Raw genomic sequence first — 72,089 nt, 5'->3', positions numbered from 1 at the left:
TTACCGGTGAGAGTTTCCCCAACCACATAACACTGTCATGACAGATATTAAATCATGTAGAACAGCCATATCCACACAAACCCTGTTAAACCAGCATTACTTCAAATGTAGAAGAGCAATACTTACATTCCGCCCTCATGTTTATAACATCCCCCTCCTGTTTGTTGGCCTGTCTCCACAGTGTATGTTGTAAGAGGCATATCCAACTACCCTTTGTGATGCTGTTTGTCAAACACCCACATGAAGTCCTGCTCACAATGAATGAAAAGAGCCAACACCCACATGAAGTGCTTAGTTATAGGAGTGTGTTTCCATGCAGTTGGCTTTAGGAATGATACCACAGCTGTTCCACATGCAATCAGCTAGTGGTGGACTGCAGTTTGTGCACAGGCCATCAGCTGGTCATGAGCATCACTTACAAAACACAAGCTGCTGCCTAAGCAAAGCAGGTGTACTTTTCCCACATCCACCAAAGAGGGAGTGAGAGAGACAGAGACAACGTAAGAAAGGAAGGGGGTAGGAGAGTAAGAGCTAAGCATGTTTGTGTATGATCCATGGGTAGAGAGTGGTATCTGGGCATTATGACGGTTGCCTATATTGTGTACTAATCCATACTGTCACATGGTAATTGCACATGGCTGTACACATTTATGGCTGAGGATTGTCGACTAGAATCTCTACAATGTTTGGAAAATGTTGGCCTTGTAATGTGACAATGGGGCAAGTAGCTCCTCAATATAATGATGTGGCAAAACCCACACTGCAGTGGACCCTGTCATTACACAATCAACCCAACACCCACACAGGACACTAACACAACCAAACACACACTTGCCAGTAATGAGTTTCAAACCCCTACCTGACTATGTATTGCCATTGCATTGTTATACAGTTATTGCATGCCCCATGGAGCTTACATGTTGGAGAGCTGTCCAAAGGTATCTTTGAAGGTGAGTGACATCAGCAGCAGTGATAAAGGAGGGATAAGGTAAGTGTAGTACATGTGGCTGTCCACAAACGTAGGTGTCAAGGAAGACTCTCTCAGGGACTCACACACATTATCACAGTTGGCAGGGTCAGGATTAGAACTCCTAACTAACTAGTTTACTACACTACAGTATTAAGCAGTTATCACATGCACCACAGAGCTTATCAGGCTGAAATATGGCCAGAGGGTTATTTCAAGGTGACCGACATCAGAAGGCATACTACAGTAGGGCAATGGGAGGTGTCGTGAGTGTGAATGCCTTCAAAAGCATTAATCTCCACACACACACACACACACACACACACACACACACACACACACACACACACACACACACACACACACACACACACACACTTGCCAGTACTGACATGCATGGGTTCATTGCTTCACAGGTGTGTAGTAGCTGATTGTGCCAGAAAGCTGTACAAGGCTACGCATAGGGAATATCTTGGCATAAGGTCACATGACAAAGGTCTTCTGTGTGGCTCAGGGGTGTAGTCCCTGAATTGGCCCACACAGGTGGGTATTGTATTCCCCATCCACTCATCTGGGTTACTATTGTGGATGGCCAGTGCTATGCAGTGCTTGCCATGTATATGATCTATATTCCACAACATGGACAGTGTGTGGGTTGTGCACATGTCCCACATGCATGTTCTGTGACATGTGGAAGTGTACCTGGGGTCTCTGGGGCATGTTGTGTGGACAGATTGTTATCATCTGATATGGCATTCCTGACCTCATGTGGTGAGACCTGGCTATGGAACTGAGGTTGTGCCTGCACCTACATTGACAGCATGATACAGGTATTCAGTGGAGCTAGTGGCATATATCCATACAGGGCATGTGTATAAAGCATGGTATTCCCTTTGTGGGTTACATTTGCAGACTCAACAGTTCTTGCAGGCATCCAGTGGGGAACATAGCAAAGGACCACTGTAAGCAGTTATTTGCCTGTTGTAAGGATGGAACAGGGTGCCATGTCCTCATACTTGCTGGATAGCACACACTCAGTCAGGAGATGTTACACATCACAGTACATTCAGATGTCAGTGGCAGTGTTGTGGTCAACAGGCATGTAGTCCACTGCAATCACACCATGGTTACTATCTGTGGGCAATATGCAGAAAACTACCATTATAGTGGTTGTTGTCTAGCCAAGGGTGTTTGTGTATGAGACATGGGTGGAGAGTGTTCTCTGGGTAATACAAGGGTTGCCTATATTGTTCACCGATCCATAATGTCACATGTAGGGCTATGGATTGTTTACACCAACCTCTCTGCTGTTTGATATCTGTTGTCCTTGTAAGGTGGACATTGTCACATATAGTAGGTCCTCAATATAATTATTTAGCAAAACCCACCCCACAATGAATCCTGTCATTACACAATCACAGCAACCTCCACACAGGATACTGATGACAAACACACACACTTGTCAGTACTTAGATTCAAACCATTACCTAGCTATGTATTGCTACTACAGTGTACTGCATTTATCACATGTGCCATGGAGCGTATTGGATGGATGTTGTCCCAAGGTACTTGTAAAGTGAGGAACATCACCAGCTCTAGTAAATACTGGCATTGGGTGATGTAGTGGGTGAGAGATCCCAGAAATAATTTTACCCTAATTACACATTTACATTTGACAGGGGTGAGGTCAAACCTCTATCTAACAACCTTTATGGACCATTATGTTACACATTTACCACATGCAGTACTAACCTGACATGGTATAGGCTTTGCAACAGATACTTGTAAGGTGGATGATATCTACAGAACTGCTAAAATCAGGCTCTGAGATGTGTATTGGCTGTAAATAGGGACAAAAGCTTTGAGGTACACACACAAACACTTGCCACAGATGAGATTCGAACCCATAGCTGTGTAGTTACTGCTACTACATTGTGCACAGTTATGGCACACACCACAGAGCTTATAGAGCTAGCTCTTCTCCAAAGGTATATTTCAAGGTAGGTGACATCAGCAGGCTTGCTACAGTAGGGCAATGGAAGGTGTAGTGACTGTGAATGGCCTCAAAAGCATTACTCTCTACACACACTCACAGAGTTCCACAGTTGCCATGTCAGAGATTAGAACTCCTACCTAACTAGTACATCACATTATAGCATTATGCAGGTATCGCACGTGTCACAGAGCTTATAGGGCTAGCTCTTGTCCAAAGGTGTATTTCAAAGTGAATGACATCAGCAGCCTTGCTAAAGTAGGGTAATGGGAGGTGTAGTGACTGTGAATGGCCTCAAAAGCATTAATCCATACACACACAAACACACAGAGTTTCACAGTTGCCATCTCTGGGATTAGAACTCCTACCTAACTAGTATAGCACACTATAGTGTTATGCAGTTATTGCATGAGCCACAGAGCTTATAGGAATGATCCTTCTCCAAAGGGATATTTCAAGGTGGCTGACATCAGCAGGCTAGCTAAACTAGGGCAATGGGGAGTGCAGTGTGTGTGAATGGGCCATAAACCATTCCTCTGGAAACACACACACAACACTCAGTCACACACAACTTTACATTTGACAGGACTGTGTATACAACTGGTAGATGAATAATGACCTGTATTGTCATGTTACACAATTATCACAAGCACCACAGACACTATAGTGCTAAGGGCTACCAGAAGCAAATGTCTACAGTGATAGACATTGGCACATCATGTGATATTGACCAATTGGATGTGTGGTGGATGGGACAGGCCTCATGATGGGAAGCTCTTTGTCACTATCTGTCTCTCTTCCCCATATCTATGTTTGTGTATGTCTGACCTTTTATAGTGTGTTGTCCTTGAATATATGTATGTATTCCTATCTGATGTGTGTGCAAAGCGTGACTGGTGTGCATTGTGGAGTGTGTGCACAGACATCTGTGACTGACAGATATGTATAGTCCACTGTTGTTGCCAGACATGAGCTTTATTTCTCTAAGTGTGAGAACATGTCCAATATGACCCTTCTGTATTTTGTTGTCAGACATGGGCTTCATTTCATTTCTCTATGTGTGGGAGCATGCCCAGTATGACCTTCTATACTGAATGTGTGAATCCATTCCAGGCAGGTTGCACTCCAGTGCAGGCATTTGTGCTCTGCACCTACAGCTAGCAACCTGCTTCTGCAGGATATCTGTAGATAGGTTGACAATATGGGGTCACAATGGGCCAAGGATAGTGGTATACTGTAACTAATTATGTGTGCACTACTTCTGCTACATGGTTTTGGTGTTAGCAGAGATATTCAGACATATGTACTGTTTTACACTGTGATGTATTATGTCATCAACTACTGATAGATACATGTATTTGCTTGCAGTAATTTCCTGGGAATACAAGATGAATGAAGCAGTGTCCAGTATTATGGTCTGCAGCCTACAGATTCTTGCACAACCATGCCATTCTGGAGGAGGAGCTGCAGACACTTGCTCATGGGTCTGTGTAAATGGTCCAGCACCTTGGTACTGTGGTGGCTGAGGATCCCCTGCTTGTACATCTATTGACATAACAGAATGGCCATATGCTGCTATGGCCATATCTCTCAGCTATACAAATTAACACAGGTTACCCAGAGGCAGGGCTCATATATCTGGTCATTATCCCTTCACATTGTGGTTTATGAGCAGGTTTGTAGCCACCCATTCCTTTGTTTGCAGGCAAGGATATTATGGGCACACATCAGAGTTTCAGACTTCACACACTCCATGGCATCCATGCTTCTACCCCCCCCCCTCTGTTATTTTAATATCTTCATAACATTATGAAAGCAATATCTAATAAGTATCATTATAGTTATCACTTCATTCCAGCAGTATTTAGGAGTTGGTCCATAGTTCATGTAGTAGGACATGGTGGACATGCTACTGGGATTTGTCAACATGGCCTTGCATTTGTGTTTTGTGGACTGTGTCATGTCATTATTTGGGACTCCATGAGATAACATCCATTGGCAGTATGGGCGAGAGACAGGCCTTTGACAGAGGACTGTAGGGCATTTGGGAGTGATGCATGCCATCTGTAGCAGGCCAGTACATTCTGTCACTCCTACAATCCCAGGCTGCAAGCCACTGTGGTGAGAGGGTAGGTGTGCAAGGTGTTAATGGCAATAGTTTCTGTCCTTATTAATCCACTGGTGTGGATGCTGGCAGGGTGCTGCTTACAGCTAGGGACACACCTCTTCAGCATGCTGCATTCTATGGGTATTCCCATACAGAAGTGGGGGTCATATTGTACTCATTCCCAATAGCAGGGATATGACCTGTGAGGACCCTGTGGCTGATGGTGGGGTGAGCTGAGTGCATGTGTGCTATGGAAGCTACTTGCAGCTGACTCACAGATATACTTGGGGCATTCCCCTTATGCTGGCTTTTGCAGGGACATCTGCAGTTTCTCAGTACTTCATAATTGTGCCTTTTTTGGTCTGCCAATGTTTGGCCAGACTAGATCAGTATTCCATACTACACAGACAACTAATGTGCTGCTAACTTGTATGTACAATTCCAATGGTGTATCCATTTGACAGTAACATTTTATACACTCTCTGTCCAGGGTACTTCCACCTGTGTACTATGTGTATGTCTGAGCCTACATTCATGCCATATCCATCTTTCAGATGGTGGCAGATATTACATCCGAACAATTAGTATGGATTACTGCTGGATTGTGTCTTGCTGGATGGGATGCATTGTGTTTGGCACTGCAGTTGTTAGAACTTGGCCCTGTCATCAACAGGCCATCAGGACACAACTCTACATGCTGACCACTTTAACACAATATACAACACTCAACAACCTAACACACAGAGCCCAGCATATTGTACACGTGCAACAATCTATCCTTCTAATTTGGCCAGCTCAGGTAATCTGTGCTCCACTGTTATTATACCCACACGTATATGTTACTACATTTCTACGTAGGATTGTGGGGGGGCACACCTGACAACTGTAAACATTTGCTATGACTGTACTGATACTTCAGGTACTCTGTTGGCTTCCATTTCATTCTGTACTCTGACCTATCATGCAGACTTCAGGCATATGAGTGTAGTACAGATCTTAGGCTTTATTGACCTACATTTCAGTTTCAGACTTCTTACCCTTCAGAACTAACATCCCACTGCCTGACCTGTTGTAGTCTGTCTGTGTAGGTCTGGAGGGTGGCTGTTCTCCATTGCCATCAATCAAAGGCCTTAGCACAGCCTTTCTTTGTGGTCATCTACACCTATCCTGCTGGCTGAGACTGTTGTTAGGTATGTGAGCCTCACTGACATGCATGTGTGTGTCCTATGGACACACATTTGGCCCACCACATGTCCTGCAGTGGGATTTGTCACCTTGTCTATTGCTGCCTACTATGTTGACACCGGTATTTGTTATGGATTTCATGCTGCCCATATAGCTGTCTGCTATCTGCTGCCATCCCATTCAGCCACCCAGTTCCCTTCATGCTCACATCCGTGCCATAGATACAAGTAGCAGAACATACTACTCCAGTCAGTAATTGATAGTGAGAGTGACTTACCTTGTGGCTGTGCCAGTATTGAGGATGGTGCTGGAGGGCTGACTGTGTTGGATGCACGTAGTACACTCCCTGTACATGGTTAAGCACAGGTAGTGTCATGTTTGGCATCACTTTTACTGTATGTCCGAGTCAGAGAGCGAGGTGACATTCCTTGGGTTCCTACCGTGTCAGTGTATGTGCTATGCATTGCCTCTTTGTCAAAGCCTGGGCATGCTGGGCATGCCTCCTTCTGCCTACAGGGGCAGGCTCAGGTTGTTCTTCCTCTGAGTCACCCTGTCCTTTTGCTGGCCTTGGCACTGGTTGGGGGCTGTGTGGCCCTGCCCCATGCTGTTCCTGCTGCAGCTGTTTCTGCAGGATCATATTGTGTAGCATGGCACATACAATGACAATTTGGGTACATGTAGCTGGAGAGTACTGCAAGACTCCACTGGATATGTCCAGGCGCCGGAACTGTGACTTGAGCATCCCAAGCACACGCTCTGTTATGATTCTGGTTTGTGCATGTGCCTCGTTATGGAGTTCTTGTTCAGGTGTGTGTGCATTTCTGATGGGTGTCATCAGCCACGGCTCCAGTGCGTAACCAGCATCCCACCACTAGGTGGTCATATGGGATGTCCCCATTGGCAAATCTCTGGTACAGCTGCATCATATGCCAGATGTGGGAGTCGTAATAGCTTTCAGGGCTGCCAGCACACACATTCATGATAATGTCCTGGGCATTGCACACAACGTGGCAGTTGATGGAGGGGAAGCCCTTGCGGTTTATGTAGACCCTACCCCACTCACCAGGTGGTTCTTTGATGTGTATGTCCATGCAGTCTATAGCACCCACTACCTGTATTCTGCTATTTAGTGGAAGAGAATTGGCGGAGTACTGTGGATGCTGATGCCTGTGAGATCCCCATGTTATCCCCAGTTGGCCTTTGGAAGGTACCTGTGGCTAGTATTCTTGAGCCTACACATACCTTGGTATCCACTGGGATGGGTTCCCCTCTGTTTGTTATGTGTTGTGAGTTGTGGCCAGCACAGCTCAACAGTTTGCTGTAGGATGTCGCTGTCCACCCTATAGCACTCCATTATCTCCAGCTCATGTAGCCCCTGGTAGGTTACCCTGGGTCTGTACACTCTTCTCCTTTCCCTCATTCTGGGTTGGTCATCAGCATTGTCATCCTCACCATCCTCAGCCTCTTCCACATATTGATTTATGAGGGCAAAAGAAGCCCCTATCATTTTGTTGCTTTTGTTAGGTAAACTTTCCCTGTTTATGTACACCAGTGGTGTAGAGTTTGTGGGAAAAACCAGAGGGAAAGGTGTTTGGCATAGTTTACAGTAATGTGCTGGGTTGGGTTGGGTTGGGCTGCTGCCTGTGTAATTGGCTGATTCTGATACATTTCACCTGCCAGCTATGCTTCTCCTTGATTACCTTCCTACTGCTGTTTTCCCTTCCCATCACCTTCCTGTTTAAACCCTGAGGCACGCTGCACAAACCCAGTGCTCAGATGTGAACGGAGCTGCTATTTCCTGGTTTATTTATTTATTTTTTTTGTTTAAAACCCAGTGGGTGGCATGCTCACCCGTTTAGGCAACGTAAATACTGCTAGGCAGCTTCAGACACACCCCCTTCCTTAGCTGTGCTTAGCTTAGGGCAAACACGTGCCATAGAGCTCCATTAAGCTTACAGCATATATGACACACCCCCTTATGAAGTCATCTAGCTCTTAGGCTTACACCATGGTATTACTGCACCTACACGGTTGGGTGCAAGCTAGCACTGAGGGGAAATCTGTGATTCAGTATCACTGCCCTCATTTGCATAGGACTGACTGCTAATGCATGGTTATAAAACCGACACTCGGCCTTCTCCCTTAGCAACCACTATTCCATGGTCTTGTTGTCTTATACATGACATTGACTATTATGGCAAAATTATGATTTTGGTTTAAAAGCTTATTTCCAGCTTTTTTATTATTTCCAGGCTGATTCCATTTGCGCACCACTGCCCTGTGCTTAAACGGCCGAAATCGGCCAACAAAAAACAAGTCCATTTTTATAATTTGTAAATTAATTTTCATGTCTATGGTGATATATTTGGCCTTTGGCGTTTCTTGCCCTTCTAATACATGTGTTTGTACAAGCTGTCATGCCTCCGTTTTGTAGTTTGCAGAAATGTATTCGGCTACTGGCTGAATACATTTCTGCAGTCTACACTATTCCTACACAGACGTTTGCCTACTTCCTGGATCGTTAGTTCACCTCATTTGCATGGTTTTCACCAGCAAATGAGGTAATTAGCATACAGGGGCTGTGTCCATGCAGGAATAGTGCAGGAGCACTTGTGCACATCCCGGGAGCTTATTCCTGGATCGCATGACAGCCATATTGTCTGCAGCAGCTCTTGCGCTATTCCTGCATGCCATGCAGAGCTTGCTGAATCCTGGGGTTTTCTGTTCACTTCATTGTAGAAAGCAGCTTCATATGTTGCACAGATAAGTCATGCACACACAATATCCCCCAAAAATGCCCACCTAAATCAAGCCATACAAGCAGATTTCAGTATTTTAACAAAACATTTAAAAATAATCAAACACAAAATAAAATACTAAGTGCAATTAGTTAGAAAACAGCATTACTTGCAAAACATATCTGACTGTGTCCTATATTAAAATTAAAGTAAGAATCACAACTATTTCAAAAATTAACAAATCCTGATATAACCCACATTAAAGTACAAAATGAATTAACAATGTAGGCACTAGTGAAAAAAGGGCAAAACATTTAAGAAGTATTTTAGAATTACAACGATAAAAAAAATTCATCAGGCAGCTCATTCACAATGAATATCTAAAGCCCTGTTCCATAAACAACTTATAATTACTGCAAACCATTTAAATTACAGGAAACAGTAATTCAGAATGAATATTGTGAAAAAATGGATCAATGAAATACTTAGGGAATATGGTTTGTATAATTGTAGGAATTTCTTGTAGTAAGAAGACTCGTGGGAAACATATGCCCTAAATGTTAAGTACACGATATTTCATTAATTACACAACACATTTTACCAAGGTATTTAATATATATTTATCTGTATAATGTTGTTGGGTTATTTTAAAACTTGTAGACTCCTAAAATGTTTTTTCATTACATTGTATCATTACTGAAAAGTACATGTATCCCAATGACAGCATAAATACTGAAGCCTCCCATGCATTGTTTATGTGCTTGTTATGTTATTATGCTTATAGCTGACTCTAGTCTCTTGTGTTGTTTTGCTTGTTTTTTCGGTACTTTTCCATTATCGGGGCAGCAGTTATAATGAGCGTTTGGAATCCTAGCGCTCATTATAACATTGATTGTTCAGCTGTTGCTGAAGTGGGTACCACACACACTTATTTTCATGTCAAATTTATTAAGTGTGGTCGATCACATTTAATAAACAACGGCAATCATTTGACTTACAGACTTGTCTTACTCGGACTCATGCATGTCAACAGGGTTTAATAGGAAGTGAATTAACATGCATTATTTGGAGAAAAAGCAAGTGTATAACTAAAATGATTGCCGTTATTTATGAATTGTGATAGAGCACACTTTTCTCCTAAAACCGCCAGTTGTAGGAAATGAGGAGGGGTTTGAGCCAAAATCAAGAGAGATTTTAGACGTATATGTACATGGGACACAAGTCAATCAGATTGTGTGAAATGGCAGGTAAATGCCATGGTCACGTTTTGAAATCGGCTGAAATGCAGAATAAAAAAATGCTCACACATATCTTTTTTTTTTTTACATAAACCGCAGTCTCAATAGTCAAATGCCACACCCCCCAAAAAAAAAAAATAGGCTGTAGTGGTCTTTAATTAGCATATTCCTGTAATGCACTGGCTTTTCAACATGCCTAGAACTGAGTGTGCATGCGAGTGTGTGTACGAACAAGTTGTAATAATTTCCCTTTATGAACTTTTAACATTTTCTTACACTTGAATTGCTGCACTTTGTTACCAACTGTAATATGTTTAGGCACTCCACCGCTGCTTCACTTCTTTCCCATTTGACCAATGAACATCACTTTTCATTTCCGTTAAGTTAGTCCGGGACTGCCCTCTGAAAACAAGACCAAATCAGGAAGTACTTGTTGCCCAGATAATGGAAAAGTACAGTCTTTTTTATGGTTGGTGTCAGCGTGGCATTGTGGTCCGTTTTTGTGCAGTATTATGATTATTTTCCACTGGGAATTATTTCATATAAATGCAACTTTCAGTTCTGTGTCACTGTTTTGTTTCAGTTCATCTTTATAGTAGTAGTTTTACTGATTGGCTACATTAGCACCCACAAATTCATTTTGTTGAGAAAAGCAGTGCCCATGATTTAGTAGGTGCCTGTGAAAAGATAGTGCATCTAACACTGATAAGGAACGATTACAGAACCACAGTGGGCTGCCAGCTAATTAAAAACTCTACACAAGGACATGTTTATTGTTATTTTACATTTATTAACTAGGTAGGTGAGCTGGTCCAAGGACCAGTTTCAGCTACAACCTGAGTCAACAACACTCTGCGACAGCCTACTAAATGCATAAGTAACTAACATTCATAATGGCAAGTTATAAAACCCTGAATTTTCCAACATGTGCATTGTCAAAGTATATGAATACTGAGCTACAAAAATAACTTAGTTGTCTTTGTTTAACAAATAGTTCAAAGAGTACAAGCAATTCAAACTGTGCGTACTTATCAGGATTAGCAATTTAATAGCCACAGTAATATACCCTGTTAATCCTCTCATGTTAAAAACTCCTTCTATAAATTGTACATTTTAGTTGTTGTTGTTGGTCTTTCAGCTTTTCCCGGTTAGGGGTCGCTACAGCGGAACTCCGGTCCACTAATGATTGGCAGTATATTTTCACGAGCGCTGAGGTGCCAGCTTGACATTCAACCTTCAACAAAAGCATGCCCATTTATGCATGTCTTTCAAACGCCCATCCAACCGTGGGGAGGACATGCAGACTCCACACAGAAGACACTCCAGCCGAGAATGGAACGGGAGAATATTTGATTCAGTAACATAAATCCTCAGTAATACTAACTTGCTGATTTGTTCACTGTAAAGCATTTATCAGAAATTAGATAACTTTACATTAGCAGGTTTCGGTGGTCCTGCTTCTTGATGCAGAAGGATAAAATCTTGACTATAGTGTAGGTAGCTCGGGTTGAAGCACCAAGCTAGAAAGAATGGGGATAAGTCACCAAGGTCACCAATGGAAGGATGTAGTAAAGCTTCTCTGTTTACATGCGACACATATTAAGAGGGCAAAAACCATAGCAATCTATCATCAGGAGAGCACACAAGTTCCTACAAGCAAAGTGTAGTCCTGTATTTGTATGATTTATGTTGAAGCTGGATCTTGGTAAAACAATGGCAGGCCCTTGGCTCAGCAGTGCATTTACTGCCTATCTATACAATAGGAATGCAGTTAGTCCTATAAGCCCTCCATTCAGTCCATCATGAGGATTTTTTTTTATTGACCAGTCCTTTTTTCATTGACCGGTCCTTGCTCTCACAATACTAAAATATCAATGGGGGGGGGGGTGGAGTGAAAGGGTTGACCTATGTCCTAGTGACTGATGCAAAGTGGAAGGGGTAGTAAGAGAAATGAAATTGTTCCCTATTGATATTGCTGTCTTCAAAGGCAAAAGTATTACCCAATTCAAAGCCATATAGAACTAAAGCCCTAACTACAATACAGAGGACCAAAATCTGATCAGACTTGGACACCAGAGCTGGGCTGTAGGTGACAGTGAGCAACTTGGGAGTGTGTCAGTTTGGTCATGTGTAATCCCCACTTCTACTAAGGATAGGACTGCCACTTGTAGTAGATAAATCAAGGATGTGTGCTTAGTTTCTGACAAGCTGTAAATGCAAACATCTTCTTAAAGGACTTTGCTTTTTTTTCTGGGGAAGGCAGTGTCAACCATGTATGTCATGTGATTAGAAGGGGAATTTGCAGGGCCCTTATGTTAATGAGTGCAGTAATAATTCAGAAAAGGATGGAGAATATGTTTACATCAAGAAAACCCTGCTTGCTACTCAGGTGACAGTTCCTTGTGGTTGCCCCCCCCCAAAAAGTGAAGAAATTAATAGGCCATATTTTATACAAGAGGGGTGATGGTTGGCAGGCTGCAGGAGATAAACAGAAGACAAAAAAGGTAAGAATACTACCTGCTGCACTGTTATAACTGGTATACATTGTATATCATCAAGTACTGCATATTGCACATTTAAGTTCATGCCACGACCTTGTATAGCTGGTATAATACCAGTGAAGATACCACATCACATGTAACAAAACTTGTCCTTCAAAATTTTTGGCTCATAGTTGCAGAGTTGCTTTACTTCTTAAGATCTTTTAGCTTGAACTAAATTGCTTACTTTTTTCTTCTTCTGCATGACAACAGTCACTATTTAAATATCTTTTTAAATAATTTAGTAAGACATTGTTGTGACATGTTTCCAGCAGTGTTGTACATCACATCACTGGACATGGCTTCAGGAATGTTATTGTTTGGCTTATTTGTTTTTTGTTTTTTCTTCTTTTTTACTTATCTGACCACTTCAGACAGATGGAAAATACATCCGCAGAAACTGCAATAAGAAAATAACAGTTTTAATGAATATTCTGAAAATATTTCTAACTTTTAGAGCAACTGTACCACCCCACCTGGGTCAACAAAACTAACAAAAGTACTGAACAAGATTTCAGCTGAATAAAATACCGGCCTGTATTAAATCAGTGAACGCTTATAAAAAGCAAACGTTGATTGATCGACTCCATGTAAGCAAAAGCTTGAAAGCTTACAATCCCAAACACTCAGAACAGTGATTTTTTTTTCCCAGGGGAAAAAAAATCGCTGTTCCACAAAAAAATAAAAATAAAAACATCAAAACATTACATAAAGTAGTGGGCTTCGCCCCCACACCCCCGGATGTGGGGGGCTGTGCCCCCCACACACACACCCTACTTAAATATACCAACTCTGAGATCGCACTCAGTGCAGTGATGAAAACAGCAAAGTAATGGAGGCGGCCAGGCAATTTCTTTCCCAGGGAAAGAAATCACTTATATGCCTTTTCACAATTTTGCTGTTTCGTGCTTTCAAGTTCGATCAAGACGCATTTGAAGGATTGCATCTTCGATCATATAATAGGAACCCTAAAATACATAACAATAATAATCAATAAAATATTTATCAGGGAGGAGAATCTAAATGGTGCATATCTTTTTTCATAGCTATATAATGAAAGGAATGCTGTAAACTTAATGTTCATAGGTTCATAGGAGGTTATTAAGCTATTGGTCCTAGTGCCTTTATAAGCCTAGCCAAGTTATACCCTTTTTCCCTTATTGGCCAAGTTGTATGGTCTATATTTGCAGCATGAGTCTATGATCAGTACTGACTGCCCTTATCCAAGAGGGACATAGGTGACACCCCTGGAGTAAATTTATGGTCTCCCATCCAGTTGTCTAAGTTACATTTAAATAGGTTCATTGAGGAGCTCTATTTTACGTGAATTTGGAGTTTGTTCCAGAGAAGTAGCAATATCTAGGAAACATATCGGTCTCTCAGCATGTCCTGTTAATGTTGCAGGCTAGGTTAAGATCCTTAGAGTGAGTGAATCTTGTCCCATTTGACCTGAGGATGTGAGACATTTTCATTAGGGCAGGGTCCTAGACTAGTTTGTCAGCCAGGCACAAGTTGCCTCTCAGCAACCTATAAGATAGAGAGTACAGTAACAGGGCCTTCAGTCTGTCCATTTAGGTCATGTGTTGAAGGCCCTGAATTTTCTTGGTGAGAAACCTCTGAGGTCTCCAACTCCTGCATGTCTGGTGAGGTACATACAAAAGGGAGCATTCTACTTTATTAATGGCCTGATGAGGGATGAGTACAGGGGAGTTATAACATCCTTAGTTCTGGATGTGATGCCCTTACTTATGAGATGTGCAAAATAGAAAGCCTTCCTTACCACTGTAGACACATGGTGATCAAAGTTAAAGTTGCTGTTAATTTTTGTTCCCAAATCTCTCACCACAAGGTTTGAGCTAGGGGGGTACTTTTAATATTGTAATTTGCAGGGACTTCCCTTTTGCTGAAAGGGGTGATAATGTATTTTTTGTATTTAGTTTTAGTCCGTGGCTTTGGCACCAATCATTTGTGTGTGTAAGCCCTTTTATAGTATGTCAACATTGTTGGGTGACTCAATGATTGCACCCAGTTTGCAGTCATCTGCGAACTTGGTAAGCCACAGGCCATTTATTTTCACCTGGACTTCTGAGAAATAGATTCCAAACAGTAGGGAGCCCAGCACAGTTCTTTTTGATACACCACTGGTAACTGGTCTGCTGGTAGAGGTGGAATTCCCAGCTTTGACTGCATGCATTCTGTCGATGAGCCAGTTGGCTACCCATCTAGTGACATATAGGTTAATTCCCAGTGGGATGAGTTTCTCAATGATACCTGAGTGGGAGATTGTGTCAGAAACCTTGGCTAAGTCAAACTAAGCTGTATGTACTTTTCTGCCCTTATCCAGGGCTTTGGTGACATTCTCAAAGAAGTCCACCAGGTTTAATAAGCATGATCTACACTTGAAGCAAGATTGGGTTCGTTCAAGAGTCTGAAGGCCACCTATGTCTTTATTGATAATGTCCATGATGATTCTCTCCATGGCATTTCAGATACGGCTGGTTAGACTTATGGATCTATAGTTCCCAGGGTTGTTTGATGGACTCGATTTGTGCAAGGGAATTACTGTTGCTGTTTTCCATTCTGCTGGGACAAAGCCAGTACTTAGACTGTCGTTGAAGAGAATGCCAATACTACACTATCGTAAAGGTTTCATAGGTGAATACTAGGCTAATTGACCTAAAGGGCCATTTTAAGCCTGGTCAATTATCCATAGGTCAGAAGCAAACTTTGTGTCTTGTACCTGAGGTGAAGACCTTAACCATTATGCCAAACCCACCCCCTTCATAAATATTTACTAGTCATGCAGTCCATGAGTCTATTAAAAAGCCTAGTTCAAATACTGAAATCGCCCCAAAGCACTGTCGGGGTAAATGACCTGCTCAGGGTCACACAACAGAGACATGAAGGTGGAAAATTTCAAACCCTGTTCCCTTGGAACAGGAAACAGCCCAATAACAAGTCAGAACTTTGGTCCTCTGTACTAACTGCCAGAAAAGGAACAGCTGCGCTGCACTAAAATGCAATAAGTTGCCACATAAAATTGACCTGTTTGGTACAATCTACTTAACTAATAAGTAAATAATAAGAATGTTATCCTCTATAATTTGAACAATACTCCTGCACTTAAAAATATTATCACCCCCCTATAACAATCCTAGACCGCTTCGATCCTCTAACAAACTACTAATTCAGACTAGCAAAATTAATAACACAGCTGGTGACTCTCTCTTTGCAAACTCTGTGAGTAGATCCTAGAACTCTCTTCCAGCTGATATTACCTTACTTTCCACCTTAGGTCAATTTAAAACTAGACTCAAACAACATTTGTTACTTAACTGGCTATGTCACTGTATCAAGCCTGGCTAACTCTTTCTAGAATGTGTAAAAATCTGTTAACCAGTTTACTGTGTAATTTAATTTAATCCTGCTTAATGCTCAGGATGAACTCTAACCTGTGGAACTTGTTTAACTTGCTTACCTATGTAATCTCTGTAAATAGTCTGTTTGTATTATGTAATGCTGGTATTATGTAATGCTGTATCTGCTTACCCTTGGAGCTTTTCTCCCCGGGCCTCCGCTGAAAATAGACATGCATCCAGTCGGACTATCCCGGTCAACAAATGTAAAATAAAATAAATAAATAAATAAAATGTTGAAACATGGAAGAAGTACACAGATATTCCATACTACCTAGAGAGTCCAACAATATGGTGGACCAACATCTTAGATATAACAGATGAATGTTTTATTTATTTACTCATTTGTAACAACCGAGAGGAGAAAAGCAAATCAGTAAGACAGTAATTGTCTGTTTGAAGATGCAATTGAATCTGAGAATGAATGAGACAATTAAAATATATATCTGTGGAGGGGATGAATATGGCAAGCTTTTGGTTATCAGGCATAAAAGGTAGCATTCTGAGACATTTAAGTGGGTAAAACACTCTTTTAAGTCTCAGGGAAAATTGTTTCAATCTTCTTTTAAAATTCCATTGATGTTGTCTTTGGTTCAAAGGGACATTTGTCTTAATAGTTCTAATAGTCTTTACTCTAGCAGGACTTTAAAACAAGGAATAATACTCAAAACACTGCAAATTGTTGAACTGGAATGCTGGCCTGAAAATCATTCTGACATACTATGGATCAGCTACTATGTTATTTCTGTTTCTTTTTGTAGTGATAACTCCCATGAAATGTCTCATACTGAACCTAATGACAATTAGATACACACAACAGTTGGTAAATAGTAATACTGATTACTCACAATATTTTTTTTTTCAGATGGCTTTTGTCCTCCAGAGTGGGATGGCATTACTTGCTGGCCAGAGGGTAATCCCGGTAAATGAGTGTCCGTACAGTGTCCAGATTACATCTATGATTTCAACCACAAAGGTACTACAAAATGTGCTAAAACACTTATATAGAAAAACAAATAACAGGAAACTGTACAGATATTAACAGTCTAACACTCTAACGGAGTACAAATATTACTAGGCACTGCAGCAGTCATTTTTTTTGGCAGACTGCAGATACTGAGCCTTTCTTTTTATTTTTTTCCTGAAGGAATGAAAGGTAAAACAGGCATTTATGTATTTATGTATGTGTTGTTTGTATCATTGTTTGTAAGTGTGTGTATATGTATGCATGCAGGCAAATATTTATTTATTAATAATCAAATGCCTACTGCAAACAGCAACAAAAAATTAAACAGAAGCAGATCCCAGTTAAAACTTAAGGAAATCTTAAAAATTAATTCAATTGAAATTAAAAATAAGAAATATAAATACAGTTGAAGCCCCCCCCCCCCCCGCACTAGAATTCAAACTTTCTGAATGAGAACTTTGAATCTTGTCTGCCTGACCTGATGTAGGAAATGTTGTTGGTTTCACAGGACTGGACCAAGATTAGCCAAAAGTATTCTGTGTTGTATGTCCACTCTGATTTATGGAAATGCCAGGAGTGTCTCAGCTATTTATCTGACATGTTTAGCCAAGGCAGAGAATCACAGTCATACCTCTCAACCTCTTAGCACAAGAAATCTGGACAAAGACTAAAATTCAGGTGGGGGGACAAAGGCCCAAAAATAGGGATATATTTTAAGCACTGCTCTTATAAACTTAGAAAGTTGCTAGAACAATAGGATTTATGTTAGCATGCATTTTCTGAAGTATGTGTTCTGAAGTATTCTGGAGCATTTCTCCCCGGGCCTCTGCTGAAAACAGGATCTGTGGAACCTAGTCGGACTTTCCCGGTCAACAAATGTTAAATAAATAAAAATAAAAAAAATAAACGTGTAGTCTAAAATTCAAATGTATGTCATTATTTAGTGACTTCCATCCTTTGCAATGTGCCAGAAAAAAACACAGTTTTTATGAAGAACAGACCAAAAATATAAGGCACAAATTTGAATATGCTGCAAAAATGTGGGTATTTGAGAGGTATTGTCACATTAAATGTTTCCAATAAACAGAACCCAGAGTGTGAAGAATACGAGGGAGTGCAGTAGTTTGTAAGAATGCAATGCACTGAAAATCTTACATAAATGGTACATTTCATTGGATGTGTATCACTGTAAAAGAAAGGGAATGGCAGATTCATTTCACTTTCATTAAGTACTGAATGTCAGTCACTGTGTCTTCTGGCTATTAAGTAAAAGTTTGGTACAGTAATTTGTCTTTTCCCCCACTGTTGTATGATTTTGGGTCAGTATATGTACAGTTTTTGTGGTATGTGTGTGTGTGTGTGTGTGGGGGGCTGGAGGGTTGCCTTGCAAAAAATGCTTGTTTTGTGTGTTGCAATTTTTAATCAAACATTTGATGGTGTGGTTTTGATATTTTGAAATTTGATGGCAATTTAAATTCATAATTCAATATGGATCAGAACACAATAGGTCAGGGTCAAGATTTTTAAGACATATTTGTCCACAATCAGGAACTAGTCCAGATTTCAGAAGAAGGAGTAATGAAACTTGGTTAAGAGGTTTTAGTCGGAAGTCTAGCAGCTGTCTTTTCCACCCATCGGAAGCTAGCACTGATCATTGCACTATCCAGCCAACTCCTAAAATATATCACATAGCAGTTTAAAGAGTGGGAGTGATGGATGATGAGGACACTGGATTGAACTCTGTTGTTCTACATCAGTTCACTTCAGGTTAAGCTGAAAAGATTTAATCACCTATTGCAGTTAATTAAATAGACTCTAGTTTATTTTATTAGTGACACCAACAAGTATGGTGGCTTAATGCAGGTTTTGATCTCTGAATATGCTGTTTCCTCCAATCAGCTGTATGCATTACATCCATCTAGAAGGAGAGTGGCACATAGTTTTATAATGTAAAGTCAATTTATTGTTTAAGGAAATACATCAGAACACCTGCCTTCCTTGGGGCAGCTAAAAAAACTCTTTGTAGCTGTGCACAATATTATGCGCGATAGATCATGAGTGATCTGTTGAGATTCTCAGCATTTCTTCATCATATTTCTAAATATAGTAATTTGACTAAAATATGGTGCTAACCATAAATAGCTTGCCCTAAAATACAATCTGGTTATTGTTAGCAACCATTTTAAAATTTATGCCAGTAGATAACTGCAGCTGACCCTTGCGACTTACCAGAAATAGGGGCAGATTTTTAAATATTCTTCTTATAAACATGGAAAGTTACAAGAATAACAGGACTTGTATTAGTATGAATTTTCCAAAGGACAGTCTGAAACTCAAATGCATGTCATTATTTAGTGACTTAAATGCTCAGTGATTTGCTAGAAAACCACAAATTTTATGAGGAGCAGACAAGAAATGAGGCAAAAGTCTAGACATTCTCTGAAAACCTGGACAATTGAGAGGTATGACAGTAACAGTGGGTATTGATGGCTATGTCAAACCAACAATTACAGAAAAAAGAAAGAAAATGTGTACATGTCTAACGGCACTTGTCATGTTTTATAATTGTTTGAAAGAGGAAAGACCAGGCATTCAGTTACACTTCATACATTAATGACAATTCTGATATGGTTACATCTGCACTAACACAGAACGGCAGCTTGATTATTTTCTTCTTGGTAGACGTGTGTAAGCAATGTTTTACTGACTGTATCTGGAACAGTTTCAAGAATTTTTGTAATCTCCAGTGAGTCCTAAAAATCTTAAGTCCAGGTATTTTAAAACTGAATACCAAAACATTCAAATTAAAAAGCTGAAAAAAAGAATCTGTTGCTCCCTTATAACTCCAGTCACCATAACCCTTTTGCTAAATATTACAGCACAGTGTATGCAGCAGGTTTGGACAGGTTCTGTTTTATTTTGCAGTTGTCTGGTAAATGCTGTTTTAGTCTTTTGACCTTCAGAAACTTGGTATTCAGTTCTTTTAAATCTGAAATTCTGTAAAGCTTCAGAATTTAATGCACATCCTAAGGGTATAATGTCCACCACACCTATATATCACAGTGCCTGAGTACCTCTTCCATCCCTCATATCGCCAAGACTTGTCAATGACACAGTTAAAAGTCCCTCCAAAGCATCAGTTATTTTTAATCCCACTGATAGATTTCCTGAGGATGATATCTGTATAATTATGCTGCTAATTATATGATTACTAAATATATCTGAATATGGAGTACTAACTACGTCTCATGGCATCTGTCAGCAAGGCTTGATATTACAACCTCTGCTGTTTGCAATATTCATGATGATAAGGTTAATAAGGGAAGTCAGTATAGCAGTGATAAATGTGTTCAGTATTTAAGTGATTCCATCACTGCTCTGTTAGGCAGCTGTATCTCGACTATTAAAATCAAATTACAAGCTTGCTTTCATATCTGTAAAATGAAGCCTTATCAGTTTAGAAAGCTAAGTCAACATGGACGCTTCTAAGGAAATGCAGTGTTTGTTTAACTCATTCCATTACAGTCAATATTCTCTCTGTTTTCTTCCAAAAGGTCCATCCTTATCCAGAGACGTCCTAAACATTAATGTCCTGGATAATGTACCAGCAAGTAATGTCAGCACAGCCAAACTTGTTTGTTGCATTATTGAGAAGCAACTAAAGTTTTGATCTACACTTTTCAGGTATAGTCACTTTCACTAAACTAAATCTGATTTGTTTTTATAGAGCTACAGAGTTTCACTCTTTCTAGATGATTCTGCAAAATTAACAAATGCAAACTTGTCTCCCTCCAACTTCTTTGTACCCATCCCTTCTAACTTAACATCAACCCAGCTAAAAAATGCAGCAACCTACAAAGCAATAGTTTGCTTGTCATAACTTACTATTGAGTGATGGAGCCTTGACAGCAACCGAGATTGCCTGGATTTGGTTATCCACTCACTCACTGAAGGTGTGGCTTTATTTTCAGCTGCTCCACTGCTGGAGGGAGGGGTGGGTTTATTGTTTGTCACTTCCCATGATGGGGGCGGTGTCATAATCACAAGATAGAATTGCTGTTGATTTTGGCACAGGGGAGACTAGAGCTACACAATAGCATATACAATTCTGCTATGTACACAACATTGTATGTGGTTGTGATGTGTGATGTGTATGCAACTTTTATGTAATGCTGGTGGATGTTTTTCTTCAGATTTTTACTTTCCCTTCCCAAGCCATGTATAACATTAAAAAGTTCAAAGCAATTGGAACAATTACATGTAGCAGACAGTCAGTTGAAAGGCACCCAGGAGGATGTAAAAGTACTTTAAATAAAAAATGGAAAACATGCTTTTCTATTGACTTCCATCACTGGGCTTATCATTGTTTGTGCACAAACTAAATAGAAGTTTCTTTAAATTGTATTTTACCAGCAAACATTTATAATTAAGCAATTGTCCTACACTTCTAAACATCATTAACTGGAAAAGTACCTAGTAAAATCTGTATAGGTGTAGCGAGAGACTTGTTCAAATTCTAGCCACAAATTCCCAATTAGTCCTTTCTTGAACTGTATTTTTAAGGCATATATTTTAGACTAAAATTAAGTTTATTTTGCAATAGATAACTTAAATATTTAGAAACTTTATAGACAGCCTTATCAGGTTTAGAAAGAGTGAGTGGATAACCAAACCACTCAGTTGCATACCGCCTACTTCGAGGCGATCTATGCCTGACATATAAAGCTATGTCCAATCCAGAATTAATGGACATGCTCCACCTCAGTAAATCTAAATCCCTTAGAGCCACACGCTCGAGGGACTTGAACCTCAGCACTGAAATAAATAGAACTTGCTGGAGGGACAGATTCATAACCCAGAGGCTCCCTTCGTTCTTGAACAGAATTCCAATTCATGTTAGGCAGAGCACCTCACTGAATCTCTTCAAGAAGAATCTTGATGAGTGGATGGGGGATCGTAGGTTTGTCCCGGGGATTACTTCCGTGTCACTATTAGACAGAGGCACAGCAAACTAAACCTTAAAAAGGGCACAGTATACTCAAATCAATGGGTGGCGTAAGCCAAACAAAATCGGGCTAGGCTTATAATTGCCCCAGGGCAGATAGCCTAGTATGAACCTATGAACCTATGAACCTATGAACAGCATCAAAATTATCTGTTGGAAATTATATAAGGTATCTATAGGGAAATATTTGGATTAAACTTCATTTCAGTCTGAAGAATATGCCTGAGAAAGCATAGTTCATGAAAGGATTAAAATACTACTTTGAAAATAATTGCCGATTATGTTAATCTAGTAAGGCTTTAGAAGACTACATATCTACAACCCCTTCTCTTTTAGTCAAATAATGTTTTCTTTTATCCATTTTATGCCAAATTCTGATAATATTTTCATTAATCCTTTATCAACAGCATTAAAACTCACATCTAAATAATTTTCTTCCTGTTGAAATCTCCTATTATAGCATCCCCTTAAGCTAATGTTAAGTGCAGTTTGTAGACATCTTGTGTACCCTTTGTATACAAAACCTTTAAATTCAGTAAATGCCCTCTGCTCTCTAGTAAAGACATGTTGGACACTATATATATGATATGTCTAATTTTAGAAAGAAATGTAGCTGATGTTGTAGAGCCGGGTACCAAGCTTGATGATTTGCAAACATACAGAAGGAAAAAAAAAACAAGAACCGATAACCTTTATTCAAAAGCAGCTATCGAAAACCATTGGCTCCTTGAATTAATCCCCTTCATATCTAATGCAAGTGGACTCACAGCAGGCTTCTAGAAAACTGTGGAAAAAATATCAAAACATTCAGAAATATTGTGCAAGAATTGTGGTAAAATGGTGGACTTCGATACCCAGTCCCACTATCATCTCATAATTTGTTATATTATTTGTTGCAGTTTGTAATAATTACAAGCATTGTTAGACATATATTTTTGCCATTCGTAGGTGCTTTCATTTTTAATTTTGCTTAAATGTAGCACAGACTAACCTTTGTACAGCACATCTTCAAGACCCTAAACATTTCTTGCAGTGCAAAATAAAAACATATTAGGTGTTTATTCAGGTAATCTATCTTGAACAGGCTTTTGTAAACTTAGTTACCTGTGTCTGTTTTGTTGAAAATTAATTTATAAATCAGTTAGTGAACTGCTGTCATCTCTCCCACATTACATTTAGAAGTAAAATTTTATTCTGAAATGCATTAAATGAAAATAACATAAACTCAGAGAAACTTGTAAGGCATAAAGATCATAAAAATGGCACCAGTAAATGTGTTGATAATGTGTTGCTTTAAAATGTATAAACATACAATTACATCACATAAACTTGCAAGGACTCACTGAATTCAACTCTTTTGAACATATTCACATTTTTAAATGAGTTATTCAAACTTGGCATACATTTAAAGTAATGTTTAATATGAATCATTGATTACATGAAAACACAGCCATACTGTACAACACTTTATAGTCCTTGCCTCATCCATGTGAATGGGAACAATTCTACCTCTTTCATCATTTGTTGTTTAATTTACTTTGTCAGTGAAACATTCTCTGACTGTCTGCTTTAACTTGGAACTCATGTAATCATCCTCAAACATATAGCTTCAATGATGAAGACAAACATAGAAAAATTACTTGAAACATAATTTAACTCAGCTTCCTTTACCATATGATGCAACACTTTGTTAAATTTTTATCTGTAGTTATTCATTTGAAGCCAAGTGATATGAAGATATAAACAAGTCTTTAATAAAAATTGCTTAAAATGAGCTAAAAGGTTGAGCACTTTCATCTAAACCAAGGTAAACATCTTCAGAACCAGTTATAAAACCATACAAAATAAGTGGCATCATTAAATCATGGCAAAACACAATCTCCTTTTATATACCAAAAAGCCAACCGGTGTTACATTGCATCAAAGACCCCACAACTCTCTTAAAGCTGCAGACACCCTAACAGAAAAAAACTAAACCTATAATAATAAACTGTAAAAAATCACTCTTTTTGTGTGTACAATTATAAAATTGAAGCTTTGTGTTTCAAAAGACAGGCAATAGAAATTGCATTATTCAGACCAGGGTTATTGCAGCAATGCAGCCAATGCAGCCAATAACCCTGGTTTGAACGAAGCAATTTCAATTGCTTGTGTTTTGAAACACAAAGCTTCCATTTTATAATTGTACACACAGAAGATTGTTTTTTTTTGCAGTTTATTATTATAGGTTTACTTTATTTCTGTTAGGGTGTTTGCAGCTTTAAGAGAGCTAATGGGTGTTTCATACAATGTAACATCGGTTGACTTTTTTATATATAAAATGAGTTTAGGTTTTACCACGATTTAATGACATCACTTATTTTGTATATTTTTGTGACTGGCTCTGAAGATGCCTAACTTGGTTTAGATGAAAGTACTCAACCTTTTAGTTAATTTTAAGCTACTTTTATTAAAGTCTTATTTATATCTCCAGATCACTTGGCTTACAGTTCATTTTTGGATTATTTGCTGTTTTTGTTCAATACTGTGTGGTCACTTAATGGGTCGGTTCTTTAGTTATTCACTTGAATATACAAACTGTTTAGTTTTTTTACTCAAAAACATAATGCCATAAGATAAAAATTGCAGATTTTGTGCAGAGGGAATGTTGAAAATTGTGGAAATTGAGGAAAATGTGTGGGTACAGTTTAGCAGTGACCTGTCTCTCATAGTTTTTTACCATAATCCAGAATCATCTGTCCAAGTACCCTCAGTCATTGCACAGTCCCCCAATTAGATAGACAACAGGGATATTCCTATACATTCCTGCCAGTTAGAGCAAATCCTATGGGCTGGTACAAGGATTAGGAATGTTTATCTACTTTCATGGAATTTAATAAGTGAGCATAATACACATATATTTTATATTATACAATGCCTACCCTAAAAACGTGCACGCTGATTGGCCAGCCCAACCAGCGTGCCCGTTGTAAATACCTCAATATACTAACGGAAAAAGGTCCGGTCACCCGGACTTTTTCCGTTAGTATAAAACACTGTCTCGCTATGTTAAAAGAGTTTAACATAGCGACACAGATTTAAAAAAAGCAACGGAGATCTCCGTTGCTTTTTTTAAAGCTGTCTCGCTATGTTAAACTCCTTTAACATAGCGACACAGTGTAGCAACGGAGATCTTGCGATCTCCGTTGCTTTTTTTTAAACTTGTCTCGCTGTGTTAAATGAGTTTAACATAGCGAGACAGCTTTAAAATAAGCAACGGAGATCTCCGTTGCTTATTTTAAAGCTGTCTCGCTATGTTAAACCCATTTAACATAGCGAGACAGTAAAAAGCAACGGAGAACTTGCGTTCTCCGTTGCTTTTGCCCACAGCTCTGATGTACTGCGTAGGCATGCGCAGTACATCAGAACTGCCGCGGAACACCAGACAGGTGCGGAAGGGCAGCAAAGAGGCATTATACAATGCCATTATTTAAGAAAAGTAATTATTTATTTTCTTAAATAATGGCATTGTATAATAGCAATAACCCACTTCTGGGTGTGGGTAATGCTGGATTTACCCACGGTTGTCTTTGTTTGGTCCCTCGGGCTTCGCCCTTGGGACCAAACCACGCCAACCGTGGGTAAATCCAGCATTACCCACACCCAGGTGTGGGTTATTGCTATAATATACCCATTCCTATTTAGGCTTGAGCAAGAAATGCTAGCAGTTCAAAAGTTGGATTCCTAAACTTCTTACAGGCTGCAGAAGTGAAAAGGAATGTACAACTCAAGCTCCCTGACATGTGAACAATATCTTGCTAAAGTTGTTCTGTTAGCTATATATCACATTGCTTTCTCATTCTAGTTGCACATACATTTTTCTAAACTGTTTTGGGGTATGTTGTCACTTATGTTTGATAAAGTAATGCAGAGTACATGTTGTTAGGAGACTAAGTTACTGATGTTTGGTGAGTGTCATGGCCTGTGTTAGCCTTGGGCTATACTGCAGTATCTTTATGTTCATTAAAAAATAAATTAAAAAAAACACTAAATGCATAATAATGTCCTACTGCTCATCAACGAACCATTATCCTACTGGTCTTATGTCATTAAACTCAGAAGGATAGCAAAGTAAGGAGAGGGTATAAAACAACCAACCAACAGGTAAGCAGTGAAAAAGCCCCATATTAGGAACAATGTTTAAACATTCTTGCAATTAACTTAAAAAGTTGATAGGACACTGCCTTTTGCATTGATGTGCATTTCTTAACAATAAGAAGAATAAAATTCTAATGTCTAGCATTGCTGACTGACTATATTCTTCAGTGATTAACTAGAAAATAAAAACATATATATATGAAGAACAGGGAAAAAATATATATGAAACAAACTCAGGGCTATTCTTCAAAATCAGGGTCAGTTGAAAGGTGTGTTGCTGGAATTTTTCTTCGGTTTGCAGAATAAAGATAGTCATAAAGTGGCATTAAACAGAGCAGGAGTAGTACATGAACATTACTAACAATCTGCCTGAAAACTTTTTTTTTTGCTTCTCTGCATGATAACAGTCTGTCTGTGTACTCCCTGATTCTTTCCTTGATGATGTCTCTGAAAAAGTTTTTCACTGTGATGTTAGAGATGAAATTGTGACTGTGACTTGTAATGCTTTCTTCTAAAGTACAGCATTAATAGCTGTGCTACAGGGCTTATGGAATGGGGCTATTTGCTGGAATTTTGGATTACAGCATTGTTTTAAAAGTATGTGATGTTAATGGTGCCACACTATTTGGCATCAGTATTTGGTTTGCACTGAGTCTATCTGTTTGATTTTAATACTGATTTTGTGATTGCTATTTGGTCCACATATGGTATACATGCCTCTCAACTCAAGCTAGGCTAGTGCAAGAAATTTGGACAAAGCCAAAAATAATGGAAGAACAAAGGCCGAAACCAACAGTTTTTAAATATTGCTCTTATAAACTTAGAAAGTTACTAAAATAACAGGATTTATGCTAACATGCAGTTTCTAGAGGGTTTCTGTGAAACTCAAATCCATCCATCCATCCTGAACCCCTTGGCAATCATCTCAAGCCAAGGTTTACATCACTGGGTGGCTAGCCCTGACGCTGTAGTTCATCTGTACCACTCATTCACACACACACTTGCACCTATGGTCAAGTCAGAGTTGTCCAATCCACTTACTGCATGTTTTTGGAATGTGGGAGGAAACTGGAGCACCCGGAGGAAACCCACATGACTGCAGGGAAGATATGTAAATTCAAATGTATGTCATTGTTTAGTGACTTCAGTCCTCAGTGATTTGCCTTAAGATCCATTCCCCTTATAGTTTATAATGCTGCAAACTTGCAGGCTACTACAGCAGGCTTTACCCAGTGAAGAAATGTTATTTTAGATTTCTTTTTATGGGTCTGTTTGTCCCCCATAGATAATACTGTGCACCCCAATTTTGTTTTATATTACAGTTGCAGCACACAAGCAAGCACATTTTACTACAAGATAACTTTCATTTTCCTTGATGGACTTTTTTTGATTAACAGCATTATGCTTCCCAGCCTATAACACTTTCACGTTATATTATAGCACAGTGTTACAGGCCACTGTGGTAAGATTCAGGCATGGCTGCATACATACATACACAGACATGCACCCACACATGTAGAGACACACAAACACATGCACACACACAAACACACAAGCACACATGCATGCACGCACATGCAAACGCACACACATACATACACACAGACGCACACAAACATATACACTTTCCTGCACATTCACACTCATACAGATACATGTACAAACTTCCACATGTGCACATATATAAACACAGAAATGTGTGCACTTGTGTGTATGTATTTGCATGTGTCAGTGTGCATCTGTGTTTCTGTATGTGGGTCTACTTTGACCCATCAAAATTACGTTTCAACGAAACGTAATTAGGCAAGCTCTTTTCCGCAAAAGAGCATTTTTTCTGAAATGCACTTTCACAAAAAAGAAATTAAATGAAAACAAAAAAATGCACAAAAGAAAAACACTAACCATGTTTATGCAGGGGGGCAAGCCCCCTGCTCCCCCCCAAGTGGAGGGCTGCACCCCCCACACCCCGCTACTTTTATATTCTCACCCCAAGATTGCACAACAGTGCGGAAAAGGGAATATTCCCGTATCCCTGCTGTGCCACAAGCTAAGCAACAGCCCCCTGTTGCTGTTCGGTTAATTGTCTTTTCGCGAAAGTGCATTTCGGAAAGAAAATGTACTTTCGCAAAAAAGAGCTCACCTAATTATGTTTCATTGAAATGTAATTTTGATGGGTCAAGGTAGACCTGTCTATGTGTGTGTGTGTGTGTGTGTGTGTGTGTGTGTGTGTGTGTGTGTGTGTGTGTGTGTGTGTGTGTGTGTGTGTGTGTGTGCATGTAATATGTTAGTGTGCGTCTGTGTTTGTGTGTGTGGGGTATGTGTTAGTGTGCATCTGCATTTGTGTGTGTGTGTGTGTGTGTGTGTGTGTGTGTGTGTGTGTGTGTGTGTATGTGTGTGTGTCTATGCATGTATGTATGTGCATCTGTGTGTGTGTGTGTGTGTGTGTGTGTGTGTGTGTGTGTGTGTGTGTGTGTGTGTGTGTGTGTGTTTGTGTGCATGTGAAAGTATGCATGTGTGATAGAAACTCTGAGGGTTGTAAATTTCACCGATCCAAGGGCACATAATGGAGAAAATGTTATTTTCCTTCAATGTGCAGAAAGCTTGAAGTTGAATATACTGAAGAGGCACAGAACCCTACATGGGGTGGGAGACTGGACTTGAGGACTGTTTCCTAAACAATAAATATTTTTTAAACATTTTTGTAGAGAATAAAAGTATTCCTCTTTCATTATGTCTATGTTTGGGAAGAGAGTTTTGTTAACAAGTCTGTTGTTGAATCTCACTCAGCTTAGTAAGATTATGTACAGTAGTACTTTTGCCTAAAGTCCAACATTGCCTCATTCTGGAAGAGGCCAATGCTCTTTTTACATTGGTCCAGATGCTCATAACCAGTTTTCAAGAAAGCAGTCTGCGTACTTGAGGTTTTGGTGAGCAGTGACTAAGACGACCATTACCTGTGGAGCTGCACCAATTTCATTTCAGAAATATTTCTGAGAAGAAACTACAAGCATCACACCATTTCATGAAGGAATATTGCAGATAACATTTATAGTTCCATCTGTTGCTGTAACATAGGGATACAGTAGTGGAATTACATTATTAAGATAACACCTCCCAATAACAGTTATAAAATTGATCATTTTGGCTACTGGTAATAAATGCTGATGTTTACACATTTCTAATAATTTTCTTCAAAAAACACTTAATTTAAGGGTTTACAGCAAACATATGCCAAGAACAAAAAAGTAATTTTGAGGTATATCCATTCACTAATTAGATATCTCAGTTACCAAAAGTGTTATGTTTCAGGAAGTTTGTAATGATTTCAGAATGCATTGCTTTTATGTGTCATATTTGTATTTGGAAAAATGGCGCTAAACCGTTTATTCATCTGTATACATTTCTTTACTAGGCTATGCTTATCGGCAGTGTAACATAAATGGAAGTTGGGAACTGGCACCAGAAAGTAAAACAACATGGGCAAATTACAGTGAGTGTGTAACTCATCTCACAAAAGATAACAGTAAGAATGTAAGTATTTTTATATCTGTAATTTATTCACTATTTATATAAAAAGTTTTATGCTTTGCCAGTCCTTCTAAGAATAGGTAATAGAGCCAAATTACTGCATGGCCCAACAGTATCCGTAAACCAAGCAGTGTGATAGAAATTGACAGATAATTAATGACAGATGATATTTGTAATAAGTAGTTAAGCAGCAGTTGTGTTTAGAAACTGTACCAGTATGGTATGGTCAGAAAAAAACAAAACAAAATATGGGATATATTCGGCACAGTGACTTAGAGACCTTCCATTTTAAACAGCTTTATTGAATTATCACTTGCGACACAGGCACATTTACATTTATATAACAGTAATCAAACTGTACTAATAAGTTCATGTTTACAAATTTACTTCACATATATTGCTATATATCATATAACCTAAGCAACATTACATAAATTATTCAATTTCTGTCTTTTTTTAAACAAGAAACATCTTTATTAAACCATCACTTATGACATAGGCAATCATACATTTATATAAATTAAAACAATCCACACCGACACAATCCTAGATGCAACCATTTTACATCACAAACCATACTGACACACTCCCAGTTGCAAGCATTATCCATCCGTTATAATCTACCCAATAATTTTCAGTCAGACATCACATGGCTCATTTAAGTCCTGCCTTCTTTTAAACCTCATTCCTCCCCTGTATTTTATTGTTCCCACAATTCCCATTTTTCCTATGTAGTTTGCTCCTCTGCTTTTCTAAAGATCTTAGTTTCAGTTATTTTATCTCTGTTACTATAGCCACTACTTCTAGTATATTTGATTTAGATTTTGATTTCCATTTTCTAGTAATTGCTTTTTTGGCAGCCACCATAATTAAACACAGCAAGGCCTTACCTTGTCTAGGCAATTCTGATTCTGCATGAGAGCTCAGAAGAATCATCTCCCTCATCACACCAATCTGCCCACCAAGCATCTCTGACAGTGCATGCTGCAGGGAATTCTTAAGGTCCACCAACTTACTCTAATCCCAGAAAATATCTTCCCCATTACCTAGTTCTTCCCCATCACACCTCCAACGGTTGCTCTCTACCTGAGGAAATTTTTTCTGGAGTCTACCTGGGGTATAAAAATATCTATGTAAACATTTCCAGGCAAAATTCCTACATCTTCTAGATTTTGCTGCATATTTGGGAGACATAAATATATCCTCCCATTGTTTCTTTGTGAATTGCTTATCCAGTCTCTCTTTCCAATCCTTTCTACCCTCCTCTGATTGATTCTTATAGTTATCATGCAATACTATATATGCTGTACTAATTATTTTTTTAATGACCGCTTCTGTTCTAGATTCTATTAAAAACTCTACCAGTGCTGGTCTTTAAGACCCCCTATAATAAATTATTGGTGTCTTCCCATTCTATCATCGTTCCCTCTCTAGTTGTTTCCAATACCTTGGCTCTTTTGCCAGTTTTCTCCAATAAATTCCACCCCCTCTTGCCTTAGATTGATTTAGTAACAAGTTTTAAGAGAAAGCAAGTAAATGAAAAAGAATATTGAATATTATGAGGCTCTTTTCTAGCAAATGAATGTAGGCTTAGTACCAATTCTGTATCTGGCCCTCATGTCTCCATCTAAGAATCTCCTTTTTAAGAATAGGTAATAGAGCCAAATTACTGCATGGCCCAACAGTACCCTTAAACCAAGCGGTATGATAAAAATGATCAGATAATTAATGACAGATGATATTTCTAATAAGTAGTTAAGCAGCACTTAATTTAGAAAATGTTTGTACCAGTATGGTCAGAAAAAAAAACAAAATATATGATAGATTTGGCACAATGACTTGGAGACTATCCATTTTAAACAGCTTTATTGAATTGTCACTTGTGGCATAGGTACATTTACATTTATATAACAGTAATCAAAGTGTACTAATAAGTTCAAAGTGTACTAATAAGAACTTACTTCACATATATTGCTATATATCATATAACCTAAGCAACATTACATAAATTATTCAATTCCTGCCTTTTTTAAACAAGAAACATCTTTATTAAACCATCGCTTATGACATACGCAATCATACATTTATATAAATTAAAACAATCCACACTGACATAATCCTAGATGCAACCGTTTTACATCACAAACCATACTGACACACTCCCAGTTGCAAGCATTATCCATCAGTTATAATCTACCCAATCATTTTCAGTCAAACATTACATGGCTCATTTAAGTCCTGCCTTCTTTTAAACCTTATTCATCCCCTGTATTTATTGTTCCCACAATTCCATTTTTCCTATGTAGTTTGCTCCAACACTTTTCCAAAGATCTCAATTACAGTTGTTTTATCTCTGTTACTATAGTCACTACTTCTGGTATATTTGGTTTAGATTTTAATTTCCATTTTCTAGTAATTTCTTTTTTGGCAGCCACCATAATTAGACACCACAAGGTCTTACCTTGTCTAGGCAATTCTGATTCTGCATGACAGCAAAGAAGAATCATCTCCCTCGTCACACCAATCTGCCCACCAAGCAACTCTGACAGTGCATGCTGCAGGGAATTCTTAAGGTCCATCAACTTACTACAGTCCCAGAAAATATCTTCCCCATTACCTCTTTCTTCCCCATCATACCTCCAACAGTTGCTCTCTACCCGAGGAAAGTTTTTATGGAGTCTACCTGGGGTATAAAAATATCTATGTAAACATTTCCAGGCAAAAGTCCTAAATCTTCTAGATTTTGCTGCATATTTGGGAGACAAATACATCCTCCCATTGTTTCTTTGTGAATTGCTTATGCAATATCTCTTCACAATCCTTTCTACCCTCCTCTGATTGATTTTTATAGTTATCATGCAATACTATATATGCTGTACTAATTATTTTTTTAACGGCAGCTTCTGTTCTAGATTCTATTAAAAACTCTACCAGTGCTGGTCTTTAAGACCCCCTATAATAAATTATTGGTGTCTTCCCATTCTATTATCTTTCTCTCTCTAGTTATTTGTTTCCAATACCTTGCTTCCTTTGCCAGTTTTCTCCAATAAATTCCATCCCCCTCTTGCCTTAAATTGATTTAGTAACAAGTTTTAAGAGAAAACAAGTAAATGAAAAGGAATATGAAATATTATGAGGCTTTTTATAGCAAATGAAGGTATGCTTAGTAGCAATTCTGTATCTGGCCCTCATCTCTCCATGGAAATAATCTGATAAAGAGACGTTGACTGGTTCTCATGTCTCCATGGAGACAATCTGATAATGACAAATTGGTTGTTTGTTTCTCATGACTCCATGGAGACAATCTGATAAAAAGAAATTGGTTACAGTCTGCTAAAGAATGATTGGCATGGAAAAAAGAAAAGAGAAACTGGAAAGGAAATAATGTTCTTTGAAAGCATTCAAGGGTTTTCCTATCTGGGTGAGTTATGAAGATAATACAAAACTGGTTAGCACTTAGTAGAAGCAGAGGCTACACCATAAGTCTTAGCATGGATAACCATTCTTTTAGTTTAATTCAAGTTTGTGAATGTCGCTGTCAGTTTGGTACATTTGTTCCTGTTAGGAGTATAAAACTTCAGTATTTGAAGATGTATATAGTTTGTGTGTTAGTATTAAATTAATAGGTTTTTCGGGGATATTGGGGGGGTTGTTTGTTTTTTTGTATGAGGATTTTCAATGACTTGGAGACCTCATACAATAATGATGAACATTTCTGTTCTTTTGTCATAAAAAGCATTGACTAAAACATTCTGTGGAAAAAGTGGTAAAACATAAATAATGACACATAGCAAATGTACCACAAATATGATGAATTTGAGACTTAAAATGAGGCAAAAGACTTTATACTGGATAAATGACAGTCATGTATGTAATGTGTGTAGTAAAACTGAAATAAAACATTTTTTGATATCTGCTTCGTGTTACTAAAAATTGTCATAAACAAGCAACATCTAGAAACACCAACACTTGCTATAACTGTGAACAATCCCCTTAGCTTCAAGCCTCAGTAATACAATCTAAAAGGAAAGTTAGAGATGTAAGCCTTTTCTGAGTGCGAAATAGATTGCACTGGATATTAGCTTGAAATGAGCAGTCAAAGCACATGCACTTTTCTTTTGCTCTAACAAATGGAGCTTATCCTAAAGCCATTAGGGAAATGCTGTAATGCTATTTATTTATTCAATGCATATTTTTATTAAACAATCATATTTATTTCAAATTTCAAGAAAAATATGCACTCATAGAGTCAGTATAACTATATATATATATATATATATATATATATATATATATATATATATATATATATATATATATATATATAAATCCATGCATGCATGTAATGTTGGAAGGCAGTACAATTTTTCTTTTTTCTTTGTTGACTGTGTTAGTCCCACTAGGCCAATATCCTCTTTTCAGGGAGACCCACAAACAATGATGAATTAGAAGTATTTTACCTGAAAAAAGTGACTATAACAGATAGGAACTATTTTACATAAAAATATAAAAAGAGATATATAGCAATGAAAAAATAAAAACCTTTTACCAGATAACCCTTTCTTTAAGCCCAAGAATGCCCTTCAGGGTGTGTTATTGGGTAAATATCCTTTCAGTAGAGTGTTTCCTTTGGGAAAACTTGGCTAGGCTTAGAAAGGCGTCCACACCCAAATCGTTAGCCTAGTAACAATCTATGAATCTGTGACTCTAGAGGCCCTTTTCCTGTGGTATCAGGTCTCATGTCATCCCTGGGTGGACATTATTTCCCAGTAACACATCTTGCTGGACACTACTGCTTCATATCAGTTTATGGTGTAGATGGTTTTGATGGAATATGTCACATCAGTCTGTCACAAAAGTCTGTTCTACATGAATAAACTCATTTTTGTTTCTTGAAAGTTTTGACAGATGCTCTTTGAACCTGTGCTTTCAGCCTGCTTGTCTGAAAAATCAGTTTGCCTTGTGGCTGTAAGGTCAACTAAGTCACAGAGTTATAGATGCTAATGTGCACTGAACTTTACTTGATATCCTCCATGAACAGACTGGCATGAGTTGTACTGGTAGCCAGCCAAGAGACGTCTGATTTCATCCATAAAGCAATAACAGACATGTCTTTGAGTCAGAAGGTACAACAGCTCCTTCCTTTCATTTAAACAAAAGACATCTTTATTAAAATTTAATGTATGACACAGGTAATCTTACATTTATATAAATGAAAATAAACCATAATAACACAATCTCAATTGCAGACATTATATCTTAGAAACCGTGCCAACACAACTATAGCTGCAAACATTATACATCACGTATAATATATCCAGTCATTGTCAGTCAGCCATTACACAGCTCATTCACATCCTGCCTTCTTTTAAACCCTGTTCCTCCTCTGCATGTATTGATCCCACATTTCCCATTTTCCTATCTAAATTACTCCTACCCTTTTCCAAAAATCCCAGTTCCAGTTGTTTTATCTCTGCTAGTATCTTTGTTACATCTAGTGAAGTTGGTTTAGACTTTGATTTCCAATTTTTAGTAATTGCTTTTTTGGCAGCCATCATAATTAGACTCAGAAAGGCCTTACTATGTCTACGCAATTCCCATTCTGTATCATAGCTCGAAAAATCATTTCCCTAGTTACTCCAATTTGCTCGTCCAGCACATTGTAGACTACAGGGAATCTTTAAAGTCCGTTAACTCATTACACTCCCAGAAAATATGTTCCCAGTTATTTCTTTCATTCCCATCACACCTCCAACATTTGCTGTCTACCTGAGGAAAATTTCTTTGGAGCCTGCTTGGTGTATAAAAATACTTATGTAAACACTTCAGGCAAAGATCCTAAATCTTCTAGATTTTGTTGTATATTTAGAAGACTTACATATATCCCCCATTGTTTCTTTGTGAATTGCTTATCAAATCTCTCTTCCCAATCCTTTCTAAACTCCTCTGAGTAATTATTATATTTATCATGCAATATTTTATATGCTCTACTAATTATTCCTTTCTTAACAGCAAATTCTGTTCTAGATTCTACCAAAAACTCTACCAAGGCTGGGATTTAATTTAGGACCCCCCTATTTTTTTTCTGTTTGCCTATACTCTGATATCAATCCTTCATATGGAAGGCAATCTCTAACATGCAATCCAAATAAGTTCTTGGCATCTTCCTAATCTATTACATTTTCCTCTCTAGTTATTAGCTCCCAGTACCTTGAATCCTTTGCCAGTTTTCTCCAATATATTCCCACCCCTCTTGCCTATCATCTGTAACCCTAATTGCAGTCATCCCTATTGGCAAGACCTCCTTTCTCCATTCCCACATTGGCTTATTTCTTAGAATACCTTCTGCTACTTTATGAATATAATATTCTGTATGATTATTATTGTTCTCCTTAAAGGTCTGCATCCAAAATCCCACTCTCTATCTTTTACTTGAGCTTCCCCCTCTGTTTCATCATCATCCCTTTCCATTTTGAATTATAGTTTTCTGCTTGTGCTATGTATACGAGCCTTAACTGTATTGCTGTGAAATACCCCTTCACCTCGGGTAATCCCAACTCGCCCTGTTCTACTGGAAGAATAAGTTTATCCCACTTGACTCTTGTCATCTTCGCCTCCCATATAAAATCCTTCAGCTCTTTATTAATTACTATCCACAACTTCTCCAATGGTTAATAAAATTACGCTTGGCCTGGGTATAAAATTAAGGGACTAAAAACATTTTAACTCCTTGTACCTTACTATCGCTATCCATATAACAGAGTTTCCATGTCCTCAATTTTTGTATTATCTTTTAACAGCTTCCTTCTTTCTGACTTTGTATGCCTAATAAGGGTGATAAGGGTTTTGCTTTATATATTAAGAACTAAAGCATTTGGAAATTCAGGCCAGCTTTGTGACTCATTTGCACTTGATAAATTGAAGACTTAATCTGACAAACTAACCATTTTAAAAGGGAATGCTAGTTGTTCGTGGTTCCATTATTATTCCTTTATTCCTCTTGCATATTATTTTAACAGGGTATCAGGACTCATTCCAAGAAAAGAACAGTTGCCTTCCATTTTTTTTTATTTATTTATTTTTTTTTGCTGAAGCACATTTCACTTACAGTGCACAGGTATACCAAAGACTGAAAACTGGATTTCATTTGTATGATGGTCCAGTAATCTTAAAATGGATACTAGCTGGGATCTCTTATCAGAATATTTGTATTCTATAAGACATGTTTGAAAACAATGCGGGCAAGGATAAGGTCAGACTATGTTGTAGCTAAGTGACAGACTCACAAAAGAGTCCATCCTATTGTTTTATCTGTTCACTTTATTTCTGACTACTACTTTATGTTTTTAAGATATGGTGCTCTATTGAGTTGTGGATCTCAGAATATGGGGCTGAATTGTAGTAAAAGCCTTTGACAATGCAGTATATTATTAAAATGCAGTTGTACAGAACAGTGGCTGATGGTGGTATTGCTAGATGGTTCAAAGGCTGATAGTCTGTCATGAGTGACTTGCTCACTGGCTTGTGATTTGTATGCAGATTGAGATGGTGCTTCCACTGTGACAGTATGCTGACACGTGAGAAAGGCAACAACTTGATTTGTTACCTTGAGCCACCATAATTGATAAAAATGAACCCTGTTAAGCACATTACTACATAGGACTTTTGTAAAGGTTAGTAATTAGCTAATTTCACACAGAATTTTAGCTCTGATGTTTAAGGTTGGCTCCATTCTTTGTGAAATTGCTTCCCAATCCCAGGAATGGGAAGTAACTCAAAATGTGTTAAGACTGTCAGAAGAAGAAGGATTGCCTTTTTAACCATTATGTTTAGCTACTCATACAGCACTGCATTGTCCTCATGAAAATTCAAGTCTCCTTAAACTTCCACCTGAATTCTCCTTAGAAAAGGCAGCGTGGTCTTTGCTTTAACTCTTTATTGATATATTCCATATTATCCTGTAGCCATTTCATAGGACACAATTGCTGGTGTGTAGATAATTCTTTTTAATGTACCTTTATTTTTATTTTAAAATCAGTATGAAATTGATCTTCATTTTTTCTCTTGTTCAGCATTGTAGCAGAGTAATAACTTAGCTATGCTATATATATATATATATATATCTATAAGCAAAATGATTACCATGCACATTGCCCTATAAATGAATGGATTTAGGAACATGTAAGTGATGTATAATAGCAAGTCATGCTTAGTCTATCCATGCCGTTACTTGTAAGCAGAAAGAGATAGATTGTGTATGTTTAATGGATCATGCAGTTTAACACACTTTTGTGGAATGACAGAGAGAGTATGGAGAGGCAGAGGGAACCTATGCCTTACTACATTCAAGCTTTTTTTTGAGAAGTTTTAATCATCTGAGCAGTGTCTGTGCTGTCAGATATAAAAAGTGTGCGTGTGTGTGTGTTTATGTATATATGTGTGTGTGCACGTATGTGTGTGTGTGTGTGTGTGTGTGTGTGTGTGTGTGTGTGTGTGTGTGTGTGTGTGTGTGTGTGTGTGTGTGTGTGTGTGTGTGTGTGTGTGTGTGTGCGTGCATGCATGTGTGCGTGTGTGTGTGTGTGTGTGTGTGTGTGTGTGTGTGTGTGTGTGTGTGTGTGTGTGTGTGTGTGTGTGTGTGTGTGTGTGCGTACTCTGGAGAGTAAGGCTTAGTTTCTGTTCTTACAGTTTTTTTGGGGGGAGGGGGTGATGGTATATGTCATGTAGTCTCCTCTACTTCTGCAGGACTCCAGTATTTGAAATAATTTGTCTCTCAGCTTCCGGGAGAGAAAGGATTTTTATCTGTTGAGAGTGAGCTATAGTCAGGAAGGGTCAACACCGGGAGTGTTGAGGCGAAGGGTGCTATTCAAACTGATTCAATACAGATCTAAAAATGCACTATAAACATTAACTGATGTCAGTATAGTTGATGAGATATTTGCTGATAGTTACTTTGCTCAACTGGCATCTTCTGAGGGACTGGGTGACTCATCTGACATGAAAAATGCACATTGGGAAGAGTCCATACAAAGGAGAAATCAATGGTATGGCTAAACCAATAGCAGCACATTTATGAGACCACATGGGCCTCTCATATTCCAGTATACAGTGAAGAGAAAAAGAGAGAAGTTAGCGTACACCCTGACACTGTCAAAGACATATATAGTGATGTTACAGAGTATTTCAAAGTATGAACAGACCAGTAACAGTGGCAGTTTCATCAAGTATCAGCAGGGACATCTGTAAGAGCAATAGATGATGTGAATTTGATAATAAAGGGATGTGATATGGAGGGCATTATATATGTGCTTAAATACCCTTGTAATAAATTTTACATTGGTGAAACAAAAAGACCTTTTAAAGTTAGATTATTGGAACACAATAGGGATATTGAAAATGTTAAGATGTCTAGTTCATTGGCAGAACATTTTTATTATGCACATCAGAGTCAATCAAGGGGTTTAGTAGGTACAATTTTAGAAAACGTGGTAGATAATTATTTGCATAAAAATACTCTTTTGTACAAGGAACTATTTATATTTTAAAGTTTGACACTTTGGCACCACAAGGAATGAATGCAGATTTTAACTGGAGAGTTTTACGTTAAATATTTTTTTCTGTATCTAGTTGAATAATGAGAATATTGTTTAACTGGATTAATGAGGGTATTATAAATACGGAGTGAGTTGGATGTTAAGTATTCTCCTGTGAAGGCACAAGCCAAGACGTCAGAAGAACAATAAACGCTGTTTTGTACTTTGTTTGGATCCCTACTTGTGGTTTTCTACACATTTGGCTTTTTTTGTGGTTTAGTCATTAGATGATGTGAGCATGACAGCAGAACAGAACCCTTTCAGTTCACTGACATCACTGGGATTAGCATCTGCCCATCAGATTTACCTACATAACTTGAGTGTTTCCAGGTATTTTGTATAAGAATGACCCACATGGAAACTAATATTTCATCTTAATTATCAGTTTTGAAACAGATATGTAGCACAAATAATGAGCAATGAAAACACACCCCATCAATATTGGAAACTCCAGTGGTCAATACTGGAACTTTATGTATTCTTGGGAACATTCATTCTAAGTGAGACTATTAGGAAGTTGCAAGTGTATGCCTATTTTTTGCTTATCCCAAGTTTCCATTACCACATGATTTGGGATAATTTTGCACAGTTACTGAATTTTCCTGGTATCAGTAACAATGAAGGTTCCACATTTCCATCCCCCAGACTTAAAATAATAATAATAATAATAATAATAATAATAATAATAATGATAACAGTAACCCAGTCATTCACTTCCCACAGAAAAATGAAAATTAATGTCTATATACCATGGAACATGTATATATAGTATTTTATGTATATATATATATATATATATATATATATATATATATATATATATATAAATACATACATATACACATACATATATGTATATACGTTTACATTATCGATGAAGAAGTTTCCACTTCTATTTTCATCCTTGATTTAAGTAGTACATACCGCTAAAAACATCTAGGTTTATTATTAAAACTTATGAGCATTTTGAAAGCTTCTCATAAGGTTGGCACCAGAGGTTATTTGTGGAATTTTATTGTACATTTAGGATGACCAACAACAATGGATGCAGTTCAGCAAGAATTATATGAGTCTGTGCCTGAACCCAGTTATCAGAGCAGTGATAGATGGTGTTAGCAGGGCCTGGCAGGGCTAACCACAGAACATATTGTCATAACTGTATCATCCTCCTTAGCTGTGAAGAGTTATGTGCTATTTACAAGCAGGTTTTATTCTAGCCCCTTTTTTGCAGACAGAATTCTGTGGAAGTGTAAACCCAAATCAGATATGCCACCTTAGTTGCAGGAATCGTATATAACTGCAGGTAATTTCACTACTTAGTTTCAAACTACCTCAAAAATGAGCAATTCTGTGTCATGCCAGGCTCAAAATAAAACAGTGTATATGTTTTCCATTGTACATATAGGCCAAAAGGTATAAAATAATATAAAGAATGCAACACAATCGGGCCAGGAAGCCATCTACACCTTGCCAGTAGTACCCACCCTAAGACCTTACCTCCTTTTTCAAGCAGAGATAGTCCAGACATGCCAAGGGGAGAATTTGTGAATACTCATCCAATTGTCCAACTACCTTATAAAAGAAAAATATAACAAAACACCACTCAAAAATGTCCACAATGAGGGGGCAGAGCCTAATGGCAGACTGAAGCAGCATTTTTAGAGCTCCATAAAAATACTTTAAATAACAGGAAATATTCATTTTTTTCTAGAAAAAAAAGTAAATTCACGTTCTTTAACTTATTTACTACCAGTATACTAACTTTGGAATATATTCTTCAAAAATCTCCTGTCAGAATTATCTGGAGTTTAAATCTGGTCTTGGAAAATGAGTGGTTCAAAGAATTCTCATGCAGAAACTTCTCTGAGGAAAGAAATCCGTTGATGTCCTCTACCCTACAAGAGTTATCTTTGAAAATGGATAGTTTCAGGGACAACTTAGAAAATTTAAGAGAAAGTTGTCATAAACAAACTGAAACCTTTAAAGAACTACTACAGCAACATCAAACTAAAATATTAAATATTGAGGAGTCTTTGTCTGATATAGAGGTAAGGCTTAGAGAGGAGGAAATCAGGGTAAATTTCTTCAGCAACAGAATAAATGGCTTACCAATAAGATAGATAACTTGGAAAATAGAGAAAGGAGATCTAATGTAAGAATTTTTGGGCTACCTGAGAAGACTGAAGGTGATGATATTATTTATTTTCTCAATTCCTGGCTGCCTGACTTTCTGGATCTAAAAGAAGGACTCTCATATGGTATATAACGTGCTCATAGAGCTATTGGGAAACCTATTCCTTCAGCTTCTTCTTCCTCACCCAGATCTATTATAGTAAAATTTCTTTCTTATCTTGACAAAGAACTAGTGCTTAAATGTGCTTAGAGGAAAAGCCCCCTGACGTATAATCAGAATCTATTCAGATTTGACAATGACTATTCCTCCAGAGTTCTAGAAATGAGGAAAAAAGCTTGACCACTTGTGAAGTTACTCAAGCAAAATAAAATAAAAGCCCAACTTGCGTATCCTGCAAAGATAAGGATTTTCTTTTCAAATGAAATGAGGTCATTTAACGACATTGAGGAAGCAATTACCTTCATCAAAAACAATAACATAAAGACAGTTCCAGAGGAGATGGATTGGTCTTCAACTACTTCACTGAAAAGATCTCCTGAGAAAAATACTTGGATTGATGTGAAGAAAAAAAAGCAAAGACCCTTATAACAAACCCATCCCCATTTTTAATAATGCTGAACTACTCCTATCACTACTCCAAGTCAATAAATACAAGCATATATGTATAGCCTCCCTTTACATTCCCCCTGGTGACAATATTACCACACTAGAGAATATTCTTTACTGGCTCTCCACCAACATTAACAATGAAATCATAATTTTGGGTGACACCAATATCAATTGGTCAGCCATTCATTCTCCCTTAAACCCACTAAATATCAACCTTTACAGCTTCTCACAACTAATTAACGACATAACTCACCCCTCAAAAGCTCTCTCCAAGGGTAGCATTCTAGACTGGATTCTAGTCTCTCACCCACATTACTTCTCTGACAGTGGTACCCTTCCAGACTCCCTTAGTGACCACCTACCTATCTTCACATATTGACTACAAGTGCCTTTACAGAGAACTCATAACTACATCACTACCCACAACCATAAAAACTTCAACCCAATAGCTTTCTTTGACTCTCTCAAACTAGTTGACTGGAACATCCTAAAAGCTTTACCCCTAGGCAATGCCGTGGCCCATTTCAACACAACCTTCCTGAACCTTCTAGACTACCATGCTCCCATAAGGACTAAAAGAATAAAACTAAAAACTACCTCCTGGTTAACCAAAGACACACTAACAGCCATGCGACACAGAGATAAGGCCTGGACACTTTACCATAAAAATAAATCCCCACTCACCCATAATGAATTTAAAACACTCAGAAACAAAGTAAAAAGGCTTGTTATTAAAGATCGACAAAACTACTTTTCCATACTCCAAAATACTAATAAAAAAAATCCTCAAAAATTCTGGAAAGGAATCTCTACCCTTATCAATCCTGGCAAAACAGCCAACCCCAGCCCAGACCCCACTGCTTCTGACATTGACTTGGCTACACAATTCAACTCTTTTTTCATAAACTCTATGTCCAAGCTAACCTCATCATTCACTGACACCGCCACATCCCCAACCTCACCCCAGTCCTCCCATGCCCCTCCCTCCACTCTGACTACTTCTCTCTTTCCCTCCCCAAGGCCACCACCCTCTAATACCTCACCCCACCTTTCTCCTACTTTCTCACTAAAATCTATCCCCACATCTACCATAAAAAAACTGATCCAGAAACTAAAGCCTTGCTCTAATGCCCCAGACAATATTCCTTCATACTTTCTTAGCATAGCAGCTGAAACCATTGCCTACCCTATTAGTATACTAATTAACCACTCGATCCAAGAAAGTAAAGTACCCCAAATCTGGAAAAAGGCCTTTATCATACCTTTGCATAAAGGTGGCAATAATAATGATACTACAAACTTCCGTCCCATAGCTATTCTGTCTCCTATTTCTAAACTCCTTAAAAAGTGTATCCATTTGCAGCTCCTTCCTTATCTCTTAGACAATCACCTGCTGACTCCAACCCAGCATGGCTTCAGACCCAGCCATAGTACTATGACAGCCCTCCTCTCCTTCTTAGAAACCGTAAACAAGGCCAGGGACTCTGGACAGATTGTTTCTACCCTACTACTGGACCTCTCAAAAGCCTTTGACACTATCTCTCATAAACTACTCCTTGATAAACTCTCCCAACTTAACCTATTCCCCTCCTCATTAAACTGGTTCTCTAGTTATTTATCTAATAGATCTCAAGCTGTTAAATGGAAAAAAGCCACTTCATCATTCCTAAGCACTCCAACTGGGGTCCCCCAAGGCTCCATATTGGGTGCTCTACTGTTTAACATCTTCATAAATGATTTCCGTAATTCAATCCCATTCTCTAATGTTATTCAATATGCAGACGATTCAACTATTATCTGCTCTGCCACATCCATCCCAGGACTCCACAAACTTACACAAGATGCATTCTCTATCACTGAACAATGGATGAAAAAGAAACACCTAGCATTAAATGCCTCTAAAACCAAATTAATGGTATTTACTCCCTCTAAACACATCTCTGTCAAACCAAACTCTTTCTTAATCACCTGTAACAATAACACATCCTTGGAATTGGTGCCAGAGACTAAGTTACTTGGGGTTCAAATCGATAGTCAGTTTAAATTCAACTCCCACATACAACTAAATATCAAAAAAACTCATCAAAAACTAGGCATGCTCTACCGACAAAATCATTTCCTTACACCCTCTACTAAAATCACTCTCTCTTCCACATTCCTTATTCCCTCTCTTCTATATGGAGCCCCACTCCTGACTAACCTACAATCTTCCCTCAAAACACAACTTTCCTCATGCTACAATAAAATTGCCAAATTCGCTATTGGCCACAAAGCATCTACTCACCATTGTTCTTCTCTCCACAAACTAGTATGGTTAGAACTACCCGACCAACTCATCTATTCCCAACTCACTCTTACCCACAAGCTCATCTTTAAATCCTTCCTTTGTCCATCTCTTTCCCCTGCTTTTAAAATGCACCTCCCCAACAGAGAACTCAGAACCAATAACCAGAACCTACTTGAACTATACATACCATTACGTCCCCCAGGTAAAAATCTCCTACCCTATAGTTTAGCACGTCTCTGGAGCTCCCTACCTCCAGCTATTCGTACCACCTTCAACCACTTTACGTTCAAAAAATCTCTTTACTCTCATCTACTAACCCAGTGGGAATGCTCTTGCACCCACCCTTCATAATTCAATGCTCTTGCACCCACCCTTCATAATTCAAGACCGCCTTACTTCCTTCCTCCTCCTGCTAATAAGATTCCTTGTATCTGCCTCTCCTATTGTAGTAACTTGCATTCTTTAACTAGCTGCCTAATCTCAAATCAAAATAATTTTTGTATCCTTTACCTAGCAACCTAACTCAAAATGCCTAGACACTTGAAAGATATACTCTTAATGTGTAAATACTGAAACATGAATTACCTTTACAGTAGGTACCACCTGTAATGTTGCATTGATTATGTGTGTTCAAACAGTAATCTGTATAATTCTATAAATGCTGCAATATGAATCGCTTTTATACTATGTACCATCTACAAACAGTAATCTGTACAATTCTGTAAATACTGCAGTTTGAATTCTGTAAATAATGCAATCTGAATCACTTCTATAGTATGTACCAACTGTAACAGTCATCACCAGTATGATGCTCCAGCTGTGTAATTTGTTTGTTAATAATGTATTATATATCTAAAACTATGTAACCTTGTTTCTGGAGCTTTTCTCCCCAGGACTCCATTGAAAATGGGTTCATCTTGGCCCATTGGACTATCCTGGTAAACCAACTGCAAATAAAATAAAAAAATAAATAAATATAAAAAGTACCACCTCTAATGCTTCTCTCAAAGATTCAACTAAAACTAAAAGTCATTGTTAAAGGTAATACAGTATCTATTGTTCATCTAATCTCTCATGCTTTTAGCTAATTTCATTTCACTATAGACATTGCTTCATATATATACTATGGTTTGTTTACTACTTATATACAGTAGTCTGATTTTAATAGTCTTAACACTGCTATTAAGCATTATCTTGGGATGGGAACTGTAGGAAAGTGTTGTTTAAGAAAATACCTGACATACATCCTATACATAGAAATCTAACAGTGAAATACACAGAAGGTTTCTGATTCCATTAAGTATATATATATATATATATATATATATATATATATATATATATATTTTTTTTTTTTTTTACTTTACAAATGGTATATTAGCTTTAAGTATATATTTATTATAATTTTTATAATGAAACAAGCCCTTTGGTTAAATTTGATTGTTTATTGTCTCTGTTGAATTATTATATAAAGCGCAGTCTTGTGTTTTCAGTTAAACCACTTTTTCCTTTTTTTCCCTCTTTCAAATAAAAGGCTTTCTCATATTCGAGACTTGTAAACTGTCTTCCCTGTTCACATCATGAGCATGCAAATGTGCTTATCACATTATCTTACATACCGCTCAATTTGTTTGGTGTTCTTTAACCTGTTTTTTATGTTGCCACTGTTATAATCCTCCATGAAGTATGTAACATTCTTAATAAAGCTATCCAATGTAGACAAACCCTCACATGCATTTTGCACCTAATCACATAGTCCCGTACCATTCTTTGAGCATGACATCAGCTTTTAATTTCATTCTTAAATAGCTCCTTTATTTGATTGTGTATACATAAACTGTCTTCTATTTACATGCCTATTATTTTTGCCACTAGCATGTTTTGACAATACTCATGTCTCTTGTGGTGTGAGAAAACGGATTTTGTTCCGTAGATGTCCATAGAGAGAGTTGCTTCAGTCTTCTGGTCACGGGTGTTGTGCACAGGGTTGATGTGACCTAAAACATATAGGAAAAATAAAAATGATATACTTCCGATACTGTGTAAACCCCTTGTGCTTTCCAATCTCTTTGATCATTATAGTGTTTGCCATGACAGCACTTTAGCTCAGTGTTAATGATTTTACATATAAAAGGTCATATTTGTCAATGCAGGCTTTATAGATCATTTGTATTGTGTTCCTTTATGTTTGTGCATAGCTGTCATATATTTTCCATGGGAAAGATTACTTTAATAGGGTCTAGATTGAGTTGAGAATCCCGATTGTTTTATGAACGTTGGACGGGCTTGCTGTGTGCATGGTGGAGTGATTTGCCTTTGTACCAACTTGTAGCGTCCCTAATTTGTTGTTTGCTTCTACATATGTGAACAGTCTCAGGATTATGCCATGTCTCTGCTGAAGAAGAGAAGCTTTGTTTCTTGAAACAAGTGGTACAAGATAGGGATCAGCTAATGTTCTGGATCTAATTGTGAAGTGAATCTTTGTTTTGGTTTCTAGGGGGTTGACTGCTGGCTGTCACACCTGCTGTGTTCTTTTTACAAAGTACTTGTTTTATTTCTCTTACATTCTGGTTGTGATACTGCTTTCTCATTTAGGCTCTTGGTGTGTCTTTGACTGGGGTAGGAGCCTTTTGAAAGCATTGGCAGGGTTGCGATGATGCCTAGTGATATGCTTGTGAAAGTGGGAGGATTTCTCATGCAGACTGGCACTGCAAACTGCACCCCTTTGCTGGTGTCCTAGGGGATTTATTCTGGATATTGAGGGATTCAGTATCTGGCCCTACATAATTTCCTCTATGAGTTTACAGGAAAAATATTGTCAATATTGTTAAGGTACATGCCCCTTTACATTTTCCTCATTCTCTTAAAGAGACAGTAGTTTCTTAATCTTCCTAACATCTTTGAACAAAAAGTTTTTTCAAAGTTATAAAGCAAGGAAATTCCAAGGTTCTTATGTGTATTTAGTTTAAAATTATTTTCCAAACACATATATATGCTGATCATCTTTCATAAATAATTCAGCTAGGGAATTCAGGTATATAATTAAAATGAATACTGTTTATACACTTGAAGCCATTTATGTTTTATCTTAGTCTGATTGTAATAAGGAATGTTTTGTAAGGCATGGGAAATAATTACATTCTCAAATGGGAAAGGGTGTGTAAAATGCTAGTTGGTTTCTGTCCTTATATTGTGTCATGTTCCATGAAAAAACTCTATATCTGATGTATGATATAATAATTAAGCATTTTAGTGTAGACTTCATACCTGTGATTGTTTTATGTATGCTGCTTCTTCCAGATAATTTATTTAAAATAGCATGATTGCATACTTTATGGTATATTTCCCCTTTAGGATACTTACTGTGTTGAATTGCCACTATTACTAGGATCTTGACAGAGTGGTTACCCTAATTCCCTTTTAAAGGAGGGTAACATTTCATAGACCACTTTACTGTCAATGCTCCATTTCTATGATACAGCTCTAAAATGTATCGATTTTATACTTAAACACTATATGTCTGTGAATTAGTACTCTGTGGCTCGTGTTTAATTTAAGTTAAAAATTCAAATATTTTATCATTTACTTTAATCTTTTTAGAGTTTATTCTAAATTAATGACAATTAAACTATCATCTTGGAACTTGGAATGCAATGTAATAAGTAAGATCCAAGCTTCTTTTACAGGGAATATATCTTGATAGCAATGTTTTAACAGCAACTGTATTCATTATTGGGGTTTCTTTATACACATATTACTGTGATCCCTGTTCTTAATCTAATTCAATTGACTGAATATAGATGTCTTAGAAATATACTGATTCATTGTTTATAGGAGAGTGATTTATTATTCCATATTATGCTACTGGTACTTCAGGAAGAAAGGAGTTGTAGGAAAGCACTAACACACTACTGTTCTGGATATGACACATAGGCAGTAGAAGATATCATTTCCAAATATTATTGTAAAAGGTAGAATCCCAGGCTTATAGTTGTTACTACTGTTATTATACCCCACAACACAAATTATAGGGTATTCCATAACCCAAATACTAAATGAAATAGTGTATTAGGATTTACTAATGACAGAAGGAAACAGGTTTATTGTAACACCTTTCTTGATGTTCTGTCTGTATTATACAAATATGTGTTCAATACAAAATTGTTTACTTGCTTTATCATACACAATTGCCAACTATGATAAACTTTATAGTCAGAATTATATTTTAAGTGCTTATTCTCAGTAAGCTTTTTAGATATGTGTTAGTGATTAAAAATCACTTGTTTATGCTGAAGTGTAATCTACCATACATTCTCCAGAGTAACATTTATTGGAGCCTCTAATCTTTCAATAGAGTTTGGTTTATTTTCTGTAATGAGGGTTAATCTGACTGAACCTTGTAGTTCTGTCAGATTGGGAATGATTTTCATTCTATGTTTGATAAAATGTTATTTTAAGTATCTGTTTATACACATGTTTTAGATCATCTACCATATATATATATATATATATATATATATATATATATTTTTTTTTTTTTTTTTTCTGGCCTCTTTTCAGTTCTATTTTATATAACTCAAAGGGATTCATTAATCAGTCTATTAGATTGATTATATGTATGAAAGTTATACAGCAACTAAGTATCAAAATATATTGTCACTATATCCAATTCAAATATTCTTCAATAGTTAATAAATAAGATGGACATAGGTTTGCTTTCTTTGAATGTTAATGGTTTAAATAATCCAAGGAAAAGATACAACTTACTTAAATATCTAAAATTAAATAAAGCACAAGTGGTATTCTTGCAGGAAACTCACTTTAAAGCTAATGATAACTTCATTTGGAATCCAAATGAATTTCTAAGGTTATGTAATTCATCATATAGAAAAAAAAAACTAGAGGGGTCTTAATATTATGGAGGAAAAGTGCCTCCAGTCCTTAAGTTATCTATATCTATGAAGACAAAGATGGTCTTTTATCAATTGTAATAATAAGATTTTGAAATAGAATTTGGACTTTGGTGAATTTATATTGGTTTCCTGGTATGGGTGTAGGAACAGTTAAAAAGCATATAGATCTCATCAATAAAACATTGAAGGGTAATTTAATTTTGGGAGAGGATTTTAACTGTACTTTAGATAGTTTGGAGACTACTAATAAAAGACCTTTCCGTATTACTTCTACAGGGAGAAATCTTAAAAAATGGATAGATAATTTGCAATTATTAGACTGATTTAATCTTAGGAAAGATAATTCATTATCATTTTCTCATAGTGATTATAGATTCAGTACTCAAACGAGAAATAAAATATTTCTATCCCAGGATTTAAAAATGAAAATATCAGAATTTTCTATAATCCCTTGCCCCTTATCTGATCATAATGCACTCATTCTTAAATTTCAAACGGGCTTTAAGAGATTGACCTTTACTAAAAGAATGCCAGCTTACATCACTAAATTAAAATAGTTTAAACCATGGCTGGATTTGGAAATACAGTACTTCTTAGATACAAATTATACTAGTGATATAAGTATAGTTATTTTATGGGATTCCCTAAAGGCTTGTCTATATGGCAAAATTATTTCTTGGTGTAATAACACAACAAAGGAATGGGAATCAGAATTAGTTAAAATTCAAAAACAAATCATAGAAATTAACTCTAAGAATGTGATAGATTCAGTTACAAAAATAAATTGGGGAATTAAATAAAAAATACAATGATATCTTAACTCCCAAAACCAATTTGGCTTTGGAAAAATTAAAACTAAATTCTTTCTCTGTCTCGCCCAAATATATGCATAATCTAGCAATGAGATTAAAAAGACATTCCACTGAAAATAATATTACAAATATAATTCATGAGGGGAGAAATAACAAAATTGTCTCAGATGTAAGTGACATCTTGGAAGCCTTTAAAGTTCATTTTACAAAACATTACAATAATAATGATTCATGTCATAATAACTCAGACTTAGGCTTGGACACTTCAAGTATAAATAAATACCAAAACACTTAATTCAAAATATTCAAAAACAAATTACTCTTAAAGAAATTAATGAAAAAATTTAAGAAAGTAAACGTAACAAGGCTCCAGGCATTGATGGAATTATTATGGAAATTTATAAATTATTTCCAGCTTCTGCTATAACAGTTATGCAAAAAGCACTAAATGAAACATATTCTCAAGGCACAATTCCACCTTCATGGAGATATTCTTTGCTTACTCCTATATTAAAAGAAAAGAAAAATCCCAACTTATGCAGTTCATATAGACAAATTTCACTCCTTAATAATGACTATAAAATTCTTATGTCTATTTTGGTTAATAGAATTAAAAAAATCACTCATTCATGTCATAAGTGACAACCAAACTGGTTTTATTCACAATAGACACATCCATGATAACATTCAAAGAATTTTAACCATCATAGACATTTTAAATAGAGATAAACTTGAGGCCCTAATAGTCACTTTAGACATTGAAAAAGCATTTGATTCACTAAATTGGGATTATCTTTTTACAAGACTACACATTTATGGTCTCCCTATACAATTCATTACTTTAATAAAAAAATATTTATAAAGACAATTTGGCCTATGTAAAATTAGGCCCATTTACATCAGAAGCTATTGAAATTACTATGGATACCAAAAAGGGATATCCTATGTCCCCAATGATGTTTGCATTAGCAATAGAACTGTTTTCATCAGCTATTCATTTTAACCCCAGAATTAAAGGCATTAAGTTCTTTTACCAATTTAATTCCAAAATAATGCTCTTTGCTGATGATATACTACTCACCTTAGTTAATTCAGAAGAATCGCTTCATGAACTAAACTTACTAGTTGAAAAGTTCTATCATATCTCAGGTTTAAAAGTCAATAGTTCTAAATCAAATCATATATTGTTAAATAAAATAAACAATGCTAATATCAACATAAAGTAAATAATTGGGAAACAGGTCACCTCACTAAAATAACTGGGGATTGTTTTATGTGAAAAATTAGATTTAACTTTTTATCTACCAACTATAGTAATATTGTAAATACCCTAAAATTACTAGTTGGGAAATGGAATAAATTGTATTTAACATTTGAAGACAGGTTGCAGCTAATAAAGATGGTTTTACTCCCAAAGGTAAGCTACATTGCACTAGCTATCCATATAATCCCCAGTAAAAAGCTTTTAAAAGAACCAAATAAGATCCTTATAAATTTTCTTTGGTACCGAAAAAAGAATACAATAGCTTTTTAAAATCATATCAGACCTTGGGAAATGGGAGGAATTAACTTCCCTGATTTAGAATCATATATTAAAGCTTCTATTTTCAAAACAATAATAAATTGGTTTGATCCAAAATATTCTGCTGCATGGTAAACTTTACATACTACTATATTCCTAAAAGAAAGCAAATTAACAAAAAACTTATGATTAAATTAACAAACTCTAATAAACTCTGGCATATTATCTGTTAATTTGCAATACAATTCTGCTAAACCCACCAATTTAAACTATATAAATTATATTTACAATATTTTCCAGAGTTTCATAAATAATAATATTGATATTAAACTATGGTTACAGTTATTAATTCCCTTTAAAATTACAAAAACTTCTTCAATAACATTCCTTCAAGTACTGTTAATTCTTTTGAAGCAACAAGTTTTACTTGCTGGTTCCAATGTATGGAAAGCTTGATAGTCATGGATGTAAGGCAATTATTTAATAAATTTGACTTATCAAATTCAGATTGGTTAGCTCTTAATGGTTTACTTCCCTACGCACAAGATTTATGCAGAACAATAAATAGTTCTTCCTTTGCTTCCATTCCTAAACTCATATATTGTTTTCACAAAGTAATTTAAAGGGACTTTAATTGGACACATTTAACCTCAAATCTATATAAAATTATTATAAATTACAAAGCAGTTCTAATCAGAAGTTCTGGAACTTTATCACTAAAGAATATCCATTCTTGTTATCAAATGAGAATAAATCTAGTTTATTATATTCTATTAAATTAACCTCCAATATACACATTTGGAAATTTTTTTCATTTAAACTTTTGCATACAGCTTTCTATACACCCAACAAAATTGCTAGATTCTCCAATTCTAATGACATAACTTGCTGGAGATGTTCATCATAATGTAATGCTGATTGGTCTCATATTATGTATGAATGTACTCATATCAAGAAATTCTGGGAAGATATTGGTGATTTTCTGCAAGCCATTTTTACAGATTCCTTTATTTTGTCAGAGTCACTCATTCTTCTGAATATTAATGACACTGTTGTCTCAAAAAAACAAAGACCTTTATCTACTTTGGACTATAATGGCAGTTTCTAAGTAATGCATCACAAGGAAATGGAAGACATCCTCCATTCCTACCTTCGATGATTTTTTAGTCCTATTGAAAGATGTAGCACTGCTGAAAATCAGAGTAAAGGGAATGATAATTTTTCCTAGGAATTGGGTTAATAATCCCTGGGAGAAAGCTCTCTCCCTTATTGAGACATTTAAAACAGACTTAAATTTACTTTAAGTGATGAAGTAAAATGACTTTTTCTAATAGTGTGTAACTTTCTCTGTTTGCATATTTCAAATTGTTTTTCCCTTTTCATTTTTTTTTTGTTTGTTTTATTGCATACCTGATTTGAGCCATTTGTACATTTGTAAATAATTCGTTGCAATTTATTCTTGCTTGAAATGTAAAAGTTTATTATTATTTTGCTTGAAAAAATTTATAAAATTACTTGAACAAAAAAAAAATGTCTTCAACTTCTTTTATTGTAAAAAATGAAGCACTTTCATTCTTGAACTTAACAGAACTTCTTCAGAGTTAAAAGAAATTACATCATGTCCTGCTGTTCAAATACAAATTTTAGCACCAAAAACAAGAACCAAATTTAAAGAGAAATGCACCTTTAAAAACTTACTTCAATAATTTAATATTAACTATAATAAAAACCAATAAACAACAGTGTCACTTAAAAACATTTCATAAAAAAGATATTTTTTCTTCAAAACCCATCCTATGGAAATATCATCATTCATCACTAAATGCAACCTTGGGTATTGACTAGTACTTCTACGATATTACATTGGGATGAAACGGCTAGGCTTAAAATGACCTCCAGGGTTGATTGCCTAGTAATATCCTATGATCCTATGATAATATCTGGGGTATTTGCAGGGAAATCCCACCCACCCCTGATTAGGGAGGATACCTTTTCCAGTAAACAAAAAGAAAATTTCCTAAAGTCAATACAGACCATGCATTTCTACCATCTGTCATATGGATACCATAAATGTGCTAGTAAATCCTTTGTCTAAGGGACCCCTCAGTCTTACCTACATAGAATGCAGGACAGGTGGCTCAAAGGACCAAATGCACTATCCATTAGTATTGCAGTCGTAACTCCCTTTAAGTGAAATCACTCTAGAGAAGCCAGTTACTGAAAAATAGGTACCTTGTAATATACATCTGCACTGTTTACATGCCCCACAATGCCTTATACTCAGTTTCTTGCTAGAATTCGTACCCCTGTTTTGATTTATTTCAAGCATTGTCTTTAAGTTAAAACTGTTTTTGTAAACATACCTAGGGTTCAGCTCCAATTTAGTCATAAGATAAAATGCACCAAAAATAGTGGTCTAGTGGGAACTACTAATCTTCGTTAGGGGAGGTATATCCCTATTATAACTCAACACGATGGCCCTAGACCAGTTGTTGTCATTAACAGTTCTCTCTGCTACTATGCTCTCCCTATAACACTACAAGGGTTTGTAGCATACATTCCTCTGACTTTTTACCCACTACCTTAAATTCAACAACATGTCTCATAGGTAGCCTTGGTCTAGGAACATATTACATAGAATCATGGTCTCATTGTCAAAAACTTGGTAATCAGAAATAGGCCTACTCAGTCTAATCAACTGCCCCCTCACAAAATTCTTCATCTGGCAAAATGGATGTTAGCTATCATAATGGAGAAAGCTATTAAGTATGTCTCCTTCCTAAGAACGGTTGATTCAGATTTACTACTCTCAATATTTTTAATGATTAAGGCATCAAGGAAAGATAAGGAAAGCAAATTGTGTTGGTGTGTAAACTCCAAAAAAAATAGTTGTACCATTAATATAGGCTATAAAGGCCTCCAGTTCTTCAACATCCCCTTTCCACAGAATACAAATGTCATCCAGGTACCTAAGGTACAACTGGATTTTAGACCAGAAAGTGGATATAAACACAACATTGCTCTCCCAAGACCATAAAAGTATGTTGGTAAACACCAACACTGAGGCTGCTCTCATAGCAATCCCTTTCAACTGTTTAAAATATTCACCTTCAAAAAATACAAAATTAGATTTTAACACAAGCTCCATACAGTGATAAACAATATCAATCTCTTTTTTTGGCAAGGGTAGTTCCCATAGTGATGGCCTCAAAGAACCATTCAAGGCCTTGTTCGTGAGATATTACCAAAAATATGTCCTTGATGTCAATAGTCATAAACCAGACATCTTCAGAAAAAGTAGTTCTTGAAAGAATTTCCAAAAAGTGCCACAAGTTCTTCAAAACATGTTCCTTGTCAACCCAAAAGTCTTTTAACTTGTGGTCAACAAATTTCACCTATGGTTCAGTTTTAGAGCCAACTGAGGCAACTATAAGCCTCAGTGGTGGTTCCTCCACAGATTTATGAATTTTTGATTCCCAAAAATGACTGGAATTTTCAGCTTCTTAACTACCAGATACTCACTCAATTTAGGTGCCATGCTGTGGGTACAAAACAGGTCTTCAAGACTAATATCAATTTGCTTGTAGAAAATATTAATTTCCATAAGAGATACCTCAGAGAAAATTTGACCATTGTTCAAGTAATCCAGCATTTTGTGCTGGCAAATGTGGTAGTCCATAACCCCCCCCCCACACACACACACACACACACACACACACACACACACACACACACACACACACACACACACACACACACACACACACACACACACACACACAAACACACGCACACACCTTTATCTTGCTTCATGATTCTTATGTTTTTATCATTGGTAATCTGGCTCAGTAGTAGCTTCTCTTCACTAGAGAAGTTGCAAAAGATGTTTTTCTTTTGGCTACACCAACTTTAGATGTCATACTCACATAATCTTTCAAAAAAAGCAATAGGGAGTAATACAGGAGTGTTGAAAGTACTAGTTCTATACAACCCTCCACCCTCCTCAACAGTGAACCTGGGAGCAAGCAAACATTCAAGGTTGAGTTTCCTAGTAAAGAGTTTTGGCTCAATAATCAAGTCAAAGACACTACAGTTGTTAGAAGGGATGAATTTAAAACCCTTCTTGAAAGGAGCACCAAAAACTGGAGTAATGTCAAAGCAGAAAAGTATGAAGTGTTTTTTACTAACAGTGTTGTTTATTGTTTTTTATTACAGGTAATATTAATTTATTGAAGTAAGTTGTTTTTAAAAGTACAGTTCTCTTTAAATTTGGTTCTTGTTTTGGTGCCAAAATTTGTATTTAAGCAGTAGTAAGAGATTTAACTTCCTTTAACTCAGAGAAAGTTCTGTTATGTTGAAGAATGAAAGTGCTTAGATTTTACACATGTAAAGACTTTCTACCACAATTTGTTTATTTGCTGAAATAGGTTCAGAAAGCTGGTGGTGGAATGTAGAAGTTCAGGAAGTCATAAGAAGTCATCAAAAAATGAAGGAGAGCAGTAAAAAGTGGGAGATAAAAAAGGCATACCAGGTTAATAAGAAATATGTGTTGGCTAACAAGAAGATTAAGAAAGCAGCTGCAATAACAAAAGAGTAAGGCATCAGGTTCATGCTATCTGCTTCTGGAAAGTTATTCAGCAGATGGCACACACAAGTTCTATCAGGTTGCAAGGCAAAGACAGAAAGATAAAGATGGCAGTCAGACACCATTCATAAGGGATGTCAGCAGCGACCTGATCACCAGCCTTCAAATCATCAAAGGCAGATGGAAGATCTACTTGCATAAATCTCTTTTTTTTTTAACATTTATTTACTGGGAAAGTCCACCATGGAAAGAGCCAATTCTCAGTAGAGGCCCAGGGAGAAATGCTCTATACACATGTCTTTGTAATGTGGTAGGAAACTGGAGCAAACCCACAGGAATGCAGGGAGGGCATGCAGACTCAACACAGAAGACAACCCAGCTGAGAATCAAACTGGAAAACCTCTTGCTGTGAGGTGACAATGCAAACTGCTGCACCTCTGTACCATCTGCATACATCAGTACTTTCTTATAAGTGCAGTATAATAAATATTACTTGGTACAATAAATGAATTGCAATATATTAAACAAATATTGGTAGAAAACTAATGCTGAAACATCCACAGCAATTTAATTTGGTCCTTGTGCAAGAAGGAATGCCTGCTACTGGTTATGGCTCTGCCTATTCTTGGTAAGAGTAAAACATCAGTTGTAGCACCTGTCTCCGTCTGGTACAGGATTGCTTAGTGCTATGTAAAAAGCCATTTAGCACAATATAGCTGAGCAAAGAAATCAAATAAACCAGTGAAAAAACAGCTTTTAGCTTCCTAGAAACAGCAACAGTAAATCCTCTACCTCAGAACATCAGTTGTCCTGCCTGTGTCTGTCTGGTACAGGTTTATTATATACCTGAGAAAAGAAAGCAAGTAAAGCAATGAAAAACATCTTTTATCTTCCTAGAAACAGCAGCACTAAATCCTCTGCCTCAGAAGAATCACTTCTGTCTCTCAGTCTGTCCACATGCTTGACCAAAACTTTGATGTAAGAGTAACTAAGTTATAGCTAGTTAAAACAGAAGGTGAAACTATAGATGTAACACAAAGAACACTGGAACAATTTATAATTCAGTCAGGTGTCTGGACAAACAGTAACAAATTTACAAGTAACTAAAATAGAGAGTAACTAGTAGAATAACACCAGGGAATAGAACAGCAAAATGATATAAAATGAATCAAACTCATTAGATCAGTTTAATAAATGTAATTTCCTGTTTCCTAGATGTAAAATGATTCAAGTGGTACAATGCATGATGGGGATTTTGAAGCTGAAAACAGATGCTGTCATCAAATACAACAGCATAATGAGAGGAATAGATACGAGCAACCAAATGCTCAAAATGATGAATCTGCCTAGAAGACTAGGATGTGATTCGAGGTGTTTTTTGCTTCACCTTGAAAGTATAGTTGTATTAAACTCTTCTGTCACCTATTAAAAGAAAGAAGGTATATATAGTCGCAATAAGTATACAGAACAGCTTATACAGCAAATCCAGTAAATCTACCAAGAGCATCACACTGTTTCTGTCTCCAAGCCTGACAGAAATATTTATATTTTCGAAAGTCGCAATGATATCACCAACCCCTAAAAAATTATCCAGCAAAAGACTCAGTGGCGGCTGGTGACTTCAAATCATAGGTGACGTGCAGGAGACAGCTGAATGGGCGGGGCCACAACAAGAAGGTGTGTGGCCAACTAGAAAGGGGTGGGGCTATGCTAAAAACTGCAAAAACTGGGACTTTAATTAAATATGCCGCCCTTGGTGCCAAACCGTTATTATGGGAGTCCAATAAAGACAAAATGAATTGTAGAAGAAAAAAATCTTTCAATGCATTGGCAATATGGCAGCTTACTTAATATGCATTAATATACATCTAGACAGAAGAAAAAGGTTGTGAGGCATGAAAAATTAAATTACTTTTTAAATGCATTACTGGAATACCAGTCAAAATCAAGTATAAAAAAACAAGCAGCACTCAAATCAAATGACTTCTTGCACTGCAGTTCTAATTATAATTTATATTCAACTTTATAAAAGTACCAAGTAACATGCTGAAAGTATCTCTGTGATACCCCCACTTGTAAAAATGTTCTTATCCAAAAAAAACCTGCTGCCTGACTACATCTATCTACTTGTTTCATGGGGAACACATGATCAAAGTAAAAATGAACAGCAAACAAGAAACAAGCTCAAGATAAATTGCTTAAAGGATTACTGCACAGGTTATGGACCACACATGACAGATTGGTATTCTGTTTAGTTTACGAGTAAAGCCTTCAAGGATGACTGCAAGTTTCCAACAAATGTAATGAGCTTCTGAAAATACTGTAATCCTGTCCTTTATTACAAATCCTGTCATATGCATTTCAATACCTAAGGCTTATACGCTATCTAGTTATGTAAATATTCTCTCCATGACAGCAACAAAAAGGCTATTAATGTTGGTAATTCTTTAACAGTATGCTTATTAAAGCTTACTTGCATCTTACAGTCTCAGACACACTTACCTGATGGTCATTAAAGCATTGTACTTAAACACAGAGCAGCAGGTACTGCAACAACATGCATTTTCTGAATAAGAAGAAGCATAAATCAACAGTATAAAAATATGACAGAAAACCAGAACATTCTGCAAAATCAAGGACAGATGAAAAGCCACTGTAGTACTAGTGTCTACCTTGGATGGGGGGATACTCTGCACACTCACACTGCATAACTGCTCCTTGCCTTGCTTGGACACATCCAGAGTCACTACTTGGGGGAGTGGGGTGCAACAATGTGTCACAATTTGAAATGTCTCTGGCTGATGGTAATGGCCCTGACATATTCATCATACCTCTCAGCCTCAGAGCAAGAAATCTGGACAGAGCCATACACAAAAATGGGACAAAGGCCCAAAAATAAAGACAATTTTTAAATATTGCTCTTATAAACTTAGAAAGATAATAGAAAAGTAGGTCTTGCATTAGTATGAATTTTCTGAAGGGTATGAAATAAACTCAAATGTCTGTCATTATTTTCTAACTTCAGTCTTTAATGATTTGCCACTAATTTGCCAGAAAACCACATTTTTTATGAAAAACAGACCAAATAAGTGATGCAAAAATATAAAATAGCCACACAATACAGCTGGGAACCTGTCAAAGAAGGGTCACTTTTTAATATTAGTACTGTTAACTTGAGCAGCTGACAAAATAAGAGAATCTACATGCATTTCTGAAATTAAAAGTAATCTGTAACTCTGATCATTACAATTTTTTATTAATTGTAAACCCTCCTCGTTTTCTTCCAAATTTGCCATTTTGCAGAGGGATTGTTTGGATATACCTAATTTTATAAAGTGGCATGTACCTCTTAACCTCTTAATAATGTCTGTCATTATTTAGTGACTTCATTCCTGAATGATTTACATTTACCATAAACACTGTAATCTGCATACTACTTTACTTCTACAATGATTTAGATTTTATTTAAAAAAGTTATTTTACGTTTTACAGCACAAACACTAATAGACATCTGCTAAACAAAGCCATGTAGTCTCACAATGAAAATAGACATAATATTAAAACTTATCTGCCCTTGAAACTCACATTCATTGAAACAGCATTGAAACCCACATTCAAGGAAAATACATATGGCCAGTGGTAGATAATGATTAACTGTGGGCTGTTTTCAAATCATAGGCTCCTTGCACAGGAAACATGCATATGTTATTTGATACACCTTCCTGACTTTATTAAATTATATTCCTTGCATAATACAGTACAGCCATTAGAGGCCATTTTAAATTTATTGTTTTGAAGATTTATCCAGTAAACAATGAAACAAAATGCATGCACCAGTAATGACAAAACTGCCCAGTTCAGAATATTTCCATCATAAACGTCTACTCAAACTTCTACAATCTACCAGCATCAGTAAGTATGCACAATCTCTGCAGAAGTAAACGTCATCTAAATAATTCCACATTAAAGACATCTGTAACTAATGAAGAGGTTGCTGCTAGCAAACAACTTTATATTTCATTGTTTCATCTACAAATAAAATGCCTGTTGCCATTGAGGAATAAATTGTCTATGTTACATTAAAAAATGCTAAGCTAGTAATATTGCAATAGGGAATGGATGGCAAACTGATAGGTTCATCATTATTAGGTATCTCTGCCAAAGAAGACATTTGCAGGACTGCAGCATCCACCCCCTTTAAAAGTACAATACAGTACAGTATCAGCAATGCATCTATATACTGTGCAAGTAGAACCCACATCCTTCTGTATCAAAAGCAAGTACACTAGCTGTTGTGCTATCAACAATGCAAGTCAACTCAGCATAAGCAGTAATAAACTTCTCTTTAAGCTCTCAGCTCCTTGTAAAATCCGCTCAGCGCTCAACTGTATCTCGCAACTTTGAAGCACAAGAAATCTGGAAAAAGCCAAAATTTATTGGAGGGGACAGAGACAAATGCCCCAAACTAGGGACACATTGTAAACATTGCCTGTATAATCTTGGAAAGTTGCTAGAATAAAATGCTGTATTACCACCATGCATTTCATTGACAAGTCTTGAACTCATGACCCTGTGCACTACAGTCAGAGTAACATACCACTATGCCAAATCAGCTGTTTCTTGAAAGGCAGGTAGACTGAAACTTAAACGGCTATCATTTAGTGAATTCAGTTCTCACCATAGCTCTCAACCTCTTAGCAGAAAGCACCTAGACAAAGCCAATAATGGGGGAATACTGCTCCCAAACATATTCAGTGAATTCAGTTCACACCATAGCTCTCAACCTCTTAGCACAAAAAACCTGGACAAAGCCAATAATGAGGGAATGCAACCCAAATAATTTGGACAAATTTCAAATATCAATCTTATAAACAGAAAATTGCTAGAATAAAAAGTGTTGTGTTACCATGTACTTTCTGAAGAACGTGGTCTGAAATTCAAATGCCTGCCATTATTTAGTGAATTAAAAATCCAGAAAACCACAAATTTCACAAGAACAAAAATATGAGGCAAAAATTTCACAACTGGTGGTAGGTAGGGAATTCAAGCTCTTGCAACCTGCTCCCAAGATACAGGGTCTAGCCACCAGGTATATTTCCTGAGTACTCTCTAGCCACCAGCCACCAGGTACTTTTAACTGGGACATTACACACACACACCCTACCTGAGTAGCAAAGTCTGTTGATAAAATGCCTCTCAGCTCCATTACTGCAAAGTGAAGTCCATTGCATTTCTGCACTAAAAGCCTTCTGTTGATTCATTGCATTCCTGCACTAAAAACCTGCAAAGTGAAGTCTGTTGCATTCCTGCACTAAACGCCCTCCATTGATTTGTTGCATTCCTGCACTAAAAGCCTAGTTTCCTTCTATTGCTGCAAAGATCGTCCATTCCTGCAGGTTTCTTTCATTGCTACAAAGTTTGTCCATTCCTGCACTAAAACTCCCGCAAGAGCAAAGTCCTTCCCTTTCCTGCAAGAGCAAGCAGCTACCCTGCCTGCAGACGTTGCAGTTCAATCCCCTTCCAGTCTTTGCAGTTATAACTGCATAGACTTCTGAGATCTCTGCTGTTGAATGCTGTCTTCCTAATTTGGACTGTCTCACCAGCAGTCCGGATCTGTGCAAATGCTCTGGACTGGTTCACCAGCAGTCTGGATAACATGAAATGCCGTGAGCACGAATTTCCAGAACTCACGTTTGTTTTTATTTTTTTTCTTTCTTTTTTACAGCTGGTTTTCTTTTCTTTTCTTTCTTTTTTACAGCTGGGGGCTGCAGTCCTGCAGTTCAATAGCAGAAGCCACCCCAAAAGGGTAAAGAAATTAGCTTTCACAAATTCTCAAATGAGTGTGACCAGAGGGATACAAAGAGGAAAAGATACACTTAGGACACAATCAGAAATGTAATACAACTCCAAGCATCTAAAGCTGTCCTCTGTACTGGAACATTTTTAGAGACAACCACACACAAAAGAAGGCACGAAATACCTAAAGCACATCAAATACCTTCTCCTCTGTGTCTGAAAAAATATTCTTCTATACCCTTTGGGATTGTTTGGTGTTGGAGGTGTATAATGAATCGGAAAAGGTACAAACCCCTTCTAGGAACTGAAAAAGGCATTAATAGTTGAATATAACCAGTTTTCTAAGCTTAAGAGCAAACCAATTATAAGTTATTTATTTCTGGAAGTGAACTTTAGTGTGGCATTTTTATGTGCTGTTTTAATGTTTAGCAATAGTATATATTTGTACGTTCTTTGAAATAGTACTTAGATTACTGTACAACTAGATTGTTATTCTGGCTCTTTGAAGAAAAAAATGAGTCCTACTGATTAATTAACTAACCACTAATGAAATCCATTTTTAGCTTATATATAATGGCTCTGTGTTGGAATATATTTATTCTGATGAAGTCTCTTTATGAGACAAAAGCGCTTAATGTTTTTAAGATTTTATTTTTCAGGTTGTTTTAATAAATCTATTTAAACCATTACTGTACAGTCCATGGTGTTGATTTTATTTGTTTTCAGCTTTAAGATTATCACTAAATCTTAGTGATATACATTATATGTGGGAATGAATAAATTTTAGAATAAAAAAAGTCAAAATTAATGAATACATAAATTCCTGAATTCTGTGAGGATAATATTAACGTATATTAATGTAACAACCCACAAAAGAACAATTGAAAAGTGACCCTCACTTTAATAACACTAATCATTGTCTTAGACTTGATACTTATTTGCATTTTAATTTAATGGAGACAGGAGCAGGATTTCATTTCTCCGTGCATATTTGATTGGTTTTCACTCCAAGATCAAGCTGATAGCTTCTAATAATATTTCTACTTTACCTATCCCTCTAAGATATTTTTTGTTGGCCATTTCTAACACATTATATTAACAAGTAGTTCTCCATTATTAAACATTACCACAAAAGAAAGAACACAGACTAAATAACATGTATTTTTTCACAAAAATACATGCATAAGACATTAAGAAATTTGATTATACTTGTTTTTTAACATGTAAAAACTTCTGTTAAACAATCTTAGCATTTGATAAGAACACGTTGGCCAGGATTTAAAACCAAATGATGTTCTGTGCTAGGCAAAATAGCATAATGAGTGGTGATGCACAGGTTGGGGCTAATTCAGGGATAACTGATCACACTGTTGTAAAACCGGGCAAAATTGTGATGTAGGTATCATATGCTAATGATGGTATAATTATATGGGCATGACAAACATTACGGTAATGAGATTATTTGCAAATACATGTGAGAGCAAACAACACGGTGAAGAGATTTAGAAGTATGAAAATATATGAACAGCTATGGTCACCTGTACATCTGCACAACATAATTATTAGTGAACAGAGACAAAGACTGTGATATGATTCTAGAAGTAGCAGCCATAAAAATAGAACAGCACACATTCATAGGCATATGTCACAGTCAGTGTCCATAATATGACATATCATTAGCCTCCACATTGCAGAAGGATCTGATCTACTTAACATGTCATCTCTTCCAAGACAGGAATATATATGAATTCTATTATTAGGACAGAGACAATATACAGTGGTTGCTAAATGTGTGCCATCCATACATAGAGTCTCATGGGTTGTGTGGAATACTGATCTCTATAAACAATAAGATATGCATAGCTCTGGCAATTCTTGCAACAGAGACATTCCACTGACCATCAACATACATGGTGGGTGAATACTGCACCAGCTCCTTGATGTTGTGCTGCAGCATGTGGGGCTGCATATGTGTTTCCTACATGTCACAAATGACGGCAACAAAACTATGTGGGTATTCTATAAACTAGTTTATTTTCCAGACGCTCTAAGGACCATTGACTGCACCCATATTGCTGTCAAGACCCATCTAGAGCACATGAACCAGAGTACATGAACGGGAAGGATTTCCACTCCACCAAATGCCCAGGCAGTGAGGGATTTCCACTCCACCAAATGCCAGGCAGTGAGGGATTTCCACTTCACCAAATGCCAGGCAGTGAATAGTGTATTAATATACAGTGCATACTTGGGCTACCTACGCAGTTCCAGTGTTCCAACATCTGGCACATGAACAGGAAGGATTTCCACTCCATCAGATGCCAGGTGATGTGCAGTGCAGAGCCTGTTAATACACAATGTGTACACTGGCTACACAGGCAGTTTCCATGATTCCAACATCTGGCTCATGAACTGGAAGAATTTTCACTTCATAAAATGCCAGGTGGTGTGCAGTGCATATTGTATTAATATACAGTGCATTATTTGGCTGCCTGGGCACTTCCCATGATTCATACATCTGACATTTGTCAAACTTATACCAGTGCTTTGTGCATGGTAACTTTCTAGAAGCACATTTTCTTAATGATGCTGAATATGTCCTTGGAGTGTGGGTCATGACATTGATATATAATCCTCAGAGGATAGCCAAAATGTAATACAAGACCACACTGTTACAGACCCACAGTATTCTCCAGCATGTGCTTGGACTGTGGAAGGCCCACTTTTGCTGCACAGATTCCTCTGTTGGTTTACTTCAGTACATCCTGGAGTATGTATCCCAGAGACTACCCCATCTATGGAACAGGCTCCCCATCCATGTAAGGCAGAGTTCCTCCCTAACCCAATTCAAGTGCAACTTGGAAAATTGGATGGGAAACCAGAAATTCATCCCTGGATTGACACCTGTATTTCTAATGGACACAGGTAACCTGTAAATGGTTCATCTCCCAGGCCATTGCTTACACTTGTCAAGGGTATCACAAGTTGTCAGAGATTTGAGATTCATGGCTAGGCTTGAAAAGGCCTTGGTGGTCGTTAGCCTAGTAAACACCTATGAACTTGCACCAAAGTATTTGCTGTCTTTGCAGGGTGTGGTTCTGCATGACATGGTCAAAGCTAGAGCAGGGGATTGACATTGGAGGACCAGAATGAATGCAAACCAGTTGCATTAGAGGTGCCAGTAGAGGTGCTGTTGAAGGGACTAATGCAAAGGAAGACCATACAAGGCCAAGGCTGATGCAATACACTATGACATAATAATTCACTCAGCTGTTAAGGGCACTGTGCCACAGCCCTTGGCATGAATGTTGTGTGTATGGGGTTGATCAGCCTGTCGGCTGTTAAGGGTACTATGCCATGATCATGGGCGTGAATGTTGTGTGAATGATGCTGATACTTTTACATCATCATATTGCCACTTGTCAGCTGCATTATATTTAATACAAGTTAGCTTCTTATTGTGCTAGTCCTACTCATGATATGAGAAAAATAGTTTATTAACCAACAATACAGAGCAAAAGCATAAATTCTGCAATACAGATATTCATAGAGTTATGTATTCATATGACTACATTTTTGTATCCACATGTAGTGGATGTGTGTTCCAGAAGTGGTGGATTCAATGGAATATGAATCCATCATGGCAACATGTCTTATCTGTTGATGAAGGCTTAGTTCCTTTAATCAGGTATTTGTGGAACCATTTGTTCTGCAAAGAAAGAGAAGGTCAAAGATGGTCAGATCTTTCATGGCCCAAAAGACACAGACACAGCTCCCAACAGATAATTCTGTAAGATAATGAGTGTAGAGAGTTGGCTGCAGGTCTCTCATGATTCTTGAGGCCACTGAACTTTTTACTTATTCATCGCTGAGATTTCCCAAGATGAGTGCCATGTTTACACAAAAATATGCCAAAAGGGGCACTATATTCAATAATGGGTCTGATGCAATATGAATAAAAGGGAATTAAGAAATCTTTGGATCAAGAGGAGATCCCTTTTGAAATTAGATGAGCCAAGCTGAAGGCTTTCTGAACTACTGTACAGAAAAGTCCATGACCATAGTGGGGGCATTTTATTTTGAGGAGTCCCTGTTCTGAAACATAATGTATTGTATTGTAGAAGAAAATATTGTACTGCAGAAAACTTAATATATTTGTTAAATACATTTGTGCTGTGAGTTGATTTTAGGTAGTTATGCTACATGATTGCAGAGGCTTGATTCCATCATTGCTCATTGATTATGCTTACTGTTCTGATGCTCCTACATGAAATACTGAGTTTTACTTTGAGTTTATGTAAATCAACAATTCTGTCAACAAGAGAGAGGAAAGTCTTTGTATTATAATGTGGGTTCATAAATAATATCCATTGACTAGTAATAGATCTTTATAATTCATAATATGATCAAACTTCTGTCAGCCCCATCAATATATCATAAAATAGCTAAAGAAAACCTTTGGCATTATACCTTGCAGATAAGTGTGAAACATGACCTTTTGTTTTAACATCAGAAATGAACAGTTTACTTCTTCTTCTTTTGGCTTTTTCTGGTTAGGGGTCACCACTGCAGATCACCTGTCCGCTCATGATTGGCAGTGGAGTTTTACAGTGTTGAGTTGCCAGCCCAGCGCCCAACCTTCCACAGAAGGCACACACATGCGCGCGCTCACACCTAGGGGCAATTTAGAGTGTCCAATCCACCTACAGCATGTCTTTGGGATGTGGCAGGAAACCGGAGCACCCGGAGGAAATCCACGCGACCACAGGGAGGACATGCAGGCTCCGCACAGAAGGCACCCCAGCTGAGATTCAAACCACAGAACCTCTTGCTGTGAGGTGGCAACGCTAACCGCTGCACCACTGTGGCCGCCCTCAGTTTACTATTGACCTTTATTATCAACCATAGCTTGATCTCATACATACACATATGCATGCGATCGAGCGCTAGCAATCGCATGTGTAGACACTAACATGAGCATGTACGCATGTACTCACATTCACATTCACACATGCATGCATGAACACACACATACACACACACACACACACACACACACACACACACACACATAAGCACATGCACACGCACGCAATCTAGCTCACGCACTCACATTCGTAGCCAAACACATGAGCATGCAAATATGCACTCACATTCACAGTCACACACATGCATGCACACACACACACATACATATATACATACACATACATGCATGAACACATACATACATAGACACATACACACAAATGCACATGCATGCACAAATATGTATACACACACACACATACACGCTTGCACACATGTACTGTCACCTATACATGTACACTCACTGGTGAGACTGAGGGAATAGCCTGTTCCTCTATAGTACCACTGAGTTATTAGAATGTGCCATGTGCATGTTGCCATCATCAGCCATAGGTTACCTGTCATGTGGTCATCAGCTCAGGTATCATATCTCAGCCACTAATTATTATGCATGTCAGTTTAACAAGTTCTCCTCCACTACTGAGAACCACTTGTTGGTCTTCCTGCTGTGATGAGCATGTCTGTGGCAATATGTCTTGCCATGTATACAGTAGTTAACCTTTGCCACACCCATTATAGTGACTTTCTATTATGGCCATTGATTTCACTGATGGTCCCCACCACATTTGGTCCCAGTAAATCTACCCATGCTAGCTTCACTTAGGATGCACATGGCATAAAAGCAGAGATCCTACAGTAACACCTCATTCTCCTAGATCCTGATGTTGCTTTCCTCATCGGCCATTGTAAGGCCTGTGCATCTGTGAGTTACACATGTAAGTCAGTATGCCTGCATGGCCTCATGTGAATGTCATACATATATGCAAAGCCCCTTCCCCTATTTGCTGTCAAGCATCTATCCACTCTCCAGTCCAGTAATGACCATCACCCATTTTCCTTTACAAATTGCAGCAAAATCATGCTATCATGATGCCTTCTTTGTATCAGCATACTGACCTTTTAAAGTGCTCTGCAGTCATTATCCTTCCCCTTAAAATGCACTGCCATACCTTACCCTGTGTACAGAGAGCATTGTGTCCTGTATGGAATGTTCTCTCCTATGTAACTATAGCCCACTGTATGACTTATCACCCACAGCTGGACATGACAGAGTTATGCCATTCTACTGCATTCCCACAATCACATACAGCACCTCCTTTATGTCACTGCTGCTGCCATTCCACAGTTGGTCACCATAAAGCAGTCATGGTAATAAGGGTCTATTAAGGTGGTAGTTATGCTAACGAAGAACTTTAATGTGGCTGTCACTGACTTACTACCATAATGCAATGTGCTATATGCACTAACCACTGTTAACACGCTTAAACTGGAGCTAAGGACATGTGCACACTGTGCTCATGCATGGAGCCTGTGATAGTCATACCACCATGGCTCTGTGCTACTGAGGCTTCCTGTAATACCTCATTACTGTGCTACAGTGCTCATCATATGACCTCTAAACACACACCTGTGCACTCTGTGCTCATACATTGTGCCTGTGATACTCATAACACCATGGCTCTGTGCAACTGAGGCTTCCTGTAGTAACCTATTAATTTGCTACATTGCTCATCTTGTGACATCTAAGCACACACCTGTGTACATGGGGGCTCCCATTTTCCACTTTGAATGAACCTGTTTGAATGGACATGGCTTCCTCAGATGCTGACAACAACAGTGCTTCAGCCTGTTGTCCAAAAGACAGGAAGATTTTTTTCTTCTTCCTTCAAGAGATTTTGTGGAGCACTGGATAGTGTATTATGGTGGTCCATTATATAAGGTGAATGACTGACATGAGCTTTCCAAGACAGAGAGTGATGCCACAGGCAGCAACCTTTCAATCTGAACTGGCACCACCCTGACCTGATTCAAAAATGGGAGTACAAAGTTAGGAGTAAAGAGACAGACAGACACAATGAGACAGAGTTTTGCTGTTTTCTTTTTCTTCCTGTTCTTTTCACAGCTCTGCCAGCTTATTGAGTTCATCTACTTTGCTTTGCTGTTCATAAGAACTGGTTTACCAACATGGGAGGTGGATATTGCTGTGGGTAAGATCACTTCTTCCGAAAGACTTGTTTATATGTGTGCACTACTGCACTGTGCAGCTGCAATTTTATGTGTAACAAAATATGTCTACTAATGTCTACTTTTTTATTTCATTATGCAAGTTTACTTGTGGCTGTCAAAAAGACTGGTAGCAGTCAATTTGGCCTGCACCATCCAACACCTGTGGTTTTGAGTCACCAGTGGTCACACGTCTTAAGGAGAGGAAATTCTTTTCTAATAGTAGCCTGAAAGGTTTTTTTGTCATCTCCCAACAGCCATTGCAGAGGTTAGTGCCATCTAAGGTGTGCTGACAACTGGATGCTTTCCTCACTGCCTTGGAACAATTGCCTAATGAAGCTGGTCGATTCCTTTTACCATCAGACTATCTGGCCACTGAAGGTGTATCCTGAACGTGTCATCAGCCACAGAGGTAACTAATGCATTTGAGGGTTGGTCTCTGGCCCTGAATGGCATCCACTTTATATCCTGCCCTGTCCCTCACCAAAGTGTTTCCTTGTCTTATGTGGCATTCCTCAAAACTTGTTTGTTGCCCAACTCTCCCCATCACAATGTATCCACCCCCACTTTGTCTGTATCCATCCACTGTTGCTCCCACCTTTTGTGTGTAAACCACCCTATCTGTTTGTGTTTGCATTCTATGTTTTTTAATCCCACAAGCATTCCTTATTACCGTAACTAGTTACACTTCATCTTATATTACAAATAGGCATAGCCGGCCTTAGGCATAGCCCAACTAGGCAGCCGTCTAGGGCGCCACTGTAGGAGGGGCGCTTTTCCAGTATTTAGTTGGTGTTGGTAGACCAGAATGTGGGCACCAGATGGTGTTGTAGGGGGGCGCCGTGGAGCCCTTTTGCCTAGGGCACCAGTTGACCTAAGGCCGCTCCTGCAAATAGGAGCCTTTTCCACAAAAGATGCCATGCTAGCTGACCTTGAGCATATGGTAGTGATATTGTGTTACACACTGCATGAGTGACTGGGCATAGCTTCAGGCACATACAGGTGCACTTACCTGCCTTTCTTATCACATCTGATTATTCAGTCTGCCTAATACTTCTCCACATGACATGGCTTCACTTATTCACTTTGCCAACCTTCCGGCATATCTGAGTAGCTGTGGTCTACTTATTATTTATCACTGCACAGGTGTGATGTGCTTATCTGTGCATCCCAGTCAGTATTTTATTACCAAATGGAAATTCCCCACTATATAGCTTAAAGTCTGGCTTGATAATGTTTCTTTTATTTTCATATCAAAAATGACTTAATCCAAACCAGTATCTCTTTCTCTTTTCCTCAGTCCTGTTCAGTAATTTGATGCATGTGTTTCTTCTGTCTCATATATTGTAAGTTTTCTAATTAGAATTTCATCTAATTTATGTTTTTCCGGCTCTTGGACAATTCTCCGCTTTAACCTAAAAACAGTGTTTATCTTTCAGGTAGAGACATTTACATTTGAAGCCGTGGTGGTACAGCGGTAACGTTGCTGTCTCACAGCAAGAGGTTCTCCTGTTCGATTCTCGGCTGGAGTGCCTTCTGTGTGGAGTCTGCATGTCCTCCCCACAGTCAAGTGGCCTCCGAAAGACATGGGTGAATGGACATTCCTTCGCTGAAGGTTGGGCATCAGGCTGGCAAATCAGCACCATAAAAATCTACTGCCAATCATTAGTGGAGTCAGAGTTCCACTGTGGCGACCCCTAACCAGGAAAAGACAAAACATATAACAGAATACTAATATATTTCACCAATGTCAAAATATCTTGGTTAAGCACTCTTTAGTTGCTAATTATAATTTACACTGTTCAATATCATTTTTTATCTATATTTATAATAAATAAATATATGCTCTTCTACACATGTACTATTCTAATCAGAATCTGTTTTATTAGCACCATATCTACTGCGGGCCTTATACTGTAGTATGATTTTTAAAATGCAGGATTGCTTAAACTAAAAACTGTTCATCGTTATGTTTTGTTTTGTTTTGTGTATAAACTGGACATTATCTCCCTGGAAATATGCCAAAAATAGGGCTTCCCCATTGCAGAAACCTAGTCAGTAAGTGTAAGTAAATAAATAAGTAATATAGCTGCTGTAATTTTGTCACAGATGTTATTTATGAAATAAGAAGGCATTTTTCTCTTGTAGCTAAAATGCTGATTATTCTAGTAGTTTGTATTCTGGTACAAAATGGCACAAGTGATTGCTAGTGGACAAACTGTTTTGTGCAATGTATTTAGTGATTCTGCCAGTTTGCTCAAACAAGTCTATTACTGAGCATGCTGTTATCTGTTTTGTCTACTTTTCCATAAAAAGTATTTGCTGCTTTAAACATTGGTCTGCTATCTACTGCTGTTTTGCTGTTGTTTTGCAATTCATATATTGAATGAGCCGGGATCCATGAGTGTCTTGTTCTTCATTGCAATTTGAGATTTGGATTCATTGCACAAATGTTGTGTACAAGTTGGGAAAAGCCATATCATGTCTGGAGGTTCAGCAGGGCTTTAAGGTTCATTGTGTTAAGGATGGTGGGATCCTGTTACATTGTTACCAACCCATTACCTTCCAGCGATGTCCCATCTACTATGGGTATGCTTCTTATGACTTATGCTTCTGTCAAGTATTAATTTAGCCTTGGCTTCAAGGAGGACTTTATAGGTAAAGTACAAGGGAGAGGGAAATGTTAAATGAAACACCTACTCTTGTGGGGTTTTTAATTGAATCTCGGACAGACACTGCTGTTGAAAAATGGATAATTAGTAAGATGTATAAAATATTGCATAACAAATATAAGAATCAATCAGATGAGGCTAGAAAAGATTGGGACAAGAGACTGAAAAACAATTTACAAGTGAACAATGGGAGTACACATGCATTGCTCACAAGGTTTAGAATCTTTGCTTGGAAGTGTCAGCATCAGAGCAACTG

This window comes from Protopterus annectens, chromosome 1.part1, assembly GCF_019279795.1.
Source record: "Protopterus annectens isolate FY-2018-M chromosome 1.part1, PAN1.0, whole genome shotgun sequence".
Classification (NCBI taxonomy): Eukaryota; Metazoa; Chordata; order Ceratodontiformes; family Protopteridae; genus Protopterus; species Protopterus annectens.
Note: the sequence above shows the minus strand (reverse complement) of the source record.